This window comes from Saccopteryx bilineata, chromosome 7, assembly GCF_036850765.1.
Source record: "Saccopteryx bilineata isolate mSacBil1 chromosome 7, mSacBil1_pri_phased_curated, whole genome shotgun sequence".
Classification (NCBI taxonomy): domain Eukaryota; kingdom Metazoa; phylum Chordata; class Mammalia; order Chiroptera; family Emballonuridae; genus Saccopteryx; species Saccopteryx bilineata.
Genome location: NC_089496.1, coordinates 40,110,807 through 40,182,895, shown reverse-complemented (window position 1 = coordinate 40,182,895; position 72,089 = coordinate 40,110,807).

Here is a 72,089-nt window from a genome sequence, read left to right as displayed (position 1 = left end):
ATGCTGGCGAGGCTGTGGAGAAAAGGGAACCTTTGTACACTGCTTGGTGGGGTTGTGAATTGGCACACCTTCTGTGGAAAGTGGTGTGAAGGTTCCTCAACAAATTAAAAATAGAACTACCATGTGGTTCAGCAATTCCACTTCTGGGAATATGTCCCAAAAAATGAAAACAGAAACACTCTGTCAAAGAGATATCTGCATTCCCACATTCACTGCAGCATTATTTACAATAGTCAAGACATGGAAACTACCTGAGTGTCCACTGATGAATAAATGGATAAAAAAAAACCCCAAACAAGACAAGCCTGCCACTGTAACATGGATAAACCTGGAGGGCATTATGTTTAGTGAACTGAGTCAGAGTGAAATCTAAAACAAACAGACAAACAAACCCAAACTCATAGAAAAAGAGATCAGATGTGTGGTTACCAGAGGCAGAGATCTGGGGTGGGGAAATTGAATGAAGTAGGTCAAAGGCACAGACTTCTAGTTATAAGATAAATAAGACTAGGGACGTAATGTACAATACAATGATTACAGTTAACCCTGCTGTGTGTTGTTTGAAAGTTAAGAGAGTAAATCATTAGAATTCTCTTCCCATAAAAAAAAACCCATTTCTCTCTTTTTTTGTATGTACAATATATGAGATGATAGAGGCTAATTGAACTTATTGATGGCAATCATTTCTAAATATATGTAAGTAAAATTATTATGCTGTACATCTTAAAACTAACACAGTGCTGAATGTCAATTATAGCTTGATAAAACTGAAAAATAAGATAGCTACAGCCAGTGGGAAGATATAATTGGGGTCTGTCCATGCAACACCCAAAATCTGCCTCAAAAGTAAAAAATCTAGCCACACAATTGGTGATTTTCTCTGCAGAAGGTTCAATAATGAATGACTCCTTTGTTTTTTCCAGTTCCCAGGAAGCTCCGTTATAAATCTTGACGTCATGTTTGATTTCCCTTTTCTTCCTGTCCCACAGCTGTCTGTGAAGCCCACTGCGGACCACCCTGCACTGCCTCCTCAGGACATCTTCCCATTTCCACTAGTGTCTCTGCCTCGCTAATTCCTCCCTTAGTATTGCTCATCCAGTCTCTGGTGCTTGTTCCCTGTGTGTTCTACCCACATTCATTCATTCCTTCTCTCAGCAGATGTGTGCTAAGTGCCCACTATGTTCCACTTGGAGCTACGGCAGTGACCAGCAGTGAGACCTGTTCTCAGAGTCCATCCTCACAGACTCAACAACCCTCTTCCTCCCAATCCAACCTGCATACCAGATACATTTTCCTACAAGATCATGACGGTAATTATGTCACTACTAAAAACCTTTGGTGGGTTTATACTCTGAAACAAGATTCTACGTAGACTTGATCTAAAATGCCAGGCCAATATTTTCCAACCACCTCCATTTTTTCATTTGGTTGAGAAAACCCTGACACATTACCAGTTCACAAACACCCCGGTGCTTCCTGCCTACACCCCCATTATTTATTTATTTACTTATTTATTTATTTATTTTTAGATTTTATTTATTCATTTTAGAGAGAGGAGACAGAGAGAGAAAGAGAAGAGAGAGAGAGAGAGAGAGAGAGAGAGAAGGGAGGGAGGAGCAGAAAGCATCAACTCCCATATGTGCCTTGACCAGGGAAGCCTGGGGTTTCGAACCGGCGACTTCAGTGTTCCAGGTCGATGCTTTTACCCACTGTGCCACTGCAGCTCAAGCTACACTTCCATTTTTAAAAGCTGTTCTTCCTACATGCAATGTCTGGCATTCCCAGAGTTCTCACTCTCTGATGTAGACATTTTGTATAGTCTCCTTCCTGGGAGTATGAGCAGAACCTGTGAATATGATGGGAAATTACCCTTGGAGTTAAGTCACTAATCTGTTGACTTTGAGTTAATCAAAAGGGTGAGGCTGGCCTATTCAGCTAAGTGCTTAAGAGGAACTGGGCCCTTCTTTTAAAAAAAAAAATTTTTTTTTTGGTATTTTTTTCTGAAGTTGGAAATGGGGAGGCAGTCACACAGACTCCCACATGTGCCCAACCGGGATCCACATGGCATGCCCACCAGAGGGTGATGCTCTGCCCATCTGGGGCGTTGCTCTATTGCAACCAGGGCCATTCTAGTGTCTGAGTCAGAGGCCATGGAGCCATCCTCAGTGCCCGGGCCAACTTTGTGCCAATGGAGCCTTGGCTGCAGGAGGGGAAGAGAAAGACAGAGAGGAAGGAGAGGGGGAGGGGTGGAGAAGCAGCTGGGCGCTTCTCCTGTGTGCCCTGGCTGGGAATCGAACCCGGGACTCCTGCACGCCAGGCCGACGCTCTACCACTGAGCCAACCGGCCAGGGCCGGAACTGGGCCCTTCTTAAAAACAGAAGAATTAATCCTGCTGGTCTGGAAGGTGCAAACTCATATTGTGCAGGGAACAGCAAGTGGCCTCTAGGAGCTGAGAATGACCCCAGTTGGCAGCCAGTAAGAGAGCGGAGACCTAGTTTTACAGCTGCAAGGAATTGAATTCTGCCGACAACCTGCATAAGCTTAAATGAGGAACCCAACTTTCAGATGTGACCGCGGCCCTGAAATCAAGGCTATAACATCTTGATTTCAGCCTCTGAGATCCTGGGCAAAAGACTCAGCTAACCCAGTTCCTGACCCAGGAAAACAGTAAGCTGATGCAGGGGAGGCGCAAGCAGCTAAATGGTGATTTGTTAGGCAGCTGTAGGAAATTAACGAAAGCCACTCACCGGTTTTACCTGGAAATAGCCTATGCATTCACCAAGATCCAGTTTAAATGTTTAGCCCTTTTGCTTGTTCTGATTCCCCCAACCAAAAGTCATTCTTCTTCTAAACTGCTATAGGATATCGTTTCCCTCGGTGGCGCCCCCAGCTTTTAGAGCAAACACTTGGGGACGTCTTATTTCTCCTCCTGAACTGGAAGCTCCCGGAGGGCAGAGATGGTCTTGCATAGGGACACAGGCAGCTGCTTTGTGTGGAATCATCGCACCAAGGAAACGCTTCTCAGGGGTCTAAGGGTTAAAGCTTCAGTCTCCGGCTTCACATACATCCGCCTGTGTCCGCCTCACGGCACTTAGCATGAGTACAGGGCTTTGTGACCTGACCTTCCCTAAAACTGTCGTCCAAAAGGCTAATTCCTTTGCCGAAGAGTAAACAACATGCAAGTTCAACATATTTAAAGCCCCAAGTTAAAGGTCACTCAAACGGATTTATGAGTTAGGAAATTGGCAGAGAAGCAAGATGGCATTTAGAGCCACCGAGGACACCAGGATGCTTGGCATACAGATGCGAGGTTTGTGGGCGGCCACGGCCACCCACCTGTGTCACTTCCTCTTTTCCCCACCCCCGCAGTGTCCTGCACCTGCGTGCGCTCAGGTGGGTTTAAATAAGAAATAACGAGGGACCGGGTCGGGAAAGGAGCAACCCCGGCAGCGGACACGTGACGGCGGGAGTTGGTTAATTGAAATCAGGCATCGAACTAAGTTGCCACTGATGCGATCTGACAAAAATGATCATAGGATAAAATTGCCTCTTGCTGATCCCCACCTATCTTACATTTCAACTTGCAGCAAGATTGAAGCAAACTGCTCCAATTTACTGCTCCCGACCTGCTGATAATGGACACTTTGCTGTGCACTCTCCCTTCATTACTGCTCAGGTCAGGGCTGTTAGCAGGGACTCTGCCACTTTTGACAGATAGTCACTACCAAGATGAATGGCGGTAGCCACAGGACCACTTAGGACCAGGCCTTCTCCCTCCCGCATCTTCAAAATGCCTTTTTGAAAAAATAAAAAATAAAAATAAAAGACCACACTTCACTGTTTTAACTCTTTATTAACTAGGAGAATCAATAGAAAGCAGGCGACTGTAACCTTGTGATTCCTTTACTGTCGAGCAGCAATTATTTCAAAGAAACGATTTAGCAGCATTTTAAAGAGAAACTTTCCAGCGAAGCTGCCTTTGTGCGTTCTGTTGTATTGCGGTGTGGAAACCAGGCAGCAAATTAGATTATTTTGGGGAGGGGGCGGTGATTCGCCTAAGTCTCAGCTGTGCTAAATCTTATGCTACTTTGAGTTAAAATAGGCTTATTTGAGAATAGTAAAAATTACTTATTAAAGAAAATGGGCTATTTTTAATACCATATGTGAATAGAACCTAAAAGCTGGTCTGGTCTTTGATCATTTCAATTGTTCACAACCCTTCATGAAAAACTTTTAAAGATTTTTTTTTTTAGAATTTATTTATTGGTTTTAGAGAGTGAGGAAGGGAGAGAGAAAGAGAGAGAGAGAGAGGGAGAGAGAGAAACATCAATCTATTCGTGTACATGCCCTGACAGGGGATCACACCCACAATATTTGCATATCGGGATGATACTCGAACAGAGTGAGCTATCTGGCCAGGGCCATGAAGAACTGTTAAACACCAACATTTCTAAGCCATTCTACTTATATTTAGAAATAAAAATATAAAAAGATAGGGGAATGCATGTATCATTCTATGCTATTTTCTGTAATAGACACACTATAGTTTAGTAAGTGCTTAATAAATAAGTTTTTGAATAAGTTAAAGGGGAATGGAATACCTACGCTTTATGTTCCCAAAGGCTTCTAACATAATGCTGCATGTAAATAAACCAGTTCGTATAGGATGCTTTCGTTTTTATCCGGTTCCTCATAATCTCATTCATTTTTGCATTTGACAAACAGTCAAATGAGCTCTCACAACTCTCATTAGATTTACATTGCAATGTCTGATTCACTTTGCCTCGTGAAATTAGATGAACTATTCAATACCATAATCTGTTATCCACCATTAAAATTAATTGATTTTCATGTCACTCCAGAGCGAAAGAATTACCTACAAGATAGTTCCGTAACCCCAGAACGCAGTGGGAAGGAAGCTCTCTCAGTTCCCATCGTTCCTAGTCAGGTTGACCAGTCCTATGGCTCTGCCAGTTCTCGCAGCAGAAATCACAGAAACATAGCTGTTTCCAATAATTACACCTCATGGAGAGAAGCCTCATTTATGAGAAAGGCTTTGAAGACGTGGATGATGCTTAACATTACTCCAGAAGAGCCTAGTATGCATATGGCAGGATAGTTCCAAATACAGTGGGCTGTTGGCATCAGGATAACTTGAATAAACATGCTATAAAAAATAACTAATAAATAGTAACAGTCATAAAAATAAGGGTAGCATTCTATTGTGTTGCCTGAAAAACTCTTATTTGATATTTTGGTTAAAAAATTGCATAGCTATCTATAATAACTCCTGGTTATGAAACATTTATTGTGTGCCTGGCACTGTATCAAAGCCATTTCAACACGCAACTGTTTTGCTTAATCCTCAAATGCTCCTGCAATAGGAGCTTTACTCTTACCCTCATGTCACAGGTGGGGAAACTGAGGCTTAGGAGAGAGCAAGAAACTTAGCCAAGTTCACACAATTAACAACAAGGGAGTTGCCTGACCAGGAGGTGGCACAGTGGATAGAGCATCTTTCTAAAACGCAGAGGACCCAGGTTCGAAACTCTATGGTCGCTGGCCCGAGCGTGGGCTCATCCAGCCTGAGTGCAAGCTCACCAGTTGAGCGCGGGGCCGCTGGCTTGAGCATGGGATCCTAGACATGACCCCATGGTCTCTGGCTTGAGCCCAAAGGTTGCTGGTTTGAGCCCAAGGTCACGGGCTTGAGCAAGGGGGCACTCGCTCTGCTGTAGCCCCCGGTCAAGGCACATAGAGAAAGCAATCAATGAACAACTAAGGTGTTGGTCTCTGTGATGGTTTTTCTGATGTGTCAACTTGGCTAGGCTACAGCCCTCAGTTATTCAAACACTAATCTAAGTGTTGTTGCGAAGGCGTTTGTATGTGATTAGCCCATAATCACTTGATTTTAAGGGAGATGGCCCCAGAAAACCTGGGTGGGCATGATTCAACCAGCTGGAATGCCTTAAGAGCCAAGTTGAGGCTTCACTGAATAAACTGCACCTGGGGACAGCGATCTCCACCTGTGCCTCAGAGGTCCAGCCTGCCCACCTGCCCGGTGGAAGTCAGACTTACTACGCCAGCCCCACAATCATGTAAGCCAGTTCCTTGCAATAATCTCTGAAAATATTTCTCCTGTTGGTTCTGCCTCACGTATTGAACCCTGACTGATACAGTCCCTAATGCCTGTTGAGTTGTGTTTCAAATCCTTCCCATGCTCCTCCAGACTCTTAACTTGATGCCCTGGTAATGCCAACGGCTCTCTGCCACCTCTGTCCCTGCCTGCCACCAAATCCAGATAAAAGCTTCTGGAGTGGTTCTCTCCTCATTTAGCATCACCCTTATTAAGGGATAATATGCTCCAAGCACTCTGCTAGACACTGAAGATACAACGATGAACAAAGTTGTCTAGGGTCTCACCCTGTCATTCCCAGCACAAGCCTCGCGAAGTCCCCTCCAGTGCTTGAAGGACAAGGAAGAGTACTCAGCCAGGCAAAGCGGACGCTGCTGATTTAAATCTGGGTCGCTGGACTGAGGTCCCACAAGGCCCTAGGGCACGGGCACGGCTGCTCCCTTCACAGCTGCCAAAGTGGCAGATTTACATGGTTATTTCCTGTGTTTCCCTTTTTAAAGCCCATAGTTTGTTGCAGGGAGCAAAAAAGGCTGACTATGTAAAGCAGAATGGGATTTAGGGAGTTAGTTACTTACAGAATTGCGGGACAGGCTGTAGACAAGTGCCCTGGATGGTCCCTCAGGAGCAGCTGTCAGCATCACACCCCCAGACCGGCCTCGCATGGGGGAGTCCGCCACAGTCGGGGAGGCAGCAAACCCGCAGGGTTTGTTGACTGAAAACTTCATCTCACGACCAGGATGCTGTTGCTTGCCGCCACTACCACACCTGCCTCTCAGCCACGAAGGCAATGGCTGGTCGTGGAGAAATTGCTACAGAAAAGCCATTGTCTCCTCGATGACATGAGCCGGCAGAAAACGGATGACGCAGCAGGAAGAGGGCTCCACTTGACGGCAGCCTCCCAGGGCTGGCGTGAGAGCATTTAATGGGCCCTCAGAACTCCAGCTGCAAGGGATTCTGGGAAATAAGGCAGTTAGCGTCTCAGCTGTTTGTCACACAGGAAACCTCAGCAGAAGGAGGTTAAAAGGGACGTTCACTGCCGTCCCACATTTCTCATCACCACTGTTTTTATCCAACCTGGAACTTTTATCCCTACCTTACTCAAATAAGGATGATTTACTTAATAAAAGGTCTTAAGGCCCTTAGCATTTACTGTAATTTCTAGCACTTTGAGGTGTTTCCTATAAAATATATAACATACGATATGTATGTGTATGCATATTATGAATGAAACAATTATAATTTATTCTTTATTGACACAATCACAACGATAAATTATAATTTGTCATAAATAAAACTTTTTCAAAAAGTTATAGGAACTCTCTCCTCTATAGGTCCCATTATAATACTTGCAAGTGGAACGCACTCAGGAAATATTTGAGTGGATGGATGCTATTAGACATCAGGATCTGATATGTGTACCTCAAGTAGACTTGCACAGCCAACATTTAGGTTTCTCTGGGACACTAAGTCATTGAACTAAAAGGTAATATTTAATTTTCCATATTATAGAAGCCCATGATATAAATACTACCTTTATATCAATATGCTTTGTCTCCTACATATTATTTTTATTGGGTGTCTCCTCCTAAAATTTCAGTCTAGTGAGAACAAATTAATTCTGTACAAATGTGATCTAATTTTCTGAATATACTTCATTTAAAAAGATTAATGGTAAAGAAAAAATATAATATAATATCACACTCCTAATCATTTATGTTTGCAGGGAGCAGAAAGGCAGATAAAACCAAAGTGAGAGAAGTTGGAGGAAAAATTGGATGTAATCATGGTGCTTCTGTCTGAATGTGGTCCTCCCTCCAATTCATATGTTGAAATAAATCCCAGTGCCCAGTGTGATAGTCTCAGGAGGAGAGGATTTCAGGCGGTGCTTAGGTCCCAAGAGCAGAGCCCTCAGAACAGGATGAGCGTTTTGACAAAAGGGCTCACTAGTCCCTTCGACCACTGAGGACACAACAAGAGCACTGCAGCCTGGACGGGTCCCTCATCCGATCATGCTGCACCCTCATCTTGGACTTCCAGCCTTCAGAACTGTGAGCGATAAATGTTGTTTATAAGCCGCTTAGTCTGGGTTGTTTCGTGTGTTCCTGACCTAGAAGTGATATTGGGAGGTGATAGACCTTTGGACTCCTTTCACCTAAATCCTCCGTGGATGGGCATTTAACAGGAACCAGGTTCCCATGGAAACCCATGGCTTTGTACTTGATATTTGGAGACCCCTCTCCCTGATTCCTTTACAGGAAAGCATTCCTAGGTTAACTTGGTGAGAATTCCTTCAACAAGTATGTATTGGTACCTATTAAGTTCTAGGTATTAGAAATACAATACTAAACAAAACAGACCCAATCTATCCTCATGGAGTTTACATTCTAATTAGAGGGCAGCTGAGATCCAATGATCTGAGAGCGTAATATGGGCCAGGTATGGTTTTGAGCAGTGGTCCCCAACCCCCGGGCCGCGGACCAGTACCGGTCTGTGGGCCATTTGGTACCGGTCCGCAGAGAAAGAATAAATAACTTACATTATTTCTGTTTTATTTATATTTAAGTCTGAACGATGTTTTATTTTTTAAAAAATGACCAGATTCCCTCTGTTACATCAGTCTAAGACTCACTCTTGACGCTTGTCTCGGTCACATGATACATTTATCCATCCCACCTTAAAGGCCGGTCCGTGAAAATATTTTCTGACATTAAACCGGTCCTTGGCCCAAAAAAGGTTGGGGACCACTGGTTTTGAGTATTTTACTTGTATTATCTCATTCCTTACCATGACAGTATAATGTAAATACTATTGTTATTCCCATTTTGCAGGTGCAGAAGCTGATACTCAGCAAATTGAGTAACTTGCCCAGACACCTTGGTTCTAGAGTCTACCATCCCAAACACACTCTTATCATTCAAATAAGAGGATGGGCTGATTGATAACATTATACTAATTGAAATAAGTAAATCAGAAAAAACTAAGAACTGTATGATTCCATCCATAGAAGGGACACAAAATTGAGACTCATGGACATGGATAAGAGTGCAGTGGTTACCAGGGGGAGGGGAAGGGAGGAGAAGGAGGGGGTGGGGGGAGGGGAGGGGCATAAAGAAAACCAAATAAAAGGTGACAGAGGACAATTTGGGTGATGGGCATACAACATAACCAAATGTCAAAATGATCTAGAGATGTTTTCTCCGAATCTATGTACTCTAATTGATCAATGTCACCCTGTTAAAATTAATTGTCTAAATAAAATAAAGTAAATAAAAAAGAAGATGTACTGAACAGTAGGAGGAATTATGATGGCAAGGTGAGTTGTTTGATGTGGGTTTGGAGACTTTGTTGTCAATGGTGTCATGCCTAAATTCAGGCCCTCACTGTTGCATTTAGATGGACATCTCATGCGTGCTGTGATGAGGCCAAGATCTAGGACGCGCTCCCTTGTCCTGGCTTGAGCCAGCTAGGCTGCATTTGCTGTGCTTATGTAACCCAGTTTCTGTGAGACTCTTTACCAGGAGATCTGATTTGTTCACCCTGTGTTCGAGAAGCCAAGCTTTTGTTCCGGAAGCCCCGGCTCACTCAAGACTTCCTCCACTGGAGAACCTGTTTATCAGGAAGGAGGAGCAAGGCGGTGTGACCTTTTATGTCACACAGCTCCCAGTGGAAGAGTCCAGGAGTGAACGTTCCTCCTCGGGGAAACAAGAGTTGCAGTGACAGGATAATAAAATAGAACCCCACAGGCAAATAACGAAGCCACCCAAACGTTTATGCGCACACTTACCCATTTCAAACCCAGTAATAACAACAAAAACAACCAACCGGCCACACACAGCAAGATGCATAAGTTTGCAGTGAGAACAAAGGCAGCTATAAATATTCCAAGGAGCCAATAAAAAGAAGATGAAGGAGGGGAAAAAAAACCCAGGGGTGGTTAGCTCTCCACTGCAATGGGCTCCATAAAAGCTTTTATTGTTAAGAGAGTTACTTTACTAAGAGCTATATGAAGAAAGCTGAATGAATGTGAAAAATTGCATGCAATAACCTGGGCTGAAAGATGATTATCATCCTCTGAGTCCTGTATTTTGGAGCAAGTCAGTGCTGCTATTAGAAGATTGCCATTGTTGTTAAAGAAAAGCTTGTTTTGTACTCTTACCCCCCTTCTGGGTAAACAGAAAGTCAATACAGGTTTCTCCTCTGCACTAGTCCATTTATTTGAACAATTATTTTTAAGATGTAATCCAATCTCGCCGTCTTTGCCAAAGTATGACTCCTACGAACTTTCCCAGCAGAGTTCTGCTCACACAACTTGCTAACCCAAGAACTGAGTTGTTTTGAGCACAGATTCCTTCCTTTCCCATCTGCCCTTCACCCCACCCCCAAAGCCCCATTCTTTAGCCATCTGTTTGTTTTGTCATTGGCTATTAACAGGAGAGTGGGTGACATTTAAGGGAATCCACCCATCTGCACTTCAACCATTCAAAGGCTAGCCAACTAAAATTGTGGAAAAACAGAAAACTAAAATTTTTCTGGTGGGCGAGGGAGCATTATTCTCTTAGGCTATTAATGCAGTTTTTCTGTATTCTGTTTGAAGGACCCTGCTCTGTCCTTGTCTGGGCGGATGGAGGCAGTAGAAACTTCCAGAATGTCAATGTCAGGGGGAGAAAGTGGTAATTTAGAGGATAGTACTGTTGAGCAGATGTTAATGGTTGATGTTTATGAAATTCTATTTTATGCCATTAATATAATCTAGGATAATACTTGATTTATGATTGCTTTGAGTTTACTCTGATAGGGAGTCGTCAAAGTTCCAGGTGCATGTGTCAGGCGTGTAACACTGTTGTGTAAACTATTCGGCAGGTCCAAATAAAATCAGGACTCAACTTATTTGATCAGATACCAGGACTATGACTTGAGTGCCTTTTACAGACTCTCCTAAGTATATAAAAAATACTTAGATTAAACCGATGGCAACTTTCTTTTCACAGATTATTTAGAGCAAAGTACATTTTAGTCAGTGGCAATCTGGCTTCTCCTCCCTCCCTAGAACACTCTAGGACCCCCGGCCACCTCCGGACACGCCTGAGCCTGAGCAAGTGAGGGACCCCGAAGCTTAAGGTTCATTAGCTCTGTGGGAAGTCTACCTTTGATTTGTTGCCTCGTGTCGCATAAACTAAAATCATGGTAACAATGCAGAATTCACATACACCTTTCATACGGTGAAAATACATGGGACGGAGAGATACTGATAAAGATCATCCATGCTGTTGATTTCTTTTTGAAACAAGCACGTAAGAGGACCATGTGAGTGCAGTCTGATGAAAGGAGACAAGACTTGTTACCCTTGCGTGCTGAGTCCATTAGGCGAGGGACAAAGTAGGGGAGGAGAGCCACCAGCAATTCCGACGAGATCAGTGAGACCTGCCGGGAAACAAAGCTCCATCGGCTTCTTCCTTAGATCTAATCCTCACGTCCTGGGAAGGGCCCTGAGTAAATATTGTGAGTATCCTGGATATGTTCTGAAGGTAAAACCAATAAGATTTATTGGTGGTTTGAGTATGCGGTATGAGAGAAAGAGAGTAGTCAAACCTGACTGAGGCGTTTTTTGACCTGAGCATCTAGCAAGATGGAGTCGCTATCTAACGAGAGGGGGGCGCTAGGGGAGAATGAGTGGGTTGAGAGAGAAGAGTTCAGTTTTGGACATTTTTGAACTCCAAAGGGGGATGGATATCCAGGAGGCAGTTGGACACAGAAATCTGGAGTTCAGGGTGAAAGGTCAGGAAAAGTAGTGGGCTAGTAAGTGCTTAATAACTAGCTCTCTGAGGGGGGGGGGGGGAGGAAGGGAAGCCCAATATCTAATGTTTACCGATTTCTTTGGTATAAAGACTTCATCATGGCTGATTTCTACTTACCAACCTGAAGTCAGTGTCACTGAATACAGAATTGGGAAGAAATGTGACCTTGTGTGACCAGGTGAGCTGCCTTAGGCACATCACTGGAATAGGGACATAAATTTAGGAGTTATCAGCATGTTAAAAAGCCATGAGACTGAATGATGGCACTTAGGAAGTGAGTATAGATGAAGAGAAGAAATCCAAAAACTGAGCTGTAGTTACTCAGGTGTTCAGAATTTAGAAGGTGATGAAGAAACAAAAAAGAGGAAACGAAGATAGAAACTAAGAAAGGATTTCAAAGAGGGAGTGATCATCTGTCTAAAGTTACTCATTGGCCGGGGGGTGGGGGGGTTGGGGGCTAAGGATCACCTGAAACAGACATCAAGATGGAATCACTATACGGACACATATGGATGAAAAGGAAGTCTTTGAGTTCAGCAGGTATTAACATTTTATTTTTAAACATGAAGTTAGTGGGATGAAGCAGTTCTTTCTTTCTTTTTTAAATTAAGCCAGGAAGACATTTATGTCTGGGGATTGTTGTGGACAGTCTTGAATGTCCCCGAGGCTGAGCCCTGTGGCCAGGCAAGAACAGCAGGAAGGTGAAGGCCCTCCCTCTGCCATCACGAGGAGCTGGGGAAGGACAGTGTCCACTGGGTCAGCTGGGCTTGCTGGGTGTCCCCACCCTTTATACGTCATATGTGACCTGGGCTCTCAGGAGCTCGGGAGCAAGGCAAGTGGAAGAAGGAGTGTAGTGAGAGCCAAGTCTCCTCCTTTCCCTTCTCCCTGGGATGGACTCGGGCCTGCGTGATGATGCATCTGTGTTTTGAGAAAGAATCTAGGCTGAGTACCTCATTATTTTAGGACAAGTAACCCTTTTGTTAGAGAATGGGATGCTCAGAGCAGTGGCTCTCTGATTTACAGGCTTACAAAGCACTCAGGAAGCCTGTTCTCAAGACAGATTCCTGGCAATGTCTCAGAGGTGTTCAAGCCAGTGGGTCATTTTCCCCACCTCCCTGATAGGGTCCTGACATAGGGACACAGCTCAAAGTGAATGCCCAATCACACTGCCTTTGGAGAACAGCTCTAAAAGTCACTTTCTCTCTATTGGGGTGAATGCCAGCCCCCGCCCCTGGCTTCCTAAGCAGGCTCCACCCTTGCTGATGTGTGCATGCACGTGTGTGTGTGTGTGTGTGTGTGTGTGTGTGTGTGTTTTATGGGAGAGGCGTCAGGGAAGAAAAGAGGAAAGGGAAAGGAGAATGTGAATCTAGACTCAGTCTCCAAGCGAGGAGGAGAAGAGGCCTGTTTCCCTCGGGGACTGGCTGCCCTGGTGCAGAGATTTAGCACCCTGACAGTTGCAGTGGGATCTCAGAGCTAAGCAGCTTCCTCGAGCTTTATGCTGATAGATCTGCTTCATTGTGTCCCAAAGATTAGAGAACTAAGAGACATACAGCTTCATAATTAGCAAATAGGAAAACTTGAGGACATATGACAGAAAAGTAGATTTATTAAAAGCAATTGAGACATGCCTATTTTTCAGAGTTCAGTATTTCACTCACATTATATATATATATATACATACATACATACATACATACATACAGTGGTACCTTGAGATATGAACAGACCAACATATGAATTTTTTTTAAGATACGAGCTAAGACTCGGTCCATATTTTTGTTCAAGATCTGGAGCGAAATTCCGAGATACGAGTCATGATTTGGGAAGCTGCCACTAGTTGGCGCATTGGCACATGGGTCCAGTATTGGCAGTTTGATATATGAGTTGACTGACTTACAAGCTTGGTTACAGAATGAATTAAATTCATATCTCAAGGTACCACTGTGTGTGTGTGTGTGTGTGTGTATATATATATATATATATACTTATATATTTATTTATATTTATATAAATATATATAAATCCAAGATTTCACCTTTCACGTGCTTGGTTGAGATGATAGTACTTCATCACCAAGCAGCTTCTGTGTCCCCTTGGCTGTGAGAAAGTGTTTGTTGACATAGCTACCAAATAACAAGACACATTTCATTTCTCTCACCGAATATTTCCCAGATCCAAGCCAACACAAAAAGACATGGCAATGTATCAAAGCAAGGGATTCAACCGAGTGACAATCCCAGATAAAACATGAGAATAGAAGGCATGTATTTTCTAATCTTTCTCACTTAGTTTTCCTCTGAACTTTCTTCTCTAACCCTCATTAGATATCTAGAACCCTCTTCTTTCTCCTTTTCTTTATGAGAGAAAAAAATTTATATACTAATTTATACTCAGGTGTAAATGACTAATAATGCCTAATGTATTATATTTCTGCCAGGAGTTAACTTTTGGACAGCATTCAGGACAATTTGAATCAAATGGGGAAAAAAAGATAAGCATGAAATTAAAAGTCATTGACCTGGTGGGGAAATATTTTCTTGGGCCCTTAAATCACTCCCTGTCTTCTTTCTTTAGCCAAGCAGTTTAATTGTTGCAGCTCTCTGCTCACTGACTCTCTCATTGAAGTCATTCACAAAATACCACTCCGCCAATCAGAGATACTCTGAACTCTTTCAAACAGACAGCTTTCTTTTCCGTGTCTATAGGAAAATGAGAGTCGTACAAAATGAAACAAAGAGACCAGTAAGAAAAGAGCGATGATGACCAAGAAACTAAAACTTGAATGGAGTTGCATAATAATACCGAAAGGGAAAAGCCTGATGGATACCTGGAGCCCTAATTAGTCAGGAAGACTGAAAGGACTTCCTCCTATTAGACTACACAGGGTCGCTTGTGGAGCCACAGTGGAATATGTTGCTCATAACTCCTTATAAACTCTTTACTTGGTTTGGTTGCTGTAAGCTTTCAGCTTCTAATTATGGTGTTTAGAAGACAATGGAGACAGCTTAAAATAATCAGAACACTGCTAAAAACTAGTAAGATTGTGGCGGTGCTATAAAGAGAAACGTTGGCTTTCTGTGTATGGTGTACATTTAACCTGTCAGCAAACACAGAGCCTTTTACAGGTAAAATGTTAAAGGATGCACTTAGGCGCCATCACATGAATGATAAGGTTTTTCGTTTTGCTTTACAAACGCGCTGCTTAAGTAATAATACTAGTTTAATATAAATTAGAGTTTATCCTTTGGAAACCACTTGCCATTTGCTCTGTTTGGCCTGCAGGTCATTATGATGCAAAGTTAAAGGTTCCTGGAACATAATGTGATTCAGGCCCGCTTTCTTGTTGCCGTGTCCAATTCAGCTGAAAATGAGAATTATAGTGAGAGCATTTCCTGGTCTTTGACCCTTCGTGTGAGCTTTTTAAAAGCAGAGTTTATACAGAACACTAACCTCATTCTCAGACATTCAATTCCTACTAATATTAGCTGTGTTAAAAAGTCTTAAGTAGATGGAAAACTGTTGAAAAATACTTTATTCCAAGTTTAAAAACAATAGGCACTTCCCTTCCAATTTTTTTCTCTAATATACAAAAAGATTTGCCTGGGCAATGATGTTTCAGTGTTTCTAAAGGTCTCTCTCTGTTCTCTCCCTGCCACAAGTGCAGTCAGGCAGCACAAAGGAAAGTTGTTTTATTTTTTGTGACAGAGACAGAGAGAGGGACAAATAGGGACAGACAGATAGACAGGAAGGGAGAGAGATGAGAAGCATCAATTCTTTGTTGTGGCTCCTTAGCTGTTCATTAATTGCTTTCTCTTATGTGCCTTGACCAGTGGGCTACTGCAGACCAAGTGACCCCTTCCTCAAGCCAGCAACCTTGAGCTTCAAGCCAGCAACCTCTGGGCTCAAGCCAGTGACCTTTAGCTTCAAACCAGTGACCTCTGGGCTCAAGCTAGCGACCATGGGGTCATGTCTATGATCCCATGCTCAAGACAGAGACCCCACGCTCAAGCTGGTGAGCCCGTGCTCAAGCTGGAGGAACTCATGCTCAAGCTGGCGACCTCAAGGTTTCGAACCTGGGTTCTCTGCATCCCAGTTTGATGCTCTATCCACTGAGCAACCACCTTAAAACTTATGGCTGTATCTTACCGGGGCAAAGTAACAATAATAGGAAAATAATATGTAACGTATAAGTATGTTTTATGTGCCAAGCTCTTTTGCAAGGACTTCAAAATAAACTAACATACTTAATCTTGACAATACCCCCACAATAAGGATTATTTTGCAGATGAGGAAACTGAGGAACAGAGAGGTTGAGTGATGTGCCCGCGGTCACACAGGCCAGTGACTGGCAGATGGGAGGTGTGAACCCAAGAAATTTGGGTTCTGCTCTTTTAACCCCTGCCTTCCAGGATAGCAGGTGATTGGGGAGGGCCATACTTGGACTCCCGAGGGGTTTGTATGACACAGAAAAGATGCTTTTAAAACAAATTACATGATATATCGGTTTTTGGAAACCCGCCCCCCCCCTGTGCAATATATATATATATAAATGACAAATTCAGGAAACAAGTGAGAAGCCTAAACCTTTTCTTTTTTCTCTTTGAACAAGGTCATTCACAGTTTAGCTGAGAATAAATGAGACGATAAAATCCCACCCATATGCACATTGTATACGTGGTCAGAGTAGGATGTTTCCTGAGACCACCTCAGGATTACCCTGGGACCCGGGAGAAGCCATGGGACCAGGCGTGAGTGCCTTGTCTGGTGGGCCTACCTTAGCGAGAAGGGGGGAACCATGAGGGGCCACACGGCTACAGACAAGTTCCCTTTGCCTTCCACACTTTTCCAGCCTGACTGCACTCTTGGGAGAAACCAGAGGCGGAACTGACAGCGGGAGCATCGGGCACGCGCCCTGGGCCCCGACTTCTGCAGGGCCCCCTAAAAGCCCAGCTTTATACTTTTTTCTAATGACACCAAGTTTGGTTTCATATATGCAGTTTTAGCATTTATAGTACATAATATTTTTTATTTATTTAATAATACGGTTAACATGTATTTTTATTTTCCCTGTCTCTCTTTCTTTTTTTTTAAGGGGCCCAATATTTTCTTCTGTGCTCAGGGCCTCAACCGACCTTAAGCTGCCTCTGAGAGGAACACTTTTTGCAGGAGGCAATGCATTGATTAAAATCATCAGGAGTTAGATGGATCGGAACAGACTTCATTCCTAGCTCCAAAATATTGTCAAAATAATAAAAAGAATAGAAAAAAGAAAAACTAAGAATCAAAAACAACACAGTAACTACCAACCTTTGGTTCTGCAAACACCTGTCCTGAGGCTGCTGTGAGGAGCTACCTGGTATGAGCTTGCTTTCCTGTCCATCCTGCAAGCCCTGACCAGGTCCCCAGAGGCTCTTCACGCTGTGTAGAGAAGGACGTTTTCTCTCCAGCCACTACCAGGCTAAACCGAGTGATGCAGGGTCCCAGGGATACTGCAGGGCATTGAAGTTTGATGAACAGACCCAAGAACACTTTTTAAAAAATGAATTCTCATCATATTGGGACAGACTCAAGGACACTTTAACTGGTGCCTAGAATGATTGGGTGTTCCAATTGCCTTATACTTATGGAGATTCTTGCCATCTGCAAACTAAGAAGATTGAGCTATCAACTCTGATGAAATTCTACTTTAAAAAATTGATTGATTTGAGAGAGAGAAACATTGATTTGTTGTTCCACTCATTTATGCATTCATTGGCTGCATCTTGCGTGTGCCCTGACCAGGGATCCATCCGGCAAGCTTGGCGTATCGGAATGATGCTCAAATCCACTGGCCAGGCCTGAAGTTCTACTTGGCAAGCAGATGTGTAAAAAGTTAGAAGATGAGGGGTCTAACACAGGGTCAGTGGCGCACACCAAAGCACCAGGTACCGCCCATCACCGCTTCCTTCCGGGCTGCTCTGCAGAGAAACAAAAATGACGGCAAGGCGCTCTCAAGGGCCAAAGTATTAATACCCCGGGAGCCCGCATATTTCCTGCGCCTTCTCTCAGTGCTCTGGCAAAAGAAGCATCACCGGGTAGAGGGCGCCTTTGGGGGAGGAGAAAAGGTAAACAGCGATGGCAATGGAAAGGAATGGTGGAAGGTGGAGCCATACAGAGTAATAAGTCTCGGGAAACCTTTCTAGAGATGGTGACGTCGGAACACCTTCACAGCTCTCACTCTCATCCGTGACAGTCCTGGACCAGGAGTCTCGAATTGAGATTCTGCCTCAGGCCCAGCCCTTCTCTGAGAGTCACCTCGCTTTTCTGAGCCTCAGTTTGTGGTGAACACGACAGTGATGGCTTGTACCTGCATTTGGAAATGATGGCGTATTTTATAAACATATAAGTATCTGAGGTCAGGTCCTGGGAAACATTTTGTGATGCAAGTTTACAAACAGGAAGCCTGTCAAAGCTCTCAGGATCGATACCTTTGAGGATGTGAAGGAAACAAGGGTGCAGAGGGAGGAGTGGACCTGCAGCCCAGGTGTAGGGAGGGGCTCAGTCCAGCTCCCTGAGCTCTGGACCTGGGATGACCATTAGTCACCCCGCAGTGAGGCCAGGGGCCCAGCCTGGTAGAGGGGCGGGGGAGCAGGCGTCCAGGAGGGGGCAGAAAAGGCTGGTGTGATGTTGATGAGCTTAAACCTAACCCTAACCCCTTGACCGTCATGGGCACATGCAACCCTAATCCCACCTTCCCATGCTTAGAAGTCACCTCCCTTTGCCAAAAACCAAATTCCGACTTGGCTCCCCCTCTTCCATTGCCATCACTTCCGCTCCATCGCCTCCCCTTTGTCTCCAGACACCTGTTCCGGGGGCGGGGGCGGAGGCAGTGGGCATAGCTTAGAGGGGACATGGGCTGGGGCGATCGCACAGCCGAACCCCAGGAAGCACCACTGGCCCGCTTCACCCAGCTCGTCCGCTCTCCCCAGCTCACCTTAGAAGAGGAGAAAGCCACTCCGAGAAGGGCCGGCGCGGACGGCGCTAACCGCATTCCTCGGGAAACATCACGGGCAGGCTGCTGCCAAGGCTGGGCTGTGCGGAGCACCAAACGAGAAATCTGAGATGCGCAATGAGAAATGAAAGTCTAGAGCTACAGCCAGACACCCCGATGTCGCGGCGGCGTCAGTGTGCTCTTAGGGACCCTGGGCCCTGTGGCAGAGCATACAGAGAGACAGCACCGAGTCCCACATGATGGATCCGCGCCCTGGCTGCCACAGCGGGCTCCTTCCACTGAGGGCAAATGTGTGTGTGTGTGTGTGTATTTTTCTGAAGTTAGAAGCGGGGAGGCAGATAGACTCCTGCATGCACCTGACCAGTGTGTGTGTGTGTGTGTGTGTGTGTGTGTGTGTGTGTGTGTATTTTTCTGAATTAGAATCGGGGAGGCAGACAGACTCCTGCATGCGCCTGACCAGGATCCACCCGCCATGCCCACCAGGGGGCGATGCTCTGTTCCTCTGGAGCCTCGTTCCCTTGCAGGAGCCATTCTAGCGCCTGAGGCAGAGGCTATAGAACCAACCTCAGCACCCGGGCCAACTTTGCTTCAGTGGAGCATTGGCTGTGGGAGGGGAAGAGAGAGACAGAGAGGAAGGAGAGGGGGGAAAAGTGGAGAAGCAGATTGATGCTTCTCCTGTGTGCCCTGGTGGGGAATCGAACCCGGGACTTCCACATGCTGTGCTGAAGCTCTACTGCTGAGCCAGCTGGCCAGGGCTGCATCTTCATTTCTGACGGAGCTGGTACTCTGCGACAAATAAACTTCAACTGCTTCTTCTGCAAGTGGTAAAAAGCTACCTTCACATCGCGGGAGGACCCTGTAGGTCAGCAGGACAGGAACAGCACTGGAAAATGAACACTTGATACTGAGGATAAATGATCAGCTGGATAATTTCTGAACCACCTGGGTGGAATGTATGTCTTCTGGATGAGACGATGGTTCTGGGCCCAGGGGAGGACCTCTGACACCCAGGACAGTAATCAGCGCAAGGGAGGAGGAGAGCTGGGCAGGAAAAGGGGGGTGAGTGGCTTGAATGTGACTTTGTTCTTTTTCACCCCTCTCTTCTGACTCCTCCATTAGTGAGGCACACAGCCTCCTTGCTGTGTGTGTGTGTGAGCTCAGGAGATGGCTCAACACTTGCTGTCTGTGATGGCCAAGTGCTTCTGGCCATCCGGGTTCCTGGTAGACTGGGAAACTGAGAGTGAGCGTGGGGGTTCACAGCTATTACTTGGAAAAGCAAGTCAATACAGACACTAATAATAAAAACATTCCTTACGTTCACGTACTCAACTTTGATTTTTAAATTTACATGCTGGGTTTTGAGAGAGAGAGAGACAGACAGACAGGCATGGAGAAACAAGCACAGTGGAAGAGCCAGAGAAAGTGAGGTGGAGACACATGCAGAAGAGGGGAGAGAGATGGAGAAGGAGGGAGAAGAAAGGAAGAGGAAACAGCAGCGAGACACAGAGGGGCTTAACCAAGGTGGACTTCATGCTGTTACTCAGATGGCAACTGTTGTATTAAAACACTCACGACTTCTTTCATGTCCCAGTTATTCTTTCTTTCTTTCTTTCTTTCTTTCTTTCTTTCTTTCTTTCTTTCTTTCTTTCTTTCTCTTTCTTTCTTTTCCTTCCTTCCTTCCTTCCTTCCTTCCTTCCTTCCTTCCTTCCTTCCTTCCTTCATTTCTTTTATTCATTTTAGAGGAAACAGAGAGAGAGAGAAGGGGGAGGAGCAGGAAGCATCAACTCCCATGTGCCTTGACCGGGCAAGCCCAGGGTTTTTGAACTGGCAACCTCAGCATTCCAGGTCGACGCTTTATCCACTGCGCCACCACAGGTCAGGCCCAGTTATCTTTTCTTGTTCTTTTCCAATCAGTGTCAGATGCCTCTTGGTTAGGGTAACATAATTCTTTCCTTGGTTTTGAAGCGATAGTCACCACTTATGACAACAAAGCACATCTGGAGTTCCATTAAGATTGAAAAAATTATTTTAATGTAGAATTAGGAAAAACAGAAAGGGAAAGGAAGAAAAGATGGAGGACCCAGGAAGCCAGGACCCCAACTTTAGTGTTCACAGCTTTGAGATGGCCTGGAGATGACTAATCTGACTTCTCCCAGAATGTTTACATGTTCTTAATCTTAGCATTCAAACATACCCACTGAAAACAGCTTCACTTGCAACATCCTAAAGATCAGGAGTGGACATAGGGGAAAATGCTAATTAGGGAGGGATGAGGATCCAAACCTTACTCAGACTGTGAACCTTTAAAGTTGCTCCCAGATCAAGTAGGGAAAAGAACTGTTATTGAGGGGTTTTTTTTGTCTTTTTTTTTTTTTTTTTTAGTATGCAAAAGAGAGAGACAGACAGACAGGAAGAAAGAGAGATGAGAAGCCTCAACTCATAGTTGTGGCACCTTAGTTGTTCATTGGTTGCCTTCTCATAGGTACCTTGATCCAGAGTGCTCCAGCTGAGCCAGTGACCTCTTGCTCAAGCCAGTGACCATGGGTCATGTTTATGATCCCATGCTCAAGCCAGTGACCCCGCACTATTGAGCATCTTCTATTTTCTGCATCAGCCCTACATGTTTCCAATTCAATACGTCACTTTAATCTCCCCATTACCTTTGTGGGTCTGGTGTCTCCTGTTAGCTAACTGAAGAAGATGAAGGCTCATCGATGCATAGCCTGATTTGCTGCCATTCTTGGCTCTACAATGCAGCATGAGCTCCCTGCTCACTTATCAAATAATTTAACAAGTAGAGGAGATGAACAAATCATATACATAGAACCCTTAGTTCAGCCTTAGATAGTTCAGTCCATGCATCAGAGAAGAAATGATTGAAGCATATTAATAAGTTGCTGATTTTCAAGTACAGGTAAGAGATGAAAAGACAAGAACAAAAGGGGTCTGCTCTATTTTGGTAGGTGGAGAGTCTTAGGCTACCTCAGGAGATTGACCAGAGATGGACTCCAAAAGCTAAACTTCACAACAGCTTCAGACTCGTGGGGAACAGTTGCGCTGCCTCAAACTAGCACGTGCAAACTGGCACCTGCTGGCATAAAGCTGGTACTCAGAAAGCTCATCATTACTTGATTTGCATGAACCTAAAATATTTCATTGCACTGTCTGACCAGGCGCAGGCAAAAGCGGTAGCTCTTGGGGAATCAGGCCCCTAGGCTTTGAGTCTTTGTGTGTGTGTGTGTGTGTGTGTGTGTGTATTTTTCTGAAGCTGGAAACGGGGAGAGACAGTCAGACAGACTCCCGCATGCGCCTGACCGGGATCCACCCGGCACGCCCACCAGGGGCGATGCTCTGCCCACCAGGGGGCGATGCTCTGCCCCTCCGGGGGGTCGCTCTGTAGAGACCAGAGCCACTCTAGTGCCTGGGGCAGAGGCCAAGGAGCCATCCCCAGCGCCCGGGCCATTGGCTGCGGGAGGGGAAGAGAGAGACAGAGAGGAAGGAGGGGGTGGGGGTGGAGAAGCAAATGGGCGCTTCTCCTATGTGCCCTGGCCGGGAATCGAACCCGGGTCCCCTGCACGCCAGGCCGACGCTCTACCGCTGAGCCAACCGGCCAGGGCTGGCTTTGAGTCTTAAGTGGAGCTTCTCTACTTTACACAGGGAACATACCTTCAAACCTTCTGATGACACAGATACATTCCCCGGGTATATTTTCCCAAAGGAAGACTACATGTCTAGATGCTGGGTTGCCTTGGCTGTGACTCACTCAGCTAGAACCTGCATGAGAGAGGAAATCAGTTCATTTGTTAATTATCCGTATAATGCTGCAGCACACTTCCTGAACTTGATCGTGATACACAGACAGCAAGAGCAAGTCTGTGGCTGAGTCTTGTTTTCCTGTATGTGTTTCAGGCATCTATTCCAATTCCAGTTCTGGAAAAACTAAGATGCTTTTCACAAGAGGCTGTGGCAGTAAGCAAATTTTCAGCAAAGAGCAAAATTGTGAAGAAATTTTTAAGTGCCGTCTCTTGCGGTAAATCGGGCAGGATTTAACCCTAAGACAGCTCTTCCATCGGCCGTGTGAGCCGAACTGATGTGCTTGTAAGAAACGACAAGAAAGCCTGAGTTATAAATATGTCCAACTGGGGTTTACACTTTCAAGTTTTTCTTTGTAGAGGACAAAGCCGAGTTTTGGACTAACGATGTCAAATAATCTCCTTGTTCCTACTTCAAGTCCTGTCCCAAACGGAAAGGGACAAAACGTGACACGCTTTCCACCTGGCTCTGGTTCCAGCCCAGAAACCTGCACTCTTGGAAATGCCACCCTCTCCCACGCACCTTCCCAACACCATAGCTCGCTTCTTTCCATGCTTGCGAACCAGACAAAGTTAAAAAAAATAATAATAATAAAAATCATTGGCTGTTAAAAACAAAATCAGATCATTAAAAAAAGAGATCACTAATTCCCATAAAGGCCAAAATGCAGGCAAGATGGCATATGCTGGGCGCGGGGTTTCGTCCCCTCCCCCCAGGGGCCCGCCTCTGCTGATCTCTGACGAGCTGTGCAACGACTTCCCTTTCACTAATGCACACACAACGCGGACAGAGCGCAGCGTTGCACCTACCTTTCTCCGAGCAATTTTAACTTTTCCCATGTCCATTAGGCCTTACAGCCTAATCTCGCTCTGCCAATTGTTCCCATGGTGAGATCATTAAGTAAATTATTTTAAGATCAAACACCCTGCAGTGACAATAGCGTCCCATGTAAGGTAAATGCTTCAAAGGCCCCCCTTTCAAATTACAGCTCTCCGGAGTTATTCACCACCTCTCCGGAGGGCTCGCCCCGCCATTACTTGGCTTTTTGCCGCAGGCGAAGGTAGCTTTGCTAATTGGCCTCTGTAACAAAACTGACCTGTGGACAGGATAAAACTTGTTTGGAGCTTAGAGACAAAAATTATTCAAGGTTAAAAACACATGAATGCCCCAGCTACGTCATCAAAAAAAAAAAAAGTGAATGAACGTCTTCCTCTGCGGTTCTTAATGTGGAAGAACGCGCTCCCGGCGCGCCTGGGTCAGACAAAGCGGCTGCAGGTAGCCAGCCGGGCGCGGGCCTCGGGTCCTGTTCTCCTCCGGCTTGTCGCCCCCTCTCCTCTCTCCTCCTCGCCGCCCTCCTTTTTAAACTCCAAGACAAGGCGCTCCATCCTTTGCTCTGGTTCTGGGCACCCCTCCCGCGGAGGCCCTTTGATCACCCGGGAGAATGGCAGATGGAACAATTGAACCGCTCCGTACAGGTGCAGAAGGTTTACTTGACAGGTTGGGGCTTTTATTTCTAGCACATTAGCCGGGTGCATGCAAATGGCTTTTTGACAGACTCAAGCAGGTAAAATATCACCGAGGCTCCACCAAAGCGGGGTCACACCTGCCGGGCTGGCACGATTTGAAAATGCTGCATAAATTAAAGGCAGGTAAGACCTCGAAGCTCCCTGCAGGGTGTTTTTTTTTTTTTTAAACAATTTGGGAAGGTAGTGTGTAGGGGACTGAATCTCAAATGAGTAAACAACAACAACAACGACAAAACGCCTTGAAGTCCTCCAGCACAAAAGGAACAGGGCTCAGGCAGGGTGATTTCCAATCAGCACTCCTGGCTCGAGGCCCTTCACACTACATTGTTATTCACCGACCCTAAAGAGAAATGGAAAATAAGGAAAGGCCGTTGGAGTATTTCACCTTTCGCTTCCTCTAAGGTTTCCTTCTGCCCTGCCACTTGCCTGGTCCACAATTCTTCCTCTCCAGGTGAAAGATTGTGATAAACAAGTTGTGCCTACATGATGACGTAGCTTTTCCATTGAGAAAACTCTGGTAAATATCACATGCTAGGGATAGTCGATATCCCTCCATGTTGGCTGTTTAAGAAAGTTGCTGGGGACACTTTAAGCACATTTTTCTATTTTAAAAAAGTAATTATTTTGGTGATTGGCAAGCTCTTGTTTGTTCACTTAGTCCTGCTTTTCCAGAAAAAAAAAATGTCATGTAGGATTATTTTTTTTCTACTCTTCCAATTTGAGTGCATAAATAATTATCTTACTACAAAAGTATTCCAGGCCATTCCTTCTGTGAAATGGCAGGTTGAGGACATGTAAAAGTTGCCTCATGTGTTATTTAGCGATAGTTTTTCCTTTATTTTCTTATTTAACACGTGTTAGTGATAACAGTCCCTTTGTTATCAAATTAGATTAAAAACCAATAATTTAGAGTTAAAGCTTTCCTTTTTGCATTTCTATTTTTTGTTTAACAGTTTCAAGGGCTTTGCAATGCGGACCTTTCGCATTTTCAATAATCTCGGACAGGCACTGTGGTCAGGAATTTACAGTTTCTTGGGAGAGGAGGGTAATCCTTCCTTCACTGTGCTTCCAGCCCAAGTAAGATTAAACCTTTCTTTTCTTCACCTTGCTTCTCACTAAAGAAGTGGAAGTGCCCGTGATTAGAGAGAACATTGACAGAAAGGGGCAGGTCCTGTTCAGTCCGTGACAAAGGTGCTGTCTTGCAAACTCAGCCTTTACACTGTCTTCCCTGGGCAGATTTTGTACCTAGAACTTGCCAGTCCTGCCTGCAATGAAATCACAATCTTGACCTAGTGTTACCTAGAATCATAAGATTTCAGAAAACACTTAAGCTACTCCCTGGCTTTTATAGAGGAACTGTAAGTAAGGATAAGAAGCTGAGGGAAAGAGATATACAGCTAGTGCTCGACTTATGACCACAATTGATTCCGATAGACCGGTAGTAACATGATTTGGTCGTAAGTTGAGTAGGCTATATGTACAGTACTGTGAAATGATGTTATAAAAATCTTTAAGTCATATTTTATCATAATTTTCTTTCATTATTGTACCGAGTGTGGAATAACAGTTGAAATGGTGCACGCGGAGATGGTAGTGCTGCCGGAAGCTGGTCTGCACTGTCGTGCGCCCAGCTGGGCAACACTTGCACTGCCAGACGCGGAGCAGTCGTGGCTAGCGATTGTGGTCATAAAGTTGAATGGTCTTAAGTTGCATAGGTGGTAAATCGATCAATACCTGTAAAGCAAGTTATTTTCTACAGGATAGTTTACATTTGTTTGCTGGTTCAATAAACTCCTCCAGCGTTGCTGAGTGTCACTATGTAGGAAGCAGTAGGAAGCATGCAAGAATGAATAAGGCAATCAGAACGAGGCCCAAGAAGAAGCCCCCTCTCTAGTAGAGGTGTGTGTGTGTGTGTGGGGGAGGTAAGTGGACACACACGCATACACACATGTAGGGGTTATGGGTAAATGGATAATTAGCATATGATGTATTAAGCACTGAAGTTTGCTGTGCAGAGACTGCTACAGGAGCATAGCAGGGGAGGTAGTGACAACCACACAGTGGAAGTGATTTTGAACAAGATTCAGGCATAAAGAGTTCAAACTGGTTAGAAAAAAAGTGCAAAAAAATGTATGGGTGGATTTATTATAGGATATGTTGGAGGAAGACGCGAGAATGAGCCTGGGAATGAGGGTCCATCTCCCTGGTCGATTGCAGTCATAGCATGTTGTGGGTGAGGTCAAGTTCAGCACACCCATTCTCACAAATGGCCAGGTAATACTGTCCTAAAAATTGTGTAAGTATGATTATCAGGTAAAGGTCATTCAGTGTTTGAGCAAGTATATGAGAGCTTTTTAATCCGCATAAATGCCTTTGAACATTTTTGGGATTGCTTTTAGAGCCGCCTGACATATTTTAAGTAAGTCCTCAGTGACGACCCATGTATATTTTGAAAGTGATTTTGACTAGAAAATAGAAACTAATTTGAATCTAAGCCGAGTGGCTAAGAGAAGTATTATGACTTTGTGTAGCAACATTGTTTTTAGAGAAAAATTGAGCTGTAACTATGAAACAATGTTAGGTAGACATTCCAATGTGATATATAAATTATTTCTAAAAGGCAGTGGCAAAAGAGAAGATCCAGAAATATGTGGAACAATAATAATTTTCAAAGAGTAAAAACTTCCCAAGGGTAACAACTTTGAAATAAACACATCTGTAAAAAATAATCAGTGTCTACGGGTATGGATGGTACCCCTAAATGGGCTGCTCCGTTGTAAGTTGTGGTCAAGAATGTAAGTAGTCCCCACATTCTTCTCTTCTTTCAGGTACTCAAATAGCAATTGCAGAGTGTTAGGAACCTGTGACTAAGTTCGAGCTAGTGGAACATCAGTGGAAACGATGTGTGCAATATCTAGCTTGAACCTGGGAAAAGGACGGATGTGCTGTCTGCTTCCTTTGTCCCCTACCCACTAACTGAAATGCTCACACGATGGTCATAAGTCATTCTGCTGTGCAAATAGGGCCAATATCCAAGAATGATCCACAAAATAGAGGATCCCTAGGTCTGAAACTGTGGAACCCCCACACCCGTCCTGGAGTACTAATTCCAAGGCAGTTTCATACAGGAGAAATACACTTCTGTAGTGTTTACGCCCCTGCATTCTGAGTCTCTGTAATTGCAACTTGAATCTATGTCTTAACTATTAAATGGTGGTGGATTGGATAAGAGCATGTGATATGCTCAGGATGACCATTACCAACACCAGAAAAGCAATGAAACGGATCTAGTCTAATAAGGATGGCTGGGTGGCATCTTTGTAAACTATTGGAACCACCTGTGACTCTCTTGTCATACAGGGGAGTCTGAAAGATTGCCTTTAGTCTTTTACTCAAGCTGAACATTCTTTGTTCTTTTTTTTTTTTTAGCAGGAGAGAGACATAGAGAGGGACAGACAGGAAGGGAGAGAGAGATGAGAAACATCAAGTCATAGTTGCAGCACCTTAGTTATTCATTGATTGCTTTCTCATATGTGCCTTGACCGGGGGGCTCTAGCCAAGCCAGTGACCCCTTGCTCAAGCCAGTGACCTTGGGCTTCAAGCCAGTGACCATGGGGTCCTGTCTTTGATCCCACGCTTAAGCTGGCTTCCCCGTGCTCAAGCTGGTGAGCCTGCGCTCAAGCCAGATGAGCTCGAGCTTGAGCCAGTGACCTTGGGGTTTTGAACCTGGGTCCTCAGCATCCCGGGCTGATGCTCTATCTACTGTGCAGCCTCCTGATCAGGTGAACTTTCTTTGTTCTTGTATTTCAAAATATATCAGCAATGTCACAAGTTTTTCACTAAAAGAAGTTGTCATAAGTAGGGGGTTGTGATTTTAGAAATTAAGAAGGTGTGCTATGAGAGCTAGATCTCAGGCAGAGCGTCGGTTAGACCTAAACTCAGATTGTCAGGACAGGTTGAGCCTTTACACAAGGAAGGAAAAAGAGAGGGAGAATTCCGTAGACGAAGCTGGACAATCGGTGAGAGTTAACTGGTCACCGCGGTAGATGCGCTTGCTCTACTTTCCACGTGAAGAAGCTGAAGCTCAGAGAATTGAACAGCTTGAGCAAACCAAAGGTTTGAAACAGTTTGTTCAAGCTCACATGTCTTAAAAGTGGTCAGGCTAGAATTCAAACCGATTCTTCTCTAAACTGAATGTTTGTGTCCCTCTCGAAATTCATGTTAAAATCCTAACCCCCAATGCAATGGTATTTGGAGATGAGTCTTTTGGGAAGTGGTTAGGTCATGAGAACAGAACCTTCATGAATGGAATTCATGCCCTTATAAAAGAGACCCCACAGAGCTCCCTTGCGCTCTGACATATGAGCATGCAGCAAGAAGATGACCATCTATGAAACGGGAAGTGTATCCTCGGCAGAATTCAAACATGGCAGCCCCCTGATCTTAGGCATCCTGCCTCCAGAACTGTTGCAAATAATTTTCTGTTGTTTATACACCACCGAATCCATAGTATTTTTATTATAGCAGCACAAACAGACTGAGACACACTCCATAACGGAACTCTGTCACTAAAACACCATATTCTCTTGATAAATGCTTTAATCAAGTAGATTACCTCATCACATATTTGTGATGTGATACATGTTTAACCCAAACCAGCATGTCCCTTAGTCACTCACGATTCTTTCACCTGCCTGTATTTTCCTCTGTGCTGATGGTTCCTTTGTTTTTGTTTCTTGTCTCCGCCCAGCCAGGTACACTGGTAGACTGTGTATCCAGTTCCCTGCTGCTGCAGCCTGGGGGCCCAGAATATTGCCCTGAATACCGTAGCCATTCAATCACTATTTGCTGAATAAATGGATCAAATGAATCCAAACAACTGCAGTCGCTACCACGGATGGCGCAGAGCTGCTGTGGTATTCACCATCTCTCTGTCCCCCTGCTGTGTTCTGTCACAGGCAGGTCCATGACAAAGGGAGGCAAGTCCATATCTCAGAGTGTACTGCGTATCTTTTTCTAGTAGGTTCACTTTAACACCATTCACTTCAACCCAAATGCTTTTGCAGACTAGCCCAAAGCGGCACCATTTTGCAGGAATCTGACAACTTGTTCTGCACGAGAATCCCCAGGGAATGGCGTTAATCCCTAAGCTTCAGTGATGTGCCCTGTTGCGCTGAAATGAGGAGCCTGCCTGGCTCCGGCTGGCTGCTCTGGGGGTGTTCCTAAATTCCACCTGTGACGGTGACTCAGAGGAAGCACACCGGTCCCCACCCTTCCCTAGGAGGCAGGGGGCTCATACATGGAGGGCAGTTTCAAATGAAGAAGAGCCCTCACTTGGTTTAAGGGCTCTGAGCAGTTAACTCAGCCCCAAAGGGAGCCTGCGCCTCTAATATAGGAATAGTCGGTAACCACGTGGGCAGGCAAATCGTGTTCCACTGAGGGAATTAAAGCTGTACGTTCATAGTAAAAACAGATTGATTTTTAAAATTCAGTAGGACAGAATACATGTTGTCCTCAATACACTTTAAATCTATACTTCACCCTTGACTACTCAGAATTTAGCTTCATATGGGACATCTCTGGGCCCAATTCACCAGTTTTGTTTCTGAGAAGAATGAGAACGTGAGCCTCTCCTTCGATGTGGTCGCTCGGAGGAAGCCTAGGACAGCTTTGCCGAGGACTCGGTCAGAGCCGGCACTGCCACCTGGGAGTCCGCTGTGGGGAAAGAAACGAGGAGCTGTTTTGCTAGAATTGCCGTGTTTGGTAGAATACGAAGCTATGCTGATCTGGCCAGCTCGCTTTTCAATCCAGGTTGGTTGGGCTAAAATTCAGGCAGAAAACTTCTTCCCAAGAATTTTTACTCTGTCTACTGTCCTTGTCCTGATCCTGTGAATCATAACCAGGTACTGGGCTATCTCCCCCCAAATACTAAAGGTAAAGTGTGACCTGTACACCTGTTAAAATACTCGCCTAAATTTGAACGTGGGAGGTGCTGAAGAACACGGTCAAGTTTCTATTCGTGAGGCTCGCTGGCTGGGGAATAAAATATGCCTCCTCTGGCTGTATTTCTCATATTTCTGTTACCGCGACTACAGGTTTATAGGGGTGCTAAAATGGTGCAGAAGCGTGGAAATTAGTGTCACCCTCTTGTATGATTTTTATGTACCGCTCTTATTTTTGGAAAACATACGACGGTTACCTGGCGCTTTCGAATAAGTAGGTTTGTTTTTCAAAATTGGCGTTCCTGTCAAATTCACAGCCAATCCACTGCTCGCTTTCCCACAGCCCCTGGCGTAGACAAACACCACTAAGCACTTTAGCAATATCAGATTAACATTAATACCCGGTGGATTAGAAACCAGACAAAAGTGGGTTTAGGAGAGCACTGCGCACAGAGCCTGAAGGTAGGTGTACATCAGATCCGTTTCCTCCGGGGCCCGGCTCTCAGAAACCGGAGGGGCAAGAGGCCCACGTACAAACATTTGCCAATTTGATGAGGCTTGGGGCCCCAAAAGAATTGAGGGGAAACCAAATAGCTCGCCCAGGACAGCCCAAGAAGCTCTTTGCTGAGGGGGGCTGGGGGCCAGCATTCCAAAGGGAAAATTTCCTCTGTTCTCTCGGTTGACCTTCTCACCCACCCTTCCGTGCAACCTCCCCTCCCCCCACCTTAAATCTGATTATGGATAGGACTGCTGCTCTATAATGCAATGGAAAAAATCCCAGGGCTGCCGCTCCAAAATATGCTAAAATCGTTATGCGCTGACAGGACAATGACTTTGGCTTATAGTTGTGGGGGGAAAAAGAGCCCATCACATCAGCGATTTAACGCAAATGGATACGAGGTGAAAAGGCAGACAATTCTCACGCTGATCTCAGGTGTCATTCCCTGTGTGAGTTTATGACTTCCAACAGGCCTGAGGCATATGTAGATAATAAAATTGCAGCCCCAAAGATGGCTGGATACTATTGACTCGTGTATAACAATTCCCCCAGGGCGGGTTCATCTTGCCTTCCTTGAAAGTTTCTCTGCCCAGCGTCCTCCGAGGCGAGGCGCAAGGGGCTCAATTCTCAGCATGCACAACAGCCCCGCTGCTACAGAATCTAAATTTGCTTAAAGTGCATCTCATCTTCTCAGGAGCCTTTTATATATGTGGTCATGTTCTGTTCTTTTCTTTCTTTTTTGAAAAGCTCTCGATGACTCTGGCTGGAGTTTAGATAATTAAAAATCTCTCAGCTCATTATTCCGATATCCTAAAAGACTGCTCAGGCCAACAGCACATTATTTCATTTCTGATAGTTAAGAGTGTGTGTGGGTTTTTAGAAATAAAAAGTGTAATCACTCAGGATTCTGAGGCGGAAATTAATGATGTGGTGGTTTATTGCCCTAAACACTGATATGTGAGCTATGGTTATATTTTATTTTATTTTTATTTGTTTATTTATTTGTTTAGCTATAGTTATATTTTAGCTAGAAGGCTCTAATCCATCATTATCCTGAAGCTAGGGAAATGTTCATGAAAAATGGTGTATAACTGGTCATTCCCCCCCCCCTTTTGCCATAAAGAAACGAACAAACAAACAAACAAGATTTTGTTAATTTCTTGGCAATATTAAGACATTAGTCCTCGCTGAGTATGGTTTTATGGTTTTCTTACCTTGTTTCCCTCCCTTATTTTAGTGACTTTCCTCACCAGGGATTTATTGTGAGAAAACAACAAGCTTTAATGGCAAAATCAAGAGCGGAAAAGTCAGGATGCTGAATTGCAGCCTGATTTCACTGCAGATGGAGCAAATGCTCTCATCACTCTGGTCATCAGCCCCTCCCCCCCGGCCGCTCGTGGCTCAACGTCGGGCTGCGCCACGCTCAGACCTGCTCGGTTAGCCCGCCTGCTGCTCTCACTCTGAACCCAACAACCATAGGCTGGAGTGTGGGGTTTTACTAACACATGATTGCTCACTCAAGTGTATTTCCCGGTTTTAAAGACAGCTCTGACAAGGTGGGGTGCCTGCTTTACGGTCCCAGAGCAGATCAAAGCCACCTCATGGATGCTCAATAAATAACTGTTCACTAAATAAACTGAATTGAGGAGAGAGGAAGGGAAAAGGCTGCTGGCAGTAGTGACCCCAATAGTAAGAGTAACAAGTAAGAGAAAAGAGGAAAACTGAGAAAGAAGGTACCAGGGGAAAAAACAGAGCTATCTGTTTCAAACTCAGTAAAAAGGACAAGAGGGCCCTGGCTGGTTGGCTCAGTGGTAGAGCGTCGGCCTGGCGGGCAGGAGTCCCGGGTTCGATTCCCGGCCAGGGCACACAGGAGGAGCACCCATCTGCTTCTCCACCCCTCCCCCTCTTCTTCCTCTCTGTCTCTCTCTTCCCCTCCCACAGCTGAGGCTCCATTGGAGCAAAGTTGGCCCAGGTGCTGGGGATGGCTCCATGGCCTCTGCCTCAGGTGCTAGAATGACTCTGGTTGCAACAGAGCAACGCCCCAGATGGGCAGAGCATCGCCCCCTGGTGGGCATGCCGGGTGGATCCTGGTTGGGTGCATGCGGGAGTCTGTCTGACTGCCTCCCCGTTTCCAACTTCGGAAAAATACAACAACAACAAAAAAGGACAAGAGTCCTAAACACCTTCCTAATCCTCGGAGGGTGAGTGTTTTATAGAACATATAATGATCTGGACATATAATAAACTCCCTCCACCTTTCATCATAAAGATTTTTCTAGCCCTGGCCTGGCAACTCAGTTGGTTAGAGTGTCAGCTTGACATGACAAGGTTGCAGGTTCGATCCCCAGTCAGGGCACACACAAGAATCAATCAATGAGTGCATGGATAAGTGGAACAACAAACCGATATTTTTCTCTCTCTCCCTTCCTCTCTCTCTCTCTCTCTCTAAAAGTTAATTTAAAAAAATATTTTTTCTCAATGAGAGTTTAACACAAAAGGATTTGTGGTCCTTAGTTACTTGGAACATTAAATCAGTAACAAGCATTATTTTTAATGGGCACTTGGGAGACATGAAGACACCGGGGTTAGATAAGTACCAGTCTCTGAAATCTAGGCATCAAGGAAGGGACCAGGTGGGTGGGGTCCCTTCTACATTCTCGTCCTCCTCATTTATCCCGTTCATGTGCATGTCCAAGCACACTGCTTCAGGACATATTAAGGTCAAACTACGGGTAACATCAATGCTATATATTGTGCAGGGTGGAAAGATCCAGAAGAAACTTCCTCCGCCCTTAGAAATTAGTCTTGCCCTGGCTGGGTAGCGCAGTTGGTTAGAACGTTGTCCCAATACACCAAGGTTGCGGGTTCTGGTCAGGACACAAAAGCAATGAATGCATAAATAAGTGGAACAACAAATCAACAGTTCTCTCTTTCTCTCCTTCCCTCCCTAAGATCAGTCAATAAATAAAACGTTTAAAAAAGGTTTCAGAAAGAATTATAGTCTCACAGAGATGATGCACGTATACACAACGCTTAGCAGCACAGAGCCCCGTGTGAGATGCAGGGAGGGTATTCTGAGTGATCTCACCGCTGAGTCTGAGGCCCTAAGAGAAGGCTGCCTGACAATGGCCGCATTTAACTGGGTCCTCAGAGGATCAACAGGATTTTTAGAAACTGAAATCAGAGAGAGGGCTCTTAACCCATTCAGATCAATATTTAGTAAATGCCCCAAGCACAAACACACTACAGGGACACACAGATTAAAAAGACACGACCATGCCCTCGCCGGTGGACGGTAGATGTAGAAATGAAACCAGCACAACATAAGGAGGACGGCAAAGGAACAAGCAAATGTCCTTCCCAGAAGAAGGCACAGCCGGAGTCAAGTGTGCAGGCGACAGAGCCAAAGCCGTGGGAGCTGGGAGGGGGCTCAGACTAGCTGTTTGGGACGATTGGTGCCTAGCTGCGAACTCGGGCAGTCTGGTAGAAGCCAGACTGCTCAGAGCCCCCAGGCACGGGCTCCGGTGGACTCTCTGTCACCTGACCAAGTTCAGAACAGAGGGACGCAGGGCCTGGAGTGAGTGAGAACACATAGGAGGGGGGGGGGGTTGGAAGGAAGGAGGGAGCAGAAAGGCAGGACTCTGCCCCCTTGGAGAGTCTCCGTGGTGGGATGGGGGGCAGTGTGATATAATAACCTAATTACACGTCTGTCTGCTTGGCATGTGACATGCACAGGTTGGTCACGACCTTGAGGATGAGGTCCTTGCCTGACCTGTGTGCCCTTTACCCTTAGGATGCAATTCTGTGCTTAGCACGTGATATCAGCTGACCAAGTGTTTTCTGAATGAACGAGGAATGAATGACTGAGGCAGAGCCAGCCCTGCTCCTTACACACATAGTAGACTCGCACGGGATTGAGAGGGTCCAGGGACATTCCTGACGTCCCCAAAACACCCCCTGGCCAGCTCTGCGGTGCTTTTCCTTTACATCCCAGGCTGCTTCCAACTTCTACCTTTTTAAAAAAAGATTAAGATATAGTTGACCTATCACATTATATTAAATGTTCTCTTTTAAGATGCAAATGCTTTTAGAAAGCATTCTAATTTGGTCACCCAGTTTTTAGTTAGGTGACACCCCTGCTACCCTGTCAGGGATGTCAGAGGCCAGGTTTTGAGGGGCTGTGATGGGGGTGAAAAGCGATGTGAGGTCTCAGGATGGGACTCCAGAGCAGGGGCGCTGCAGGCCTAAAAGCCCTGCGCCTCGGACTAGCGATTCGGGGCCGGTGGAGTTCTTTTCTGGGTTAGGAGATCTCAAAAGGCTCATAGATTTAAAAGGTGTGAGCTGGAAGCCAGTTTGTAAAATGCTGTCTTACTGACATGTCTTGTGTGGTTAATACAGTATCTAAAACATGTTTAATAAGTCGCCAAGATGTTCACAATGGGAAGAGTCATATAAAAATCAGAATTTCTAGATTCTCTTGCACAATTTGGAAGATCGAACTTCACTGGGGTCCCATCACTATAGGGCCTGAGGTGAGTGGGAGGCTCCTCCTCTCAGAAATTCAAAACTACAACTTCAGTTGATAGCAGGAAATCAGTTTATGCTCCTATTCTCTCTGTTTGCAGGGATAATACTTATCAAACATAGAACCTTCCTATGGCCTCCAGAGCAGCTGGGTACAGTGTCTACTGAGCCTCCTTGTTCAGGTAAGTGAATTGTCCAGGCTTTGGTACAGGGAATTCCCTGTGAGTTATACCGGGTGGCAATCTGGACTTTGTATTTTTAGATTCTTCTTCTACAGCTGGTGAAAACACCTGCCCTGATTAATTTTTGGACATAAATTGAGACTCTGGATCATAATGTTTTGTAGCTTTCTGGGAAGGACCATACACAGAATAAAATACAACTGCTGAACCACTGACCTTGTGTGAAATTCCCATAAAGCACTTGCTAATCCTGCCCCGGGGTGGTAAGAGAATTCCTGACTTAGTAATGTGAGCACCCACGTTTCACACTTCGGTCGCTAGAACAAGGGGCCAGGATGGCTCAGACCCCAAGCCCAGGCTAACAGTGGAAATGCTTGGAGGAGCAAGTCCAATAAAGTTCATCCTAGAAAACATTGACTTTGAAACTTTTTTTTTTTTAGTGTCTTTTGTACCTGAACCTGGTGGAAATTCAGGGAAGAAGAAATAAGCATGCCTTTCTTTAAAGCTAATTATGGGGACCCCTGGTGACTCTAGGGTGGGCCACGCTCATAATTTGGACCTCACAAGGTGGAGTCCACAATTTATCTCACTTCACTTTCCAGAACTTTTCATCTTTCTCTTCCCTAGAACCTTCGATCCCCCTGTTATCAAAATTACAGCTTCCCCATACATACATTTTTAAACATCAACTTTCCTTGAATCTGCAGCGTTTCTCTTACCAGTAGTTTATTTTTTTTTCTTTTCATTTCCTGCCAAATTTCAATAGTTTTGCCTTTACCCTCCCAGTTGGCTCTTCAGCTCTTCGTACTTTTTTTTTTTAAAAGCTTTTTTTTTTTAATGTCTATTTTACAGATTTTAAAGAGAAGACAGGAGAGAGCAGGAGAGAGCCGAGAACATCTGTTCCTGTATGTGCCCTGACCGGGGATCGAACCGGTAACCTCTGCTGCTTCAGGACAATGCTCTAACCCAGGGGTCTCAAACTCAACTCAGCATGTGGGCCGCAGAGCAAGATCACAGCCGTTCGGCGGGCCGCACTAGGTCTACAAAAGGCAACTGTTACGCAACACTTTTCTCACTGCAGTTGAAAACAAAAAAAAATCAGTACAACAAGCACAATCGTACATGCAGTTTACTCAGTGTCACAAAACGACCGGAAACTGTAGTTTGCATCACAACTGCTGCTAACTAAGCTAATATCTAGCTAGGATGCTAGAGAAATGAAAAATACAAGTAGGCCCCTAGGCTTACTTAATTTTATCCAAAATATTTTGAACTTCGTGGATTAGTCTGCGGGCCGCACAAAATTGTTCGGCGGGCCGCATGCGGCCCGTGGGCCGCGAGTTTGAGACCCCTGCTCTAACCAGCCAAGCTACCACCAGGCCAGGGCAGCTCTTCAATCTCTTAACCAGCTGCTACAGCTCTGACGCTTTCTGCTCAGACCCAGGGCACTAGTGATGCCAGTCCAGCCTCTGTCTTTGCTTCTGAGCCACTCCTCTTGCGTGCTCTTTCGGTCCTCCAGGACTGCTCATCTCTTGGGAACTGGCTCCTTTTTGTTATTGGCTTGCAGAACCCCACACTATGCTGGTTCCTCTTGCACTCTGATCATTCTATGTATGTTTCTTTTCTTGGTCCTCCCTGAGTTTCCTGCCCCCTTGACAACAGGTATCTTACTCCAAAATTCAATTTGGAGTTTTCTGCTATTTCTGTGTTTCATGCCATCAACTTATTCATCATTTCAAAGCAGAAGACTCCTAAATCTATAGTTCTGCATCATTCTTTTTATTTTAAGTGCAATCCTGTATTTTCATCTGTGCTCAAAGCACTTTAACATCAGTATCTTGCTGTGGCACATATACACTATGGAATACTACTCAGCCATAAAAAATGATGACATCAGATCATTTACAGCAAAATGGTGGGATCTTGATAACATTATACGAGTGAAATAAGTAAATCAGAAAAAAACAAGAACTACATGATTCCATACATTGGTGGAACATAAAAATGAGACTAAGAGACATGGACAAGAGTGTGGTGGTTACCAGGGGTGGGGGGAGGGAAGATGCAGGAGGGAGGGAGGGAGTTAGGGGGAAGGGGAGGGGCACAGAGAAAACTAGATAGAGGGTAACGGAGGACAATCTGTCTCTGGGCGAGGGGTATGCAACATAATTTAATGACAAGATAACCTGGACATGTTTTCTTTGTATATATGTACCCTGATTTATTAATGTCATCCCATGAACATTAATAAAAATTTATTTATAATGAAAAAACAAACAAACAAACAAAAAACCATCAGTATCTTGCAATCAGCCCAAACTCAAGATTTTTAGAACCGAACAAACATTTTTTCCCCCCAATATATATTATATATCTTGTCAAAAGCTTTCTTTTTTTACTTCATCCAGTTCAAAACCCCAAGTCACTTTTTGATTCAATTCACTATGTAGTCTTCTCGCCCTGAGAAACCTTTCTCTGAAAGTCTTCACGCCCCTTCCTCCCGGCCAAGGCCTTATCAGCTCCTTCTCGGATTACAGAAGGAGCCACCTCTTTGGACGCCTGGACCCCACGCTTTCTCTTCTCCACCTCCCCTTCATGCCGCTGCCAGACTAATCTTCCCTAAACGCCACTTGCCTCTCGTCACTGTCTGCTCAGAAGCCTTCAATAGCCCTTTAATCACACAAGTGTGAGCTGAAGGTGAATTTGGAGTTCATCTCATCCAACCCCTCACCTTCTAGGCGAGGAAACTGAGGCTCCGGACGAGTAAGTGGTTCACCCAAGGTCACTGTTAATAAACCACAGGAGTAGACTTAAAAAGCCAGTCCTTCCTCCGAGGGCCAGTGCTTTTACTGCTCTACCAGTGGTTCCCAAACCTTCATCCAAGTACTGCCTTCAGGATTTTTTATCACCTCTGCATGATACTTAGAGCATTTCTTATCACATACATTGCTAATTGCCCCAACCTTCTTTCTCCTGCATGAAAATGAAGAATACACTTATTTCTTTTTGCACATTTTTATGTAGAAACGTTCTTCTCAAAGGCTTTTTTTTTTTTACTGTGCTTCTAAGCCCTAACTAATCAGTCAATATCAGAAGAGCAACCCCAATTTTTAAAGGAGTTTGAGACAAAACCTGGAGATTTTCTATGTGCATGGGTCTTCGTAGTAACTAAATTTACATGAGCAGCACATGAATTTTTTTGACAACCGCATTTGGTTACTTTAATAGAAATAGAGGTCTGGTGTGTCATTACTGTTGCTATGGAAGGTGAGTGACCTATTACAATTAACAAGAGGACTGTTCACCAGAATTTATGGATTTCGTTCTTTTTAACCTAATGAGCACTGCAGCGTACTATCACTTATATCACTCTAGATTGCCCAATCACCCTGCATAATATTACTTCAATCCATTTTGAAATAGGCCCAAATTGTCATTTTTTTTTTTGTTGGAGTAATGATCAAGTATTGACATTTCTTGAGTTCATACAAATGGCTACAACCTCCTTGCACGCAGGCTGGTCAATAGAGTCTGATGTTCGCATTAGGGATTTGGAAATCAATGTAGTTTTCCTGTTATTCTTTTATGATTAAATCAATTGAAGTTATTTACTCATCGCAGAAAATATGGGTGATTGCCAACCCCATGACTTAGTGAATTGCTTTCTCACCACCGCTGCCCTGTAATGAGAAGGTACACACTCACTTCAGGGGGTGACTAAAACCTGTTCATGTATAGCAGCAATTTGAGAGGCAGAGAGTGTTTATTATTAAAGGCTAAGAGTGTTGCATGCCAAAGGGCATCTTTATCACTTGGCATTGCATTAACATTGACAAAGGAGAGAAACACGCCCACGAAACCCCTCGGTATTGGTCAAATGGCGCTCACTTATGGATGCAAAGCCAAGAAGCAGCCAATGGGTGTTCGTGCCACATCCTTCCTGGTGTACACTGTTGTGCGGAGACCCCAGTGAAAGACAATGGAAGTGTCCATTAAGTCCTGAATGGACAGGACTTATTTGTTGATGGGTTCTCACTCTTTAGCATGTGGTGGATGACCCACAGGGTTCTAATGTGAGAATAAATAATGGCTTGTATAACACGGGTTGCATCTGATGTGCTTGAATGCAAAATAGTCGAAGGGCAAAAGCAAATGGAGACAGTGGGGATGGCTGTGGAGTAGAGAAGAGGTGACACAGGGAAGGGGTACGGAAGTAACATCACTTGCAAGCCGACAAGACTGTCATCTGCTCTTGTATTCTCCATGTGAAGTGAGTAATAAGCAAACAATAGAAGAGTCGTTTCATTTTTAGACCCGTTCTGTGCAGCCAGCTGCACTGGAACACGGCGGTGCCAAGTCCTTTACAGTCACTTGGTCTTTGTGTCGCGTTTGATGAGCACAGAGCAAAAGTGGGAATTCGGGCTGCTTCAGCCAACCTCTCCTAAGTGTTCTGGTTTCCCGTCACCTCTCTGACTTCCTCCTCAATGACACGCACTCACAGGGGGAGGGAGAAGTCACCCTGACAAAGCCTGGTCACAAAGCTGACTTGTGAGCTTTGCCACCTGCTCTTGGGGAATAGTAATGAAGTGATGGCTGTTTTTCTGAGGGTGGCCCTGGTTGGCTGGGGTGGAGGTTCAGGCACACACGGTCGGGGCAGGCGGCAGACATTTCCTTTCCCTCACCTACATGCATCCACTGATTTCCCCAGGGAACAAGGGGCTTCTTTGAAAAGTCCTCATGGCACGCCGACATCAGGGGTTCCGGAATGCAGGCATGTTCTATGATACAGAGTAGGGTGGAGGGTGGGGAGGAGAAATATAAACCAAATTGCAATGGAGGAGTCTGAGGCACTTAGAAAAACAAAGGAGAAAGGGGGCAGTCGCTATGACTGGACCTGACCCCCTTAGCATTCCGCACGGTTCTGGAAGGGAAGGGAGCGTAATGGTGCCCGCTGGAGCTTTCTATGTGCCACCTGCTGGCATGGTTCTGTGTGGCACTATGGCGGGGGGGGCAAGGACACACATTCTGCAGCCCGATGGCCTGGGGCCCAAGCCTGGCTCTCCGCTGTGCTGACCTCCCTCTGTTCTTCACTGGTCTACGCCTCAGCTTTACCATCCATGACATGGGGCTGGTAGTGACAGAAGCTATGTCACCGAGTCTTTGTGAAGAGGGAAGGAGGGAATGCGTGTCAAGTGCTCAGAACAGAGCGTGGTAAGCTCTCAGTAAATGTTAGCGATGTTTATTATGACCCTTGAGTTACTGCTCTTGTCGGTCACAGGCGCTGGGAAGAAGCCCGCCCACACTCTCTAACATTCAGGGTGCTGAGCCCCGCTGAGGCGAGGCTGCCTTCCCCTGGGACGGAGGTAATGACTCCGGTGGCCGTGGTGGCAGAGCGCTGCCTTCGGTTTCTGAAGTAGAGGGCTGTCCTGGTGGCTCTCGGTAGCAATGCTGGTGGCTCAGTGAGTCATGACTCAGTCAGGGGCAGGTGGCTCAGTCGGCTGGCGGTGGTGGTGGTGAGGAGAGATGGGCGTGGGGTCACTGATGCAAAATTCTCTTTGCAATGTCCAAAAAGCCTTGCAGGGAGGAGGAGGAAACTCAGAGGGTGGGTTGGATCAGGTTTTCAAGTAACCTAGATGTGGGCTAAAGACCTAGTGAAATCTGTGATTCAATCGCAGCAAGACCGCACTGGAGACATCTGTGGGGAGGCCCACGGGGGCTTGGGCTCCATGATGTGGCTCCCTGGGGTGATCTGAATCCGGGACCAGGCACTTCAGCTTCCGGATTAACTCCTGCTCTGGGGATTGTAGCTAATTGATCTGTTTGCTGAAACCCCTCCTTGGGCCTAGAGAGTGCTTGTCAGAATGTTCAGGGGAGAAGGAAATACGAATGAAGTCTTCCAGAGCTTGCTGCAAATGTCAACTTTCGTTCTACCCCTAGGAGGATACAGGGACAGGGGAGGGGTCTCTAGAAAGGGAACCCTGATTCCTCTCCATTGGTATGAGAATGTACACGAGTGAACATTTTCCTGGAGAAAGATGAAGCGGCTCACGGCAGGTCTGGCTAGAGTCCTCCTCTGTAAGGACAGACAGCCCTCGTCAACCCTAAGCTTGACCGTGTCCCTGGCCCCGCGGGTGCCCACTCCAGGGCTGAGACAGTGAGGAAGAATGTTTGGCAAGCCGGCCCATGTCACGTCACATCACGTCACGTCACACAGAGGGCTGGCATGGCTGCTTCAGCAGGAGAAAGGGGAAGGGGGCAGGAGGTCTGGTGTCCGTGCCGGTGTGCCAGCCAGGCAGGAACGAGAAAGCACAGGTTAGTCAGATGGTCAGAAGTACGACCAGACTCGCGGGTGTTGTCCGAACATGTAGCGGCAGGCAGGGGCGCAAGTGTCCCCCAGGTGTGGCGGTCAGACGCCTTGTTCCAGGCAGGGCCCGCGGCAGGAGGTGGCGCAGGTCCTGGTAGCCCTGACCCGGCCCTGTGCTCTCCGTGAACCGCTTTGGCACAGGCTCCCAGTTCCCAAGAGGAGCAGGCGTGGGGGGGCACCTTCAGTGGCTCCAAGAAAGCTACGAGCCTTTGGAAAGAGTCGCGTAAGTGGCTGCCCAGTCTTCAGGGCTCACAGCAGCAGCTCCCTGGCCCCGAGCACCAGCCCGTGCAGTCAGAGGCCACTGTGACTCAGGAAGCACCTCCCAGGCCCAAACGGCAAAACACTGAGACCCAGTGAAGCAGGCCTGCGCCATTTTGCTTTTGCTCTGTTGAAGAGAGTGGTTTCCTAGTGGACCACTGCACTGCCAAGACTGTGCCTTTGGGCTTCCTGGGAGAGGTGAGGGGTACAAACTCTTATTTTCTCCCTCCCAACCCAATGGCTCAGGAAAATCTGTGAAGGAGAAACTGCAAAATCCAGGATGACCATCAAACAACAGGAAGGAAGAGCACAGAAGGAGCCATGGCCTTGCCAGAGAACCACCATCACCTACCACCTAAAATGACACTTGTACTGAGTTTTGGCATCAGTCCTCTGCCTTCCGCAGTAAGGACAGGGCGCGGGAGGGCTCTGAATGTGGCGGAGGCCACCACCTCTGGCTGTGTGCAGTCCAGAGACCCCGCAATGACAGCCATGGACAAGTGAAGGCACAACTAGAGATAAGGGCTTGTCCTTCGCCACACCCCGGTCCCGGATCTTCTGCCTTGGCCAGCTGTCAGCCTCAGGTTGCCCAGGGGCAGGAGTCAACTCTGGAATAATCAGAACCTCTGCCTAGAACAATGTGCGCCACAGACCGTGAAACTGGGGCCAGGGAGAAGCTGGGGCAGGCAGTCCGGAACTGCCTTCCAGAGAGGCTGAATTCCTGGGGGGCCTCGGCTCAGAGGAGCGCTGGCGCTGATTCATAAGCATTAGCCCCAGAGAGGCTTAAAAGGGGGCCACCCCCTGAAAGACAGGGGGTTGATGTCCTCTAGTTTCCAGGTGAAGGGTAACAAGCTGAAATTCAGGCTTTCAGGTAAATTACATTAAATAATAACTACTTCCAGGAGAGGCGGCGTGGGGACAGGGAACAGAGGGAAGCAGGCGAACTGGCCTCTCCTTTTACCAGCTTCACCTGTGGGGGCAAACCCCCGAGGGGAGCCGCCTCTGACCCCCGGGGAGGAGGAGCCCACAGCACGTTAGCGTGTCAGGACGATTCCAGAAGCCATAAACTCGGCACGGGCCAGACTTCTCCACCTCCTTTAGCCCCATCACACTGCTGGTGTCCCTCTTTGTAACACATGCAGCCAGAAACAGAAGAGCCAGCAGTGCTGGGCCCTGCTGCCCAGTGTCGAGTGCATTTCCGATTTTATCCATTGTTTACTGTGGAAATGTATAAGGCGAACGGAAGGGGTGAAACTATTCCCGCCCTCCTTTCTTCCCCTTCTTTCTCTCTCTCTCTCTCCCTCTCTCCCAGGAAACACTGTGCCTAGCCGTATCTGAGCCGGGATGCTTGCAGTGGGGGAGTAGAGATTAGACACACGCATAAATAAGCCTATTAGAAGGCCTCAAGGGCTAAGAGCAGTGCATAATGTGCAAATGGTGCCCATGGTTTTCAAATACAGGCCCCCATATGCATTCATATCAATTTTCAGCTACCTAGGGATCCATTTAGTATAAAACCAGGTAAAAATAATCTAATGGCCTCATTATGGTTTGAAAGAGTTTTTGAGTTTCATTTGGTCACTACAGAATTTAAAAACACACAATGGAACTGTAAAAGCGGCAGGTCTCCTTTCTGAGCGTGTTGTGTTTCTGCTTTGTTTGCTTGTTTTCGTGGGAGGCATCCTTGCTTGGTTATTTACCTGCACATCTTCTCTTATCTGGATCTCTATTACTGCATGTATGCAGGCCTCAGGGATGGGTGTGCAGGGTAATTGTTCCAGCCCTCCCCCCCCCTCCCCAGGCTCCAGCACCCTTCAGGGGAGCATGCGTGCTGCTGTGAATGCCTTCCTTCTGCAGCCAGAGCTCAGGCTGTATAGGGATATCGTTTTCTCCATCTCTGTGGGATTATTGCCAGTGCAATATGCAAAGTTGGAGAAACAGTTTGGGGGGGGTTTGGCTAAGACAAGTTAGGGTAACTTTATAATCTGGTCATCTTTTTCGCCGAACACCTAGTCTGTTATTTGTTAACATTATTTGATAAAGGAAGTGAATGAGCAAGATTTTATACCCAGAACAGCCTGTGAATAACACTGGCTTAGGCATACGTGCATTAACAGAAGCAGTTTACTTAAAGTATGGATGAGAGCCAAAGACCATGGTTTCACATAAGCATAAAGACCAAACTTCTTACTAATTACCTTAAAATTGCTTTCAATATCCTCCCAACCAATAAAGGAGTCTCCACTTAGCATTAAGTCAACTGGAACAGCTCAGCAACATGATGTGCAAACCACCATCACTACTTTGGGAAGATGATCTCAGGTATTTAATAGAACTGTGTTACCCTATTTCTGAACCAAAGCAATGAAATTAGCTTTGCCTGCAGTGATGATGAAACATCTGCAACGTTGATGGTTGGGAAAGAAAACAGCTCAAAAATGTTTAATAAATAGCTTTCCCAAAGCATTCTCTTTTATGTCTCTGAAAGACACTAATATCTCTTAAAGGTTTAAAAATAATGCTCTTGAGGCCCTGCCCAGCTGCTCAGCAGTAGAGCATTGGCCTGGTGTGTGGAAGTCCTCAGTTCAATTGCTGGTCAGGGCACACAGGAGAAGTGACCATCTGCTTCTCCACCCCATCCCCTCTTTCTTCTCTCTCTCTTTTTCTCTCTTTCCCTCTCACATCCATGGCTCGACAGGTTTGAGTAAGTTGGCCACGGGTGCTGAAGATGGCTCCATGGCCTTGCCTCAGGTGCTAAAAATAGCTTGGTTGCTGAGCAATGAATCAATGTCCCAGATGGGCAGATCATCACTGGGTAGGAGGCTTGCTGAGTGGATCCCAGTTGGAGTGCATGCAGAAGTCTGTCTCTCTGTCTCCCTGATTCTCAATAAAATAATAATAAAAAAAATAATAATGGCCTTGATCAGTGCTCTTCCCTGCACATCTAATGTCCAAGGTATTTGTATTAGTTTTCTATTGCTGCTATAACAAATCACTGCAAACTTTATGGTGCAAGGCTACACGAATTTATTCTCTTATAGTTCTGGAGGTCATAAGCCTTAAAGTTAAGGAGTCAGCAGGACAGCCTTCCTTCTGGAGGCTCCAAGAGAGAATTCGTTTGCCTAACTTTTCTAGCTTCTAGAAGCTGTCCACATTCTAGAGCTCATGACCCCACATCGCATGGAGTTCTGCTTCAGTCTCATCTTCCCTGACTCTGCCCTTCCTGCCTCCCTCTTATGAGGACCCTGGTGATTACGTTGGGTCCATCAGATAATCCAGGAGCATGAACTGAATCACATCTGCAGGGTCCCTTTGGCCATGTAAGGTAACATATTCACAGGTTCCACGGATTAGGACACATGGGGAACTTGGTGGCTTTTCTTCAAAATTCAGGTTGTATAGAATATAATTTACCTATTTGGAAAACCAGCCACAATGGTAGCATGTTGACGCCCTCTCTCTCTCTCTCTCAGCTCCCCCGCGGCTTCCCACCCAAAGCCAAACTGAGAAAAAGATACATAGAGTGGTTCACTGGACATAGCTGCCTCAATGTATTCTATAATTTTTAAGGTTGTTTATATACAATTACACAAGCACAATATATAGTACTTAATGTAATTGTCACTGCTAATTCTTGAAAACATAGCATAAGATTTAGAAATCAACCTCAGTATAAAATTTCATAAGCCTTACAGCATACTTTTATTCCAGCTTATCATATGTATATATTTAAATTAAAAAGAAAAACAACTGATAACCGTTTTGAGATGGGAAAGTAGCAGCTTTGTTCTTCTGAACAGAAGGGTATTATAAGTAAACTGGAATTTGGGAAGCATAATATAATTTCAGGCTTTTAGTGAAAGGTGTGACCAGGTGTCGGACTCAGGCATGCCAAGTTTCAGTCAAAAGTAAATTTTATGTCTATGTGTTCTGTCCCTCAAAACAGGGGTGTGTAATGGAAATCGTGACAGGCACTTAATTACAATGACGCTACTCCATGTGCGTATAATAAGTGCTCCAAGCCAGTTCATAAAACCTCTTAATGTAGTCTGGAAACCTGTGAGCACCAAGAATAGCCACCAAAAGACAATCGGCTTTAAAAACAAGTGAGAAGGAAGAATGTCTCCCAGATTCCACTCAACGCTGCTCTGTGACTCACAGGCTCCATGACATGGGCTGTACATTCCAGAAAAGCAACAGAACATCATCTCTCAGTGGCTTGAGTCATTTTGTGTGTGTGTGTGTGTGTGTGTGTGGGTGTGTGTGTGTGTGTGTGTGTGAGAGACAGAGAGAATCAGAGAGAGGGACACATAGGGACAGACAGACAGGAAGGGAAAGAGATGAGAAGCATCAATTCTTTGTTGTGGCACCTTAGTTGTTCATTGATTGCTTTCTCATATGTGCCTTGACAGGGGGGCTATAGCAGACTGAATGACCCCTTGCTTGAGCCAGTGACTTTGGCCTCAAGCTGGTGAGCCTTGCTCAAACCAGATGAGCCTGCACTCAAGCTGGACACCTTGGGGTCTCGAACCTAGGTCCTCTGCGTCCCAGTCCGACGCTCTATCCACTGCACCACTGCCTGGTCAGGCTCAGCAGCTTGAGTCTTAACCGTATCTTCCTTTGGTCCCAAATGGAAGTCCATACCTTTAAAAGAGCCTGATGTGAGTGAGCATTTGAGCAGGTAACACCATCTGACTAGCAGGAGCCATTTGAATACAGTAAAAGCTGCTAATAGGAGTTTGCAGAGGACCGGTTAGAAGGCAAACAGCAGTAATCCTGTTAGCAGCAATAAAAGTATGAGAACGTGACAAAAATAGTCAAAGGTAAGTAAGTGATAGAGAAGTGATCTCCATACCTGTCTGTCAGGACCTCAAAAAGTGTGATAGTCTTTTGCCATTAGACATCTGTGTGTTACCTTATGGGTGAAAAAGACAACATTTAGTCAAGTTCTGAACTAGAAGACTGCAAAAAAATCAATAGAGGTCACATTTATTCAATGGAAATGACTTAACTTCCTTAGTTGGTAAGACAGCGTAAGATGGGGTGGCAGGTAAATAATCCCGGGCAAATTCAGCACAACAAACTCTGGGGGACAAGTCAGTGTGCGGACAGGGCCAGAGAGGAAACTGACAGACTCACAGGACAGCAGGGCTCAGAGGGGACAGCGGGGGGCCTGCTCCTCAGACTTCAGTGTGCGCAGGGGTCACAGAGGAAAACGCAGGTTCGGAGGCAGTAGGTGTGGGGTCGGACCTGAGCCCCTGCATCTTGAATAACCTCCCAGGCCGTGCTGATCTGTAGACCACACTTTGAGGAGGGGGAATTTAGAGAATGCCCAGTAGAGAAGGCATGGCTCGGTGGGTATTTTTGAAGGTACAAGCAGAAGTAAAATCAAGTTGGCTTCAAATAGTGGCATTGGGTGTGTGAGTATTTATTTTATTCAGAACAAGAGAGCAAGTAAATGAAAATGCTGAATGACTTTGTATCTGGTTGATAACTCCCTGGGTTCTGGCGTCAGACTGTCTTTCTTTACTACATTCTAACTATGCGGCCTCAGGTAAACTTCAGAGCCCCTCTCTGCTGCGTCTCTCTGTGCCCTCTCCACCAACCTCATTTGGAGTTCAGAATCTCGCTCAAGTAATGACATGTAGTCGTCATAACAGGCTTCTGCCATCACCTTCAGGCTCCACGGGCCAGCCTGCAGACCACTGCCAGTCCACAGTTCCGGAAGCACAGTCCTGACAACATCCCTCCCCTGCTCAGAGCCGTCAGTGGTTCTTGATCCAAATCCTCCGTGTTCATGGATAACTTTCTATGTTCCAGCCTGAACCTTTCATTCTAGGTTCACCTTCAGCTAAACTATTCTATAAACATCTGCTTCAGCCACATCCATCTGTTATTCAGTTTTCTCTAAATTATACCTTCTAACACTGAACTTTTAAAAAATTGTGATGAAATACACATAACATAAAATTGGCCATCTTAACCATTTTTAAGTGTGCAATTCAGCGACATGAAGTGCTTTCAAATTGTTGCGTGGCCATTAACCATCGTCCATTTCCGGAACCCTTCCCATCTTGCAGAACTGAACCTCCACACCCATTAACCAAACCTCATTCCCCCCACCCCCTGGCAACCACCCTTCTACATTCTGTCTCTAGGAATTTAACTGCTCTGGGCACTTCATATAAGTGGGATCATACGGTATTTGTCCTCTCGCGACTGGTTTATTTCACTTAGCGTGATGCCCACAATTCCCTTTCTTTTTTAAAGCTGAATAATATTACATTGTATGTATTTGCCACATTTTGTTTATTCATTTCCCTGTCAACGGATACTTGGGCTATTTCCACGATTTGGCACTTATGAAGAACACTGCTGTGAACATGGGTGCACAGACAGACCTGACTACTGGGCGTGTCCTCCCATGGAAATGTCCCATTTCATCCATTCCACCGATTAGAGTTCCATCAACATTTCAAGTTCTGGGCTGAAATAACTTTGCATGGAGCTGCCCGACCTGATACCAGGTATTTTAAGGAAAGCTCCCTTGGCCCTTATCACACAGGTTTTTGTATTCAGTTTATGATTTCTTATATGAGTGTTTTATAAGCTTTTTAAGGCAAGATCTAATGGGAGGTTTTTTCCCCACTAGTTGATTGGTTGGTTAAGATTACTTAACCTTAAAAAATTAGTTTAGCGATTTGCATAGAGTAGGTATGCGATTAATAACTTTTATGAAATGATCATGAGGGCAAGGATGTAGAGAAAAAGGTGGAGAATCAGCAGAGACTAGCTCCCCATTGGTTGCATATCAATCAGTATGGCGGTGGAAGATTCAAGAGAACAAAAATGCTCTCACCTAGTCTTTCCGAATATTCAGGTCTTTTTTGATATGCATCAACTCAGCATTAACAACAGCACACAAATATTGTACGTAGGGTAAGTATTAAATGGTAACTCAAACTCACACAGCTAGTAAATGCTTAACCTCAGGCCAGAACCTGGCTGGCTGTTCTCTCCCCCACTGCCAGTTCTCAGGACACTGTCACTGTCACTGTGCTGCCACAGGCTGACTTCAGAACCTGGGGGGGGGGGGGTATTTTGCCCATTTTGGTCTTAGAACTTTTTTTTTTCACATACATTATCCTTGCCTTATCCTATCATTAACAGAGAACGCTTAGGATCTTCAAATCAGTCTGAGAACTTAAAATGGTTTTGACAATCTCATATTATGGCTTAGAATAAGCAGAATGAAAATTCAATATGGATGATCATAGCTCAGCAAATTACAGAAACAAGCACTAGAGAATGGCAGAGTATTATGCACAGCAGGGAGATCTTTAGAAGCTCTTGACCATGGCTGAACACGGCTCAGCAATGTAGAAATATGTTGCAATGGTTAAAAAAAAAAAGGATTTTAATATAATATTGTAAAGAAAGAGAACATGAATTATACTTAATATAGTAATTCTTTTCCTCTCCAAGGAAAAAAAAAGAGATATCAGAGGTTTTTTTTTGTTGTTGTTGTTGTTTTTGTGTCTGTTATTGGGGATTTATGATTTGTGGATGTATCTTGGGAACAATAACCACTCATTTACTGAAATATTTATTAAATACCTATTAGGTAGCAGGCATTGTGGCAGGGATACAGAGTAAACTACAGTTTCCATCACAGAAGATCTAAAGTGTAGCGTTAGAGGTAGACAGATACAAGACGATTAAAATGTAAAGATATAGATACAAATCCTCCCGTAAGAGAGAACAGAAATGTCCATCCCCAAGGATGCTGCAGGTTTGGTCAGGGCAGGCGCCCTGTCTGAGCTGGGAGTTTATAAGGAAGAGAAGGGGGTACGGTGGTCACTCCCCATTATAAAGCCACTTGAGCCCTGGCATGAAAATAAGAGAAAGCGTGGGAAGCTCTAGCCAATAAGTTTGTGAGCCTGATAGGAATGGGAAACGCCCTGGGCCATAAACAGAGGGCTTGGATTTTACTCTAATTTACTCTTGAGTCTCCAGGACTGCACTCAACCCATTGCAAACATTGTGCGTTTACTGTTGGACAAATGAATGAGTGCTTCACAGAGCCAAAGTGAAAAATGATAGAGACCGAGATATTTGAATCTGAAAACAGCCAGCCTCTAAATATTATTTTATGAGGAATGCTTATGACATGCTGCCTATTTTCCCCGATGACAGCACCTAATATAATAAAGACGACTAACAGAAAAAGACTTAAGTTCTGTACAAGAAAGAATTTGCTGCCAGTGAACAAGATACTCACTTGGCCAAGAGCTGGACTCTGCTTTTCTCAGAGAGGTCAGGGATTCTTTCTTAAAGAGCTCTCAAAATATGATCACCGCCCACGCTGGGGAGAGACTGAGGGGCAGTCTTGCTGAACTGAACTGGGGAAAGCCTTCTCTCTGATCTGGAGGCAACCTGGTTCTTCTAGTCCATCAGCAACAGTTCTGCCTGCAAGCTCAGGCTTAACATAACTTACTTCTCCCTGCTGCAACCTGGCTCATGTGATTACAGTTTTATTTTGACCTCTTTGAAGGTAACCTTTTCTGCCCTTTATGTATATTCACGAGAGTTGGCAAATAGTGCTACCCATATTGCTTTATGGTCACCTGTTGGGGAGAGGAGTGGGGGGAGGCTGGTTAGAGGACATTTAAAGAAAGAGCAGTTCGTTGTGGTCCCTCCAGAGACCCTCCTGCCAACACCCCTCATTACCTTTATCAACATTCTGCTTTTGCTTCGTAGCTAACTAACCTGCAGCACGGGAAACTGAACGGTCATAGCCCTCCCCGGTCCACATCTGGAAGCCCCTCAGAGCATCCAGCAGCGTTTCCTGCCCACAGCATCTCGCCCAGCCCCAGGAAATCTCCCTGTTCATAAGAGGCTTTGCACTGCTAGAGCCAATGCACAAAAACACACAACCTGATTTTCATGATAAAAGAGCATTTGCATATGAGAAACAGGCTTAAGCCCCATTGCTCAGGCTGATAGATTTCCAGCGCCACTTTTCCCAGCCCAGTGGCATCTTCCCTGGGCTGAGTGGCAGCAGAAGGAGTCAGGAAGCGGCTGCATGAGGGCGGACGGTAGCCAGGGTTTGCTGATCAAGACAATCCCTCGCCCTGAAGGCAGTTTCCAGCTGCCGCCCTGCAGCACACACGTTGAGAATGTATCACACAGAACTGTCAGTCAGTATCAGGAGCCAGAAAATTGTTTCAAATGTTACAGTACAGAAAAATCGCCTCTCTGCACTTGCTGCCAAAAAAATGACAGCTTAATTTATGCCACACTGAAGCTACATTACAGAGCCATTCAGCTTGGCAGTTAAGTACGCTCCATGCCCACACCTTCCCCCTGTGAGACTGCACTGGGGAGAATACACCGGGCTATAATACGGACAATTGTCCGTGAGGTTGGCCATGTCAGTGGAACTAAATACAGATGAAACGGTATCAGCAGTAAAATACATCACCCCCACCTCATTTGCAAGACTCACTCACTTCTGTCCAGTGCTGGTTGCAAATATTCAGGAAGGCTCTGTGGCAACATTGTTACGCACAGGACAGATTAGAGAGCTATGTGCTGGTGTCAGCCCCCTGGGTTTTATGTTGAGAGGAGGTGCTGTGGTATTACCCGTGACTTGGAAAATTATGTCTGTATCCTTGATGCAAACCTTCAAAACTTGGCAGCGTTTACCCTTTTGGAAATTAAAAATCTGACATTATACTGTAGCCAAATACCTGTGTTTTATATCAAGATGTACATTAGCATATTAAAGGTACACTTAATAGTCAAATTTGTTTTCTTTCTTAAACCAATCCAAACAATTATCATCACGGTTGTGTTTCACACCCATTTCTGTAACGTCACACGCCATCATGAACTCCTATGGCAAACAACATGACTTCTTTGGGCAGCCGGGACAGAAACGTTAGGGATTAGCCAGGGGCGTTCTTCTCTTCACACTCTCAGCCATGACACGAACGTCCTTCCCTAATGTCATCCACATTCTACTAAACAAACAGTCTCATTTATCCTGGCATTTCAGATGAGGAATCAAAGTCTCCTGCCTATCACCATGTCAGGGTACACCGCGACCTTGCACGGAAAGGATGCTGGACTTCAGTCACTTTCATGGGTATCCTGTTTCCCAGCACGGCCCCGTGGAACTGGAACATTAAGTGGGCTGCAGAATATTTTTTTCCAAGAAAAGATGTGTAAGTAATTTACAAAACATTTACAAGGCAACCCTTGTAAAATTCCCCAGCCCGAGGAAGCAGGTTCTCTGCAGTTGGCTTCTCTTTGCTTGGTAAGCCATTCATAATAAAATGAGCAGCCCTCAAAGAGCAAATAAATGCATCTGCAATGGCTGTTGATGTGCTATAAATCATTCTCAATAAAACGACTTGCAGAGATAAATGATACATATCTATTTAATAATCCATTATCTAAAATAAATATTCTTCCTTAAAATGAGGTAAATGCAGCGGTGCCAGCGGCCGATGTGTCAGAGCTGCTCAGGCTATTGGTGAAACGATCTGTAAAGTGGAGCTCCGGTGCTGGGCACTGCGTCTCGTGTGCTCAGGAGAAACTGACATCTCTTCATCACTCATCAACAGCAATGCCTTGAAGTGAGAACATCAACCAAAACGTTCCCACAGATCCAGAACCATACTCGCTTCAGCTTCTTCATCGGGCGCCTTCTGCGTGGGGTGATGCGCTTCTAGGCTATGACAAAGAAGGCCAAATGGACAAACCTCGCCTTTCTAAGAGTTTATCATGTAAAATAGGCATTGGTGATTATGCCAGAATCAACACTAAATAGTAAGAAACACTCACATTTTAAACAAGCAGGAGGATAAGGGGTTATTCTATAAAGTCAAATTTTTTTACATTTAAAGTCCCACTGACCTCAATATGGTGTCTACAACATGCACCACTATTTTTCCATCCTAACACTTTCCCTCTGCTTGACCTCAGAAACCTGTGGTCAGTGGGGCCTGTGGCTCAGCTTCTAGCACTGCAGGTCCCCAGGTAGGGTGACCTGGGGCAAGTCAGTTCTCTGTGTTGGCTTGCTGGTCACTCTCTAACAAAGGGACTCAACTCAAGGTGATCTGTAAGACTCCTACCAGCTCTAACCACCTAGAATTCTTCACATTTATTCTATTTTTATGTTTGCATTAATATTTACATTTTTTTGTCTGCCTTTCTTTGGTTCCTCTGTCCGACAGTTTTTATTTTTGTTTGTTTGTTTAATTCTAAAGAGTAAAGACTCCATAATTAAGCCTGACATTGTTATCCCACGTAGTTAAAGCAGTAAAAGGAAAAGTGTGGTCATGCTTATGGGTATATATCATATTCAATTCATTGAATTTACCATTCAAATATCTCCGTGTATCTATGCAAAACATGGCCCCTGCCTCCCCTCGCCGTGCAGAACCCAGCACAGAAGAACAGTTCCGTGGCTCCTACGCAAGTGGTGTTCTCTGTCCTTTTGCTTGTCTACCGTTCAGAGTCTCATCTGTAACCATGGCCTTCTTGTCACAGAAATCTTGCCTAACTTTGAATGACAGGGGAAGTCTGACTCTTATTGACTGACAGTTCCACAAACTCTTCACACTCTTCCATGTCATGCTAGACATAACCAGTTTATGTGTCTGGGTTTTTAATACTTCTTAATCAGAATCATTCTGTTGCTGTGGTATCCTAATGACTCTGCTTAAAACCCTGCAGGTGGCCAGTGCCTGGTAGGCACACCTCCCGCGGCTTTGGCAATTCTTTACAGCAATCCCCCCCCCCCCCCCGAGGATTTTATTAATCCACTAAGACGAGACCAAGTTGCAAAACGAACTGTATTAGTCAACAGGAATTTATTAATCACCTACTACGGGCCATGACTTATGGTAGGCATGAGGACTAAAGAGAAGAAAATTTGGACAGGTTCTAAATTAAGTTCAGCAGCTGGAGAGAGAGAAAGAGAGAGAGAGAGAGAGAGAGAGAGAGATCATCTGTTAATGGCTGTGGGCCGACCAACAAAAGCCCGCTTACATTCCTTCTGTCAGTTGGAACTTTGGACTCATTTCCAGGTGGCTATTTCCACAGATCATTTCAGCCAGGCACCGTGGAACTCCCAGGCCTTTGCTTTGTGTTCACCCATGGGCCGTCCGGACTCCAGCCCACAGCCAGCCAATCCCCAGGAGCGGATGTTACTTTTTTTTACAGAATCTGCGTCTACTCCCAAGTTGGCCTCCCTCACTTTCTCTTACCCCTTTGCCTGTAGCTAATGCAAATTCTCTCAGATGGCTTATACTCTTCTTCCTCTTTCCCCCACTTGATGTATAAAAATGCTTGCAAACTCTGAGATGATGGCATGTCTTTCCCACCTAGCCATGTTGCAGGCGGTTTAAACACCAGGCCCCCAAATGGGCCTTCTTTTCTTTGCTAGCAATGGCCCAATAAACACTTTCTTTTTAAAAAAATTTTCAGCCGTGGAAGATATATAAATATATATATATGTATATATATATATATGTCTGTTAAACATATATATATATATGTTTGTTTAACAGACAGACATTATCTTTTGCCTCCAGGAACATATAAATTACTGACTGTACAGCTAACTTTTTTTTTTTTTTCATTTTTCTGAAGCTGGAAACAGGGAGAGACAGTCAGACAGACTCCCGCATGCGCCCGACCGAGATCCACCCGGCACGCCCACCAGGGGCGACGCTCTGCCCACCAGGGGGCGATGCTCTGCCCATCCTGGGCGTCGCCATGTTGCGACCAGAGCCACTCTAGTGCCTGGGGCAGAGGGCACAGAGCCATCCCCAGCACCCGGGCCATCTTTGCTCCAATGGAGCCTTGGCTGCGGGAGGGGAAGAGAGAGACAGAGAGGAAAACGCGGCGGAGGGGTGGAGAAGCAAAATGGGCGCTTCTCCTGTGTGCCCTGTCCGGGAATCGAACCCGGGTCCTCCGCACGCTAGGCCGACGCTCTACCGCTGAGCCAACCGGCCAGGGTTGTACAGCTAACTTTTTATTTTGAATAAAAGTCTTTCATTACCCTGCACTGTGATGCATTTCTTTGAAACTGGAGTGTGTTATGAACAATGGAGCACTATGTCTTCATGTCTGTGCTGTTAGCATGCTTGTGGATCTCCAGAGAGAGGCCCAGTGAAGTGTGGTTATCACTTGGCCAAAGTTTCAATTCCAGGTTTCACATCGAATCATCCTAATATGAATGCAGGTTCCCACATCTTGAAGATCAACTGTTCCTAAAACTATGGAAACAACGGGTGTAATTTCTATCAATTAGCGTGGCAGGTGTGCCGCTCACCTGCCGACTGGGCCACCTGTGTGAGTGCCGGAGGCTTCCTCTCCTGCTGTCTGCTGCATGGCTTCCCAATTTTATTTTGAAAAATGCACCTTCCTTCTTCTCTGCCAGAAGCATTTTCCCCTTTTTACTTGGGAAATTAACTTTTCCTTCCAACCTCTGAAAAGGAAAACCATACTATGAGGGTGTCCTACCTAAGGCATATGGTGCCCCATGATGAATCCACGGAGTTTACACAAAATAACGAGAAACACAAGGAAAAACAACTCTTGACTCTTGTAAGTAAGAATCTAGCCAAACCAGCTGACTTGTCAGGGATGTACAGTCAGAAGTCACGAAGGCTTTTAGCCCCTAATTGGAACTTGATCATAGTTCTATCAATGGGAGGCCCATAAGGTTCCCATAGAGGGTTTTGTTTCTGACTCTACCCAGAACAACACTCCAAAACCAGGAGAGCCACCCAGCCTTGACCTTTTTTTTAAATCAAGCAAAGCTAAGAGAGGGAAGTTTATAGGATTTTAGGGCCTGAGTTGAGTGATTTCCGGGATGGTTTTCCAAGTGGGGCTTGATGGCAATATAATATGATGCAATAGCTATGGATTGACAGAGAGAGCTAGGAAAGGATCTTATGCAAGTTTTGGTTAGCAAGTTGCTTTGGTTAGATCAAAATCTTGTCTTCTAAGAACAAGCATTTTTTTGGAGCAAGTAGCTAAGTTTTTTTATGTCAGGCCCGAGCATTACTTAATTCACAGACAGGGAGTTATGTTGGTCTCAATTCTCAGTTTCTACATTTGCCTAAATGGTATCAAGAAAGAAGCACCCAGAAGTTCTCAAACAGGCTTAGGTTAACATTAATACATTTTCCACCCACACCAATCCCACCAAACAGATAAATAAACAAATAAAATACCATTCTTTTCTTAGCTTTCTTGACTCTGCCTTAGATTCTAGGCCAATCAATAGGACAGCAGTTCTCAACCTGTGGGTCACGACCCCGGCGGGGGTCGAATGACCAAAACACAGGGGTCGCCTATGTATTTTATGATGGTTTTAGGCGACCCCTGTGTTTTGGTCGTTTGACCCCCACCGGGGTCATGACCCACAGGTTGAGAACCGCTGCAATAGGACGTCCTTATGATACCATGCACTTGAAACCATACAAACCCATTGATTCTGATAATTCCCATTGTCATGGCATGGACATAGCTTGGTGTTTGTGACTAATCTTTGTTCCCTGGGCAGTCTTTCTTTCAGACCAGACCTCAGGTTGGCTGGGTTTGACTACTGGAAATTATATGATATTTCTTTGATCAAAAGTATGTGAGAAGTGATTTTTTTTTCTCCCTGCCATCTCCTTCTGAGTACAGTTTGACCCTGACCTTCTACAGAGAACATTTTGTAGCCTCTTTTCTGTTCTCCCCTTACTTCAAGCCTCCTGGTCAGTCTCTCCATTTATTCAGCCATCATCACTGACCTGCCACTGTCTGATACTCCACATGGGCAATACTGCTGTAGTGACCTCCACTTCTCTACATTGGTCATGATTTTTCACTCTTGTAAGTTTCCCCAGTAGCTTTGAGCTATTACTCAGTGACTCCTAGTTCCCCCATGAGGTTGTAAGTCCCTTCCCTGATTCTGACCTACCCCTTGCCCCACAGTGAGTGAGAACAGATCAAATATTTCTGAACAAGTGGCTTGAATTACAACTTTAAAAAGTGTGCTCCATGAAAACAATCAAGACTTCAAAGTGGCTCTACTAGAAAAGCCAAATATGACAGTGGATTATAAATAACAGCAGATGACAACCCAAGAAGACCTAGAAATAACACAACTGAAAATTGGAGGCAGATAACACCAAGCCTAGACTCAACCAGCTCTACAAACAACACACCCAAACACACAGACATAATGAGAAGACAGAGAAGTGCAATCCAAATGAAACCACAAGAGAAACCTCTAGGAAATGAACTGAGTATTAGAGAAATAACCAAATTTCCGGATGCAGAGTTTAAAATAATGATTGTTAGGATGCATAGGGATCTTAGAACAACAGTGGATGGTCATTACAAACACCTAAAGAAATAGCAAGAATAAAAAAGGACATTGAAATATTAAAAAGGAATCAGCTGGAGATGACAAATACAATATCAGAAATAAAGACCACAATGGAAGGAGTTAAAAACAGGATGGATGAAGCTGAGGATCGAATCAGTGAGTTGGAGGACAAGTTGAACAAAGGCATGGAAGCAGAATAGAAAAAAAAAGAGATTCAAAAGTCTGAGGAAACTCTAAGAAAGCTCTGTGACAACATGAAGAGAAATAACATCTTCATCATAGGGGTTCCTGAAGAAGAAGAGAAAGAACAAGGGATAGAGACTTTGTTCAATCATAGCATAGCTGAAAACTTCCCTAAATTAATGCAGGAAAAACTCTCACAAGTTCAAGAAGCACAGAGAACTCCATTAAAGAGAAACCCAAAGAAATCTACACCAAGACACATCATAATTAAAATGCCAAAGCTAAGTGATAAAGAGAAAATATTAAAAGCTGCTAGAGGAAAAAAGGCTATCACCTACAAAGGAGCCCCCATAAGGGTGACATCTGACTTTTCAACAGAAACACTTGAGGCCAGAAGAGAATGGCAAGAAATATTCAAAGCAATGCAGAACAAGAACCTACAACCAAGGCTACTTTATCCAGCAAGGCTATCATTTAAAATTGAAGGAGAAATAAAAAGCTTCCCACACAAAAAAAACCCCTCAAGAAATTCATTACAACCAAACCAATGCTGCAGGAAATGTTAAGGGGCCTGTTTTAAATAGATCAAAGTGGGAAAAGAATATAGCAAAAGAGGAATACAGCTTTAAAGAATAAAATGACAATAAACGACTACATATCAATAATAACCTTAAATGTAAATGAATTAAATGACCCAATCAAAAGACATAGGGTAGCTGCATGGATAAGAAAACAGGACACGTACATATGCTGTCTACAAGAGACATACTTTTAAACAAAAGATGCACATAGACCGAAGGTAAAAGGATGGAAAAACATATTTCATGCGAATGGAAATGAAAAAAAAGCTGGGGTGGCAATACTTATATCAGACAAAATAGACTTTAAAACAAAGGCTAAAGTAAGAGATTAGAAAGGTCACTACATAAAGATAAAGGGAGCAATCCAACAGGAAGATATAACCATTTTAAATATCTGCACACCTAATATAGGAGCACCTAAATATATACTGATATAAAGCAGACTTTAATTGATATAAAGGGCGAGATCAACAGCAATATTATAATAGTAGGGGATTTCAATATCCCACTAACATCACTAGATTAGATAGATCCTCAAGAAAGAAAATTAACAAAGAAACAGCAGACTTAAAGGACACACTAGATCAACTGGATTTAATATATATCTTCAGAACCTTTCACCCTAAAGCAGAATATACATTCTTTTCAAGTGCTCATGGTACATTCTCTAGGATAGATCACATGTTAGGGCACAAAAACAGTCTCAACAAATTTAAGAAGATTGAAATCATACCAAGCATTTTCTCTGATCACAATGGCATGAAATTAGAAATCAACCACAACAGAAAAACTAAAAAATTCTCAAACACATGGAAACTAAATAGCAGTGTGTTAAATAACAAATGGATTAACAATGAGATCAAAGAAGAAATTAAAAAATTCCTAGAAACAAATGATAATGAGCATATAACAATTAAAAATTATTGGACACAACAAAAGCAGTACTGAGAGGGAAGTTCATAGCAATACAGGCATACTTTAAGAAGCTAGAAAAAGCTCAAATAAACAACTTAACCCTGCATCTAAAAGAATTAGAAAAAAAACAGCAAGTAAAGCCCAGATGTAGTAGAAGGAAGGAAATAATAAAGATCAAAGCAGAAATAAATGACATAGAGGCTAAAGAAACAATACAGAGGATCAATGAAACCAGGAGCAGATTCTTTGAAAAGGTAAACAAGATCGATGAACCTTTAACCAGACTCACCAAGAAAAAAAGACAGAGGACTCAAATAAATAAAATTAGAAATGAGAGTGGAGAAATAACAACTGATGCAACAGAAATACAAAATATTGTAAGAAAATACTATAAAGAACTATATGCCAAAAAACTATACAACCTAGATGAAATGGACAAATTCCTTGAAACATACAATCTTCCAAAAATCAATCTGGAAGAATCAGAAAACCTAAACAGATCAATTACAACAAATGAGATCAAAACAGTTATTAAAAAACTCCCTTCTTGGGACAGCTCCTAACAGACTAAACTGGGGTTGGGTTGCATCTATCAGGGACTTGGCATGGTGTTGGGGCCAACTTGGACTTGGTGAACTTGTTAAGGACACTATTCTTTTATGGATTCTTGCTGTATTGGCCAAGAGTTTGCTTAAAGGCTTTAATCACTGTAAAAAAAAATAGAAGACTGGTTAAAGAAGATGTAGCACATATACACCATAGTATACTATTCAGCCATAAGAAATGATGACATCAGATCACTTACAACAAAATGGTGGAATCTTGATAACATTATACGGAGTGAAATAAGTAAATCAGAAAAAAAACAAGAACTGCAGGATTCCACACGTTGGTGGGACATAAAAACGAGACTAAGAGACATGGACAAGAGTGTGGTGGTTATGGGGGGCAGGGGGAGGGAAGAAGGGAGAGGGGGAGTGGGAGGGGCACAAAGAAAACTAGATAGAAGGTGACAGAGGACAATCTGACTTTGGGTGATGGGTATGCAACATAATTAAATGACAAGATAACCTGGACATGTTTTCTTTGAATATATGTACCCTGATTTATTGATGTCACCCCATTAAAATTAATAAGAATTTATTTATTAAAAAAACAAAAAGCAAAACAAAAACAAAACAACACAGAATAAGTGCTGTTGAGGATGTGGAGAAAAGGGAACCCTCCTGTACTGCTGGTGGGAATGCAGACTGCTGCAGCTACTGTGGAAAACAGTATGGAGATTCCTCAAAAAATTAAAAATCGAACTGCCTTTTGACCCAGCTATACCACTTTTAGGAATATACCCCAAGGACACCATAGCATTGTTTCAAAAGAAGAAATGCACCCCCATGTTTATGGCAGCATTGTTCACAATAGCGAAGATCTGGAAACAGCCCAAGTATCCGTCAGTGGACGAGTGGATTAAAAAGCTTTGGTACATATATACTATGGAATACTACTCAGCCATAAGAAATGATGACATCGGATCATTTACAACAACATGGATGGAACTTGATAACATTATACTGAGCGAAATAAGTAAATCAGAAAAAACTAAGAACTATATGATTCCATACATAGGTGGGACATAAAAATGATACTCAGAGACATGGACAAGAGTGTGGGGGTTACAGGGTGGGGGGGAGGAGAGAGAGGAGGTTGGGCGAGGGGAGTGGCACAATAAAAACCAGTTAGAAGGTGACAGAAGATAATTGGACTTTGGGTGATGGGAATGCAGGATAATCAAATGTCAAAATAACCTAGAGATGTTTTCTCTGAACATATGTACCCTGATTTATCAATGTCACCCCATTAAAATTAATCAACAAGAAAAAAAAAACTCCCAACAAAAAAAAGTCCTGGGCCTGATGGCTTCACAAGTGAATTCTACCAAAATATTCAAAGAAGAACTAACCCCTATCCTTCTCAAGCTATTTCAAAAAATTCAAGAGGAAGGAAGACTTCCAAGCTCCTTTTATGAGGCAAGCATAATTTTGATTCCAAAACCAGGCAAAGACAACACAAAGAAAGAAAATTATAGGCCAATATCCCTGATGAATATATTAATAGATGCTAAAATCCTCAACAAAATATTAGCAAACCGGATCCAGCAATATATGAAAAAAATCATACACCATGATCAAGTGGGATTTATTCTGGGGAGGCAAGGCTGGTACAATATTCGCAAATCAATCAATGTGATTCATCACATAAACAAAAGGAAGGAGAAAAACCACATGATAATTTCAATAGATGCAGAAAAAGCATTTAATAAAATCCAGCACCCATTCATGATCAAAACTCTCAGCAAAGTGAAAATACAGGGAATATACCTCAACATGATAAAGGCCATCTATGACAAACCCACAGCCAACATAATACTCAATGGGCAAAAGTTAAAAGCAATCCTCTTAAAATCAGGAACAAGGCAGGGGTGCCCCCTTTCACCACTCTTATTCAACATAGTTCTGGAAGTCCTATCCACAGCAATCAGACAAGAAGAAGAAATAAAAGGTATCCAAATTAGAAAAGAAGAAGTAAAACTATCATTATTTGTAGATGATATAATATTGTATAGAGAAAACCCTAAAGTCTCAGTCAAAAAACTACTGGACCTGATAAATGAATTCAGCAGGTGGCAGGATATAAAATTAATACTCAGAAATCAGAGGCATTTTTATATACTAACAACGAACTGTCAGAAAGAGAAATTAAGGAAACAATCCTTTTCACTATTGCAACCAAAAAAATAAAGTACCAAGGAGATTAAAGACTTGTACTCGGAAAATTATAAAACATTGATAAAAGAAATCAAGGAAGATACAAACAAGTGGAAGCATATATCGTGCTCATGGTTAGGAAGAATAAATATCATTAAAATGTCTATATTACCCAAAGCAATTTATAAATTCAATGCAATACCAATTAAAATACCAATGACATACTTCAAAGATATAGAATACATATTCCAAAAATTTATATGGAACCAAAAAAGAACACAAATAGCCTCAGCAATCTTGAAAAAAAAAGAATAAAGTGGGAGATATCACACTTCCCAATATCAAGTTATACTAGAAGGCTATTGTACTCAAAACAGGTTGGTACTGGCATAAGAACAGGCATATAGATCAATGGAACAGAACAGAGAACCCAGAAACAAACACACACCTTTATGGACAACTGATATTTGACAAAAGAGGTAAGGACATACAGTGGAGTAAAGATAGCCTCTTTAATAAATGGTGTTGGGAAAATTGAACATCTACCTGAAAAAAAACGAAACTAGACTACCAACTTACACCATTCACAAAAATAAACTCAAAATGGATAAAAGACTTAAATGTAAGTCGTGAAACCTAAAGCATCTTAGAAGAAAACATAGGCAGTAAGCTCTCCGACATCTCTTGCAGCAATGTATGATATTTGCCAATTTATCTCCACAGTCAAGTGAAATAAAAGACAGGATAAACAAATGGGACTATATCAAACTAAAAAGCTTTTGCACAGCTAAAGACAATAAGAACAGAATAAAAAGACAAACTACACAATGGGAGAACATATTCGACAATATGTCTGATAAGGGTTTAATAACCAATATTTATAAAGAACTTGTAAAACTCAACACCAGGAAGACAAACAATCCAATCAAAAAATGGGCAAAAAAAATGAATAGACACTTCTCCAAAGAGGACATACAGATGGCCAATAGGCATATGAAAAAACGCTCAACATCACTAATCATTAGAGAAATGCAAATTAAAACCACAATGAGATATCACCTCACACCAGTCAGAATGGTGCTCATTAACAAAACAACACAGAATAAGTGCTGTTGAGGATGTGGAGAAAAGGGAACCCTCCTGCACTGCTGGTGGGAATGCAGATTGCTGCAGCCACTGTGGAAAACAGTATGGAGATTCCTCAAAAAATTAAAAATCGAACTGCCTTTTGACCCAGCTATACCACTTTTAGGAATATACCCTAAGAACACCATAGCACTATTCCAAAAGGAGAAATGCACCCCCATGTTTATGGCAGCATTGTTCACAATAGCGAAGATCTGGAAACAGCCCAAGTGTCTGTCGGTGGATGAGTGGATTAAAAGGCTTTGGTACATATATACTATGGAATACTACTCAGCCATAAGAAATGATGACATCGGATCATTTACAACAACATGGATGGACTTTGATAACATTATATTGAGTGAAATAAGTAAATCAGAAAAAACTAAAAACTATATGATTCCATAGATGGGACATAAAAATGATACTCAGAGACATGGCCAAGAGTGTGATGGTTCGGGGGGGTGGGGGAGGAGAAGGAGGGAGTGGGGGAGGGGAGGGGCACAAAGAAAACCAGATAGAAGGTGACGGAAGACAATTTGACTTTGGGTGATGGGTATGCAACATAATCAAATGTCAAAATAACCTGAAGATGTCTTCTCTGAACATATGTACCCTGATTTATCAATGTCACCCATTAAAATTAATAAAAAAAAAAGTATGCTCCATTCTCTCAGGAGGAACCTCTAAAAATTAAAACATCTAAATATATACAAATCGAGCAACACTATGAGTTTATCTGTCTCGTCATATTCCAACACCTGGTTTAAAATGGGAAAACTCTGGGATAGGACATAATCACCAAGAAAGGGAGAACGGTTGGTCTGCACTTCAAAACTGAATTCAGGATGTTGAACTCAAACAAAGGCGGCTGTGGGAGCTAGCTGTGGGTGCTGAGCATTGAAGGAATAGACTTAGCAATGACTGCACTGTCTTGGCTCTAGTTCCAGCCCCACTTTTGGTTTGTGGTGACTGTTGCCAATTGTTGTTTACACTGGACTAGACTTGCAGAAAGGTGCGCCCTTTCTCCCCAGCAGAGATCGTCTCTGGTCTGTGGTTTGGCTCGGGTAGACTCCCAAGTGTGTGCCAACATTTTCTGCAGATGTCAGTGAGGAGGACGTCATTTTCTACTTGTAAAAATGATTTAGATATGTAACTGTTCAAGTCACTTAGGTTTATTTGATGGTTCATATAGCTGCTAAGAACAATGAATTATTATCATTCAAAGGAATAAAAGCAGGTGTTGTGCGAAGGGCTTCTAGGTGCTAAGGCGAGCACGAGGTATCACAGTCCTTAATCCAACATCTGCACGGTGCCCACTGGGGTATCATCAGGACTCAGGTGCATAGTCCTTGTGCTTGGTAAACTCAAGTTCTCAGGTTTATCAGATACGTAAGTACCTACAGCTATATATTAAGTATCTACATCAGACATATAAAATATAATTCATCAATCTGTATAAAGCCCTACAAGGTAGATAATACTACAGACCCCAATTTACCATGAGAAAAATCGACGCACCAGGAGATTGAGTCTGTTGCCCATGGTCCTATAATTACTAGGAAATGAGTTAGAATTTGAACCCAGGTAATCTGGCTTCAGAGTTGCTATTAATGTCCACACAATGCTGCCTCAACAAGAAAAAAGAACCCATTAGAAATGGCTTATATTATAACACATTTCAACATGACCCAGAATTTAGGGAGCTGGGAATTCCCTTTGCAGCGTCCCTAGCCCAGCACAATGCCTGAAACAGTGGAGGGGACTGTTGGTGTCCCTGTGATACAGAGCTGAGGTTATGAAAAGAAGGACTGGACTGTGACCTCTGACAGGCCATGACTCAGCAAAGCTCAGTGGTTAAGTGCCTGGGTTTTAGATCAGAATCTCTTGGACTGAAATGCTGATTACAGATCATGAAGGTACCAATGGGCACTTTGGACAGGGGTGGGTGGCTACAACACTGAAAACTCTTATTAGTCACGGCCGCCCTAAACCAGCCTCTTCTTGTCAGAAGACACAGCACGCCTGCTTGCAAATGCAGCTTTAAGATGATGCTCCTGGCTCCCACTAACCCCAGCATCCTCGCCTACAAACTGCCTCGCCTAGTCAGTGTTCTGCAACCCCATTCATCCCTGGTGGTGGGCAGGATGTCTGGCCCATCTCCCCCTCAGTTTCTACATCTGAAAAGTGGACTGTTCAGCAAGGATAAAATAGTATCATGATGCACGTCACTTGATACAGCAGTTAACTCACAGTAAGCACTTTGTAAGCATTACTACAACCTGGTTTCCTCTCTAAGAGGATCGTCAGGGTTGACAAACATTCATTTTTCAAATAAGTCAGTGGAGATCACAGCTTTATTCCTAGGAAGATTGCATAGACTGAAACATTACGTTTCTTTGCTTTTGATGGTATTTTAATATAGTGACATCTGTTACACGTCCCTAATTCAAAATGGAAAAAATACCCTAATTAATTTAAAATGCAGTTTGCTATATAAAAATTATCTAAGCATTCTAATTTATGCAGGCTTAAATGTTAAATATTATTAATAGTAATACAATTATAGCTCCATAGATTTTTAATTTATTAACTTTTTATTGTTAGCCTCAAAGAGCATTTATTAGATACTTACTGATTTAATTGAGACTTTAATAAGCCCAGACACCATAGAAATATATTGATGTGGCCTATAGAAATATTAAACCTTCTTTTGATTATGTTTTTTTTTCCATTCTCACCAGACTTCAGAATGTCTGGATTTAAAAACCTAGTTCACTAGCTCCTTAAGGCTTACAGTCACATTTTTAGAGGGAAGACTAATTTATTGAGATATTATTTTATATTTGTTCTGAGTCTATTTTTTAGCCTCATTCCCTTGCAGACAGGTTTTGTTTTCCTTTTTCTGGAAGATGGAAAAGGGACCTATCTCGCCTGACCAGGTGGTGGTGCAGTGGATAGAGGGTCGGACTGGGACGCGGAGGACCCAGGTTTGAGACCCCGAGGTCTCCAGCTTGAGCGCGGGCTCATCTGGTTTGAGCAAAGCTCACCAGCTTGAGCCCAAGGTCACTGGCTCGAGCAAGGGGTCACTCGGTCTGCTGTAGCCCCCCGGTCAAGGCACATATGAGAAATCAATCAATGAACAACTAAGGAATTGCAATGAAGAATTGATGTTTCTCATCTCTCTCCCTTCTTGTCTGTCTGTCCCTCTCTCTGACTCTCCCTGTCTCTGCCACACACACACACACACACACACACACACACACACACACACAAAAAAAAAAAAAAAAAGGAAAAGGGACCTATCTTGGGGGGAGTTTATTGTCAGGGGTGGAGAAAACTAAAGTGAGTGGGAGTTAACAGCATCTCTATTCTTCTAGACAAGCCTCAACTCAGGAATGACAAGATCATTGGTTTTGAAGGGCAAGAAGAGGGAGGAAGGTGTTCCTCCAGGCGTAAAAAGAGAGAAGGGGAGGAGAGATGTCCTCCTGCTGGGACAAGGGGGAGTCCATAGATTGTTGAGGAATAGCATGGACCCCACACCAGCCAGTGTCAGCATGCTAGGGGAGGTGATACTTCTCTAGGAAATGGCTGTGTGTACACTTCAGGAAACCAGACCCAGGCATTAAAAGGGGGCTTCCATCTTCTGCAAAGATTCTTGTGTCCCACAAAAAACGACAACAAAGAGCCACCAGAATTCAAGAACTCCATTGGTTTCAATATGGGTGTTGGCTTGATGGCCCAGAGGTTCCTGATGTTCTAAACACCACGGAAGTCCTCTGGATTTCTGTACGACCAAAAGAGATGGAAACAAAGCCCTAATGCTGCTATTTTTCCTTTTTAAAAAATATTTTTCAATTACAGTTGACATACAGTATTGCTAATGCTGCATTTTTAAGTAGGGAATTGAGTCAGATTTAAGTTGATTTAGATAGTCTAGAGGAAGACAGTTGTCTTGCAGATCCTGTAGTTTGTAGACAAATGACCTACTGACACGCATGCCTTCAGCATGCTACTTGCTACAGGCGAGTGTTTCATGAAGTTTTTTGAGTTAGTGTAAAATTGCAGGTCGACATTTACGGTAGCAGTGCTAATTGAGGTTTACACAATAAAGCAGACACTTGCCCCAACAGAGATTAGAAATTACCTAGAAAGCCATCGCTTCAGTGATTAACAGTGATGTCTCCACAAGGCAAGTATATGCTACAGAATATGTAGAAAAGGGTAAACGAATAGTGCCAGTTCAGTGTGGCAATCTCTGTGTCACCTGCTCGCTGAAAGGATGAGTTATGCCCCCATTTAATTTGTCAGCATTTCAATTAGAGCATCGCTGGTGACCCTTCCTCCTGACACCGGCTATTTTGTTCTTGCAACAAACTTGGCCATTGGCCACATTCCCCGTTATTGATGATGCGAATTTATGTATCGCAGATATAAATGATTTAATTGTATATATAAATGATTTAATTGCAGATTAGATAAATATGATGTAGACATTCCCAATCACATAATTATTCAAAAAGACGATAATAATTTTGTCCCATTTGTCAAATAATGTTACTGCATTTTAATTTACATTTTCAGAAGATTTAATTAACCAACTTGTAGGAATTTAGACAGGAACAAGCCATCTTAAATCCTTTCTGAAACAAGGCAGGATGTACATTAATAAACAGACAAGAGCAGATTGTTCCCTTTACTGATATGATTTCTTTCCTATAAAGATTTCTTTTTTTTCCTCCCAAAGAAGACTGTGGTATACTTGAGGAGACCCATCAAAATGATTAATAATTAGAAAGAACACATAGCCAGTGTATCCTGATCTAGGGCTCACTTTTAAAATCTACTTTTTTTTAAAAAAATTCATTTTAGAAAGAAGAGAGAGAGAGAAGGGGGGAGGAGCAGGAAGCATCAACACCCATATGTGCCTTGACCAGGCAAGCCCAGGGTTTTGAACCGGCGACCTCAGCATTTCCAGGTTGACGCTTTATCCACTGCGCCACCACAGGTCAGGCCAAAATCTACTTTTTTTGAAGCTGCCCTTTGACACTAACTTAGATCAAAGACATGTAACTAAAGTTAGGGTCCCGGGAGTCCTTAAACATGGGTGGGAGAATAATTACATTTTTACTTCCCCCACAATGAAATAGATTTGCTTTGTAGTCCTATGCATTTGACTTTATGCATTCCAAACATTCGGAGAAAGGGCCATAGGCATCCCTGATCTGTCGAAAGGGTACATGTCAGAAAAGCAATTAAGAATCTTGGCTGAATACAAGGTTTCTGGAGAAAACTTGGGTTCAAAGCCACGTCAGTGAGTGGCAGGGACCATCTGCTATGCTTTTGCATTTGCACACTGAAAGTCAGTGCTTAATAAACACTTGCTAAATGTTATATAGTATTAGATGAGTGGATAAAAAAGGCTGTGGTACATTACACAGTGGAATACTACACAGCTGTAAAAAGGCAGGAAATCTTGCCATTTGCAACAGCATGGGTTGACGTGGTGATCAATATGCTAAGAGAAATGAACCCATCAGAGAAAGACAAGAACCATATGATTTCACTAATGAAGAAATTAAACTACGGAGGACCCAGGTTCGATTCCCGGCCAGGGCACACAGGAGAAGCGCCCATTTGCTTCTCCACCCCTCCGCCGCGCTTTCCTCTCTGTTTCTCTCTTCCCCTCCCGCAGCCAAGGCTCCATTGGAGCAAAGATGGCCCGGGCGCTGGGGATGGCTCTGTGGCCTCTACCTCAGGCGCTAGAGTGGCTCTGGTCGCAACATGGCGACGCCCAGGATGGGCAGAGCATCGCCCCCTGGTGGGCAGAGCGTCGCCCCTGGTGGGCATGCCGGGTGGATCCCGGTCGGGCGCATGCGGGAGTCTGTCTGACTGTCTCTCCCCGTTTCCAGCTTCAGAAAAATGAAAAAAAAAAAAAAAAAAGAAATTAAACTGACGAACAAAATCGAAGCAGAGACATGGATTGTGACAGACTGACAGCTGTCAGAGGGAAAGAGGGGTGAGGGGTTGGTGAAGGTGGGCTAAGGGGGAACGGGGGTGAGAGAGGCTGCTTGGGGTGACGGGTGCCCCACACAGTGTGCAGGTGATATTTTGTTGAGTTTCCCACCTAAACCTGTGTGCCAATAAATCCAATTTAAAAATTATATATTATATGTATTATTATATAATATTAGACATACTACAGTCAATACAAACTGTATATATAATATTATACATATTTACCTCAGCACAAGATATAACAAATATTACAGACTTTTATTCCTCTCTTAAATCGGAACATTATTAAGGAAAAGTGCACATGTTCTCATCTTTTCAAGGAAGAGTTTATGCTTAGTACTATTTTTTTCTTGCCAAGTAGTGAAATTTCGTTTCTTATAACACCAGTGCATACACTACTTGTTTTAACATTTTCAACAAATCACTGGGCTTATATAAAACACAAATGAGGGAGTGAGAAGGAAGTAAACGATTAAACGCTTTGACATGATTTTCTGCCAGGCCAACTGCAATTTAAATATAAGCCAAAGCTTTCTGAGACCAAACCCAAGCATTTGTTCACTGCCAGGAAGGAGAGAAGGGGCGAATTTTTAATGGGAAAAAAAGAGAGAAAGCTTATTTAGAAAGGCCTGTTTTATTCAGGGAAAGAGAATGTTGCTGAGAGACATTTTATTCTCACCTAAAACCAAAAGGCCAATGTAAACAGTAGGTGTAGCAAAATGTGGCCATGGGTGGAGGTGTCCCCTTGCCTAGGGAAGCCAGAGAGGTCCGCGGGGCTGGAACCAGTGTTCGCACAGCGAGCCCCGAACAGCACGCAGCTGCCCAGGGTGCGGGGCCCACAGGGCTTGGATTAGTGTTCCAGCACTGCCATGATGCATTACCACAAACCTGGTAGTTTAAAACAACATGAATTTACTGTCTTACAGTCTGTATGTCAGAGTGTGGCACGGGTCTCACCAGGCTATAATCAAGCGTTGACAGAATTATGTTTCTTCTAAAGGCTTTGGGCAGCATCCATTTTCTTGCTTCCCCGCCCCCCGCCCCCCCAGCTCCTAGAAGCTACCAGCATTCCTTGGTTCTAACCCCCTGCCTTCATCTTCAAGGCTAACAGAGGCGAGCCAAGTCCTTCCCACATGGCCTGACTCTGGTCTTCTCTCTCCCCGCCCTCCCCGCCCCCCTCGCTCCCCCGGAACGCTTGTGATTACACTGGAACTGCCCAGAAGCCCCAGGCTGAGCTCCCCATCTCAGGTTCTTCACCAAACCACACCTGCAAAGGCCCTTTGGCCGTATAAAGTAACACATTTATAGGTCTTGTGAATTAGGACGTGGACGGACACCTGTGGGTAAGGGAGTCATTATGCTGCCTATCACACTGCTCAGATGCATGAGGCCTAATCTTGGGGAGACAGATATCTTTAGAGACAAGTAGTGACCTCAATAAATGAATTCAAAGTGTGGGCAATAATTACCTCAACTTACTGTACCTACTAGTTAGCTTGCAATGGGTTCAAGGTATGAATACAAGGGAAGGGGGCAAGAAGTTTTTTGTTTTTTTTTAAAGCAAAGAACAGTACAGTGGTACCTTGAGATACGAATTTAATTCGTTCTGTAACTGAGCTTGTAAGTCAGTCAACTCGTATATCAAACTGCCCATACTGGACCCGTGCGCCAATGCGCCAACTAGTGGCAGCTTCCCGAATCACGACTCCTATCTCGGAATTTCGCTCGGATCTTGAACAAAAATACAGACCGACTCGCAGCTCGTATCTTAAAATTCGTATATTGGTCTGTTCGTATCTCAAGGTACCACTGTACTTGCCTTTCTGTTATGGGCGACAAGGCATTAAAGAGAGCAAAGGCACAGAGAGAAGCATGAGCATAAAGGTGACAATAGCAGAAGACCCACTAGGACAGGGTCAATGATAGGTAACAGCGAAGACGTCTTGTACAATAGACTTTGGAGCTTAATTGAGTCTGAGAGCCCAGCACGGCTCTCTTGCAGAGGTGTTATGATCATAGGAGTCACTTATCCCCATGACAGGTGGATAGAATTCAGAGAACTATGCAAAAGAGACTAGCGATTTTGACCACAGTCCTTATGGGATTTGTGAGCCTTTCAAAGGCTTACGAGAGTATTCGGTAGATGTTACATATATGTGAACTTACTCAACTGCTCTGTCAGTTTGCATTTACTTAACTAATTGAGTCTTGATTTACAGACTTCTCTACCTATGAGGACTCGAATGAGTTCAGTTGCAAACCTGGTCAGAATTTGTGGAGCTTGCTAGGTTTCCTTTCTCACCAACACTGGTTTCATAAAAGATGCTTAAACAAGTAAATTTCCCTGGCTTAGTTATTTCCAGGTAATTCATTCTTAAGCTTCCATTTCATAAAGAATAGCTTTGGGTCAAGGTATTATTGTCACATAGAGTTATCAAGTATAACTTATTACCTACCTAGGTTTGAAAGGAAATTTTATAAATAGATTGTCAAATAACCTCTAAAAATTGGTTTATTTTGAATGAATTTTCCATCTTTATAACCTTGTTTTCATAAGCACCTCGGGAATGGTTCCTTTAATCAACAAAAAGTATTTCAAAAATGGATTCAATAAACTGTTCAATAAACTTGTATAATTAGTACCTTATATTGGCTTCCTGATCTAGTGATGTAAAATTTTGCCTAAAAGTATCTGACAGAACACCCTGGATTCTTTGAAAAGTTCTGAAAAGGAAGGTCCAATATTGATCATTGTGTTAAATGTATCATAAACAACTCTGCTCAGATTGCATATTCACTGTTGGCAAAAGGCCCGTTTACAGTGGAGAGATGACAAGACAGTCTTGTTTAGGATTCTGAATACTCTATTTAGAAAATAACCCAGGGCAGATGCCTTGACAGAACAGAATGTACACAAGCAATAGCCAGGAAAATGCTACTGAGGATAGATTTAGTTTGCAGGAGAAGTTGAGTCTTTTAAAATTCTAAATTTACTTCTGATCATAACAGTCTGACTTCTGATAACAAACTAAATGCATGTTAGATGTATAGCTTTCAAAACAATGGCTGCTTGTGATT